Source organism: Camellia sinensis, chromosome 8 (assembly GCF_055761805.1).
Source record: "Camellia sinensis isolate YWXY chromosome 8, ASM5576180v1, whole genome shotgun sequence".
NCBI classification, from domain to species: Eukaryota; Viridiplantae; Streptophyta; class Magnoliopsida; order Ericales; family Theaceae; genus Camellia; species Camellia sinensis.
In genome coordinates, this window is record NC_138968.1 from 179,182,861 (window position 1) to 179,254,949 (window position 72,089).

General features: G+C 37.2%; 1 long non-coding RNA gene across 1 annotated transcript; it reads right to left on the reverse strand.

Annotated features, from left to right (window-relative positions):
- Positions 1-34,309: 34,309 nt before the first annotated feature.
- On the reverse strand, positions 34,310-39,369 carry LOC145796758 (uncharacterized). Its single transcript, XR_014337271.1, has 2 exons — positions 38,879-39,369; positions 34,310-34,621 (listed from the first exon to the last, which is right to left on the reverse strand). It is a non-coding gene; the product is annotated as an uncharacterized LOC145796758 (long non-coding RNA).
- Between the last annotated feature and the right edge of the window lie 32,720 nt (positions 39,370-72,089).

The window sequence follows — 72,089 nt, forward strand, 5'->3', positions numbered from 1 at the left end:
TTTCGGGTTGTTACAGAAGGGAGAGTTCAAAATTTCATTTCTCTCTAAAATTAAATCTAGCATTCAATCAATTTGTTTGGACGAAATGTTAAAATTTTTAATTTCTTTAAAATTAGTGACTTTTTATTTTTATTTTTATATATCAATTATTACTTTATTAAATATTATTAGTAAATATTATGAAATACTTTTTTTTTAATTTCAGTAATTATATATATATATATATTTATTTATAATATTTAATTATATAATATTAATTATGACGTCACGGTTTGACTCGACGATTAAACCAGTAACCCGTCCATCCGATCTCTTTTTCGGTTTGCTCACCGGTCTAATTTTCAAAATATTGATTCAGATAACTATTATTCTAAGAGCTTATTATTGTTAATAGTTTTTATTTTAAATGGAAGTGATGGGAGGAGAGTGAGTTTGAAACTTAACTGCCACGTAATTTTTTTTATGAAATTTTAGATTTCATAAGAAATTAAGAATAGAGATTTGGAGGCTTAAGAACACACCCACTACATTTGCTTATATATATAATAACTAGCATATCACCCGTGCTATGTACGGATTGTGTTTACAATTATCTATATATGTGAATTGTGATTTTTAAATATTTTTTTATTTTTATTTTAAATGTCTTCTTTTTTTCCTTTTTTATATTATATTAAAGTTTAATATTTTGATAATAATCATATTTGTTAGACTTTTCAAGGAATTAAATGTCTTATTTTTTATTATATTATATTAAAGTTTAATATTTTGATAATAATCATATGTGTTGGACTTTTCAAGAATTTTTTTTTAGGTTTGTTCTTAATGCATTAAAATGTTATGATGAGGGATAATAATCATATGTGTTGGGACTTTTCAAGAAATTTATATGTGTTGGATTTCAAAGATTTTTTTTTATGCTTGTTCTTAATGCATTAAAGTGTTATTATGATGGTAAAACTTGAGAGTTGGGAGAAGTTAATAAATGTTAAGATTTTTTTTTTTAAATAAAAAAATCAGAAAATTTAGATTGGCAGATTGAAGCTCCCACAAGACTTGGGGTTAAAAATCCCCTTTTGCTTGATATATAGTATAGAAGTATAGATATAGACTAGTAGTAAACTCGTGCTACGCACTGGATGTGAAAAAATTAATAACATATTTTCATATAAAATAATATAAATAGTTAGATTTTTGTATGCAAATTATGAACATTAAAAATATTGAAACATACAATTTAAGTTTCACAATTTATGTATCAATTTTTTATTTGTTAGACTTGCAAACTTAGGCGAGTTCAACTCAAACAACTCAAGTTAAACCTGAAATTTTATAAAGATTAGATAACATAGTTTTTAATTCGATGAGAACTTAGGTAGAAATTCAAAAATTCGAATTAAATTTGAGTGGACCAACTGAAACAAAACTGAATGTATAAATATATAAAATTATTGCCACTTTATTTTTTTAAATAATAAATAAAATTAATTACAATTTTAATATTAATGAACAAAAGCAAAAGCAATATGCTTAAATTTTTTAGCAGAACTTTTTTTTTTTTTTTGTTAATGAAAATGTTTAAAAATACACCTTTTAGAAATCATTGAATAAGTTGATATTAAAAAAAATTCCAATTTATAATGACAAAAACTAATTTAAATATGATTTTTTTAGAAATTATTTTTAATTTAAAAATTACAATAAAATATTTAAATAGAATAAAAATAAATTTCTTACAAAATAAAAGTATTTGAATAAAAAAATGGTAAATTATAATTTAACCCCTTGTGGTTTGCCTCAAAAACACGGAGCCGCCCCTATAGTTTCATTTGTAACACTTAAACCCCTATACTTCATACCAGGGTGCAAAATCCAACGGACGTAACAGAAGTTGTAAAAAGTCAGGAATGCCCCTAGATATGTTACATCTCTCAATTGTTTCGTTTCATTTGACTAACACCAGTATTCGCATCTCTATTTGCTCTCTCTCTCTCGCCGTGGTTGATTGGATTGAACTAGGGTTTCATCATCAATTTCACCATCATATCGCGAACGCCATTACTAGATTAGGTATGTGTTGTTTACCCTAATTTATTTTGATCCTTGGATGTTGATTTCCCCTAATTTTGATCCGTAGATGTTGTTTACCCTAATTTACTAGATTAGGTATGTGTTGACTTCGATTCACAAAACTTGTAATATTTTACGCATGGTATGCTTGTATTATTTTAATTTTTGGCAATTGTGGTTAAAGTGGAGCGGGGTGGGGTATAGAGCTTCATAAGTAAGTAATGGGGAATATTTTTCATGATGTTAACTTTGAGTATTTTTTATTCACAGATTTGTTTTGTTATACTTTAGTATTCATGCCTTTAATTACTTTATTTTTTTGGGATGTTGGTTTAAAGTGGGATGGGGTATAGAGGTTCATAAAAAACAGGTATTTTTTTATGATGCTAACTTTGAATTTTTTTATGATTGTTGTTATGTGGTTCCAATGAGTTTGAGCTGTCTAATGTAATATTGTGAAGTTTTGTTGTTTTCTGCAGTGAGGTAAATAAAAATGATTTTTGAGATCAACTATAATGGGTACTTCAGTAAGCCTCCTAATATTGCTTATAAACAAGGGAAAGTGGAATATATATATGATGTTGATCCTGACAGACTATCTTTAATTGAGATTCATACAATCTTGAGGGAGATGAAAATAGATGTGTATAGTACTTCTGTTTTGTGGTATAGAAAATCTAGAAAAAGTTTGGATGATGGGTTGACAATAATTGAAGAAGATGTTGATGTATATACCATGATATGTGAGTATGAAGGTTTAGATGTGATTCAATTATATGTGGAGAAGGGTCAGGACCCCTTACAAGTGGTAAGTCCAAAAGGGAAACATTTGATACCCCCAAGAGTACCAGTTAGTGCTAAGCAGGCACTGACTTGGAATGACATGAAAAATATAAGTGAAGAAGAGATGGACTGTAGAGATGGAATGCAAGATGTAGGTGATGAGGAAATGCATAATGGAGATGGGGATGAAGGAGTAGCAGATGAAGATGCCAGAGACGAGGAAATGGATAATAGAGCTTGGGATGAAGAAGATAGTGATGATCCTGATTACATGGATGATGGGAATGTTGATAGTGCTTCAGAAGATGAAGACTATGAAAGTGATGAACCTAGCTGGTTGAATGAGGGTTTAGAGGGACTAGAAGATGATGATATTTTCTCACCAAGGGAGACTGTAAAGAAAAGAAAAAGGCAACCTCCTTCATGTGATCAAGAGGCAGATGGAGGGTGGTATTCTGATCCTGAGGATGAAGATTTACATAGTGAACATAACTCATTAGATGAGGAATGTGAAGATAAATATCCCGAGTTCATTGAAGAAGTAGACATGAAGAAGCCACAACTGAAACTTGGAATGAAGTTTGCCACCCTTCAAATTTCAAGGCAGCATAGGTTCATTGTTTGTGCTAGATGTCTTCAGAAAGGTCACAACCAGAGGTCTTGTAAGGGTCCTGTCCATCCCAAGTCCAAGCTTTTTAAGCCAACAAGAAGTAACCAGCAACAACCATCTTCAGCAGCAACAACAACAGTAATTGCAACAGCAACAACAACAGCTACAGCAACAGCAACAGCAACAGCAACAGCATATCAGGTAACCTGAACCTCCAATTTAATTTCATTTTGCAATACATTCCACAACAATGACTTAATACAGATATAAATCATTGTAGCCCAGAAGGAAGCTCCCTAATAGAAGGGCCAACACATCCTCATCTCAAGTAAGATCTGTCCACTTTACATACTTGTTACATCATTGCAGCCTAGTTCTATTTTTAATTTGCATACTTGTTACATCATCTCAGCCCACTAGAATTGGCCACACATTTGAAGAATTTCCAAGTATGACAGGCAAGACATCAGCATCTCAGGTAAGCTCTCTCTCTGGATGGGTGTCATTTGGTTTTTGACATAGTTGACAACATATAATTGCTTACTTTGACCATTATCATTGCTGCCCAATAGAGTTCAATACAGTTCTCCAGAATTTGATTACTCCTCATCTCAGGTATAGTCAAATTACATTTTCAAGTTCATTTGCTTTTATAGTATTTGACAAAATGTAATTGGATACTCGTGTGTGTTATTTTGCAGCCCACTAGTTATGGCAGAGGAAGGGGTGAACTAGTTGGAGGTGGCAGGGTTATGTCCAGATCTGCATTGGGAGATAGCTTCATTAGAAGAGGTAGAGGAGGAGGTGGGTCTGTAAAAGATACAAGTCAGAGGTAAACTGACAAAGGCAAAGGGAAAGCATGATGGTAGAGAAAGCTATAACTCAGCTTTTGTTGTGTTTTGAGTAGTTTTCAACTTGTTAAACCAATAAGTGGCTTGTATTAAATTGTTTTGAATTTGAAACTGGCTTGTATTAAATTGTTATGATGGCAGAGAAACTGATATGGATTTCATTATGAAGCTGGCTTGTATTAAATTGTTATGATGGCAGAGAAACCCTTTTAACAGCTGGTTACTCTAAAAGCTCCCATTAATGTGATTTTATATTTTTGTACCTAAGATGCATGTTTATGTATAAACGATATGGATTGCCTATAGGTTCATATCTTGATTGTTGGCTTTAGATATAGATTCACTTTCTGGATTGCATGCATCTATTTGTTCAGTTGCTTGTTGTAACGCCTTCAAAATAATACATATAAACCCACATTCTTGACATGCATAGACATAAGAGAATAAAACATATTTCTATTTATCAGAGCATTCATTACAAAGTATTACATGTTGACAACAAAAGTAAATTCCCTATGGGCTTATAACTTTCCAAGCCAACACTTGGTTATAAAAATGAGAGTATTAACTCATACACATTAAGCCCTCGGCTTGAATTTACATGTAATACACAAGAAGTAAACAACAAAAGAGTCTTCAACTCCTAGAACCTCCCAAGCTATGTCCTTGGAGGTGACATATCACCTGAACCTGAAAACGATGTTCCATATAGGGTAATCCACAGCCCAGTAGAGATATACTAAACCGAATATGAACAATGACTAAAACAATAGCATTTGATAGATGGTTAACACTTATAAACCAATTTAAATCACTATACAGTTCCATGGTGTAGACGTCCCCCGAACGCCCCGGGAGGAACGAATCCCCCGTTCCGTTCGATATTGGGCTCACTACAGTTCAGGACTCTCAGATTGTCACGGTTCTAAGTCTGAACCAAAGAGTCCAAATTCGGCAAATCGTTCTTGAGAAAACAGATTTTTTTTAGAAAAGAAGTGCCAAACATAGATTGCTTTGCCAGATATAGAGTTGCCACCTAAATGTTTTATTTTGGGGAAATTTAGGAAACCCTGACTCGTTTGCCTAAGGCCACATGTCCGTCATCACCAAAGTTGCCTCGGCTCGGGAACTTGGGTACGATTGGGGAACGTCACCTCGTGAGCACCCCCGCTCGCCCGATCAAAGATCGGCCTCTACTAACCATGATATCTATTTTTGAAAACATTATGCGTTCTTATTCCGGTTATTAGCTTATATTTACTATGTGATGCGCACAGCATATAAGTATAGACTGTATCGCCTGAATTGAAACAAAACATTTCATGTTTGTTTGTTTGAAAATGGTTTGATGGTGCTACTCGCAAGTAGGCTAAGACGTGGATTTGCCACCCTCGGGTGGGCTTAGAAAACATGATTTTCCCACTATCTAGTGGGCTTAAAACACACATTTGATGAATTGTTCCAATTCAAATAACCCAACATTCACCCACAGGCATTCAGGTAGTTATATCACATAAGCATATAGCTTCATGATAAGCATGCTATTCATGGCAGTCACTCACACGCATGCAAGGATGCTAAAGCATAAAACTTACCGAGTACTCCAAGCCAAAACAGAAGCTAATTAGAAATCCATGCATGATCCTAATTATACGGAAATGCCTAATGCAACACATGCAAAAATGCAACTATAGCAGGCTCGGCTATTCTAAACATGGCATATGAAATGCTACAGCTAACATGTATTCAACTTGGAATTGAAAATACAATGCAGTTAGTATGATGCGCCGAGCCCAGTGCATGCAAAATAGATGAATGAATGCAAACATGCTATCATACTGTATGCTAATTGAAATATACCCTAATCTAACCATCATAAGCGGGTAAATAAAAGGGAGAAAGACGTGGGGTTGGAAGACATACATCACACACACGCACACTTATTACAGTTGTGTCTTCGCTCGGAGGGTCCGAATAAATAATATACAGTCCCGAATAAATATTACAGTCCAAATAAATAATACAGTTCAAATATGTACAAAAATCCTAATTAATTACCAAATTAACTAAGAAAATAATAAACTGGCATGCAAGCCAGTGACTGCCTTGACTCTTCTTCAGATGATGAATAATGCATATCCGGGTTGCCTTTGCACGAAAATCCACTGTGATGCCCCAATTAGCCTCTGTTTTACAATAATTTTTTGAAAAGCGCGCCAAGCCCCGGAAGATTGCTGATTCTTGATTTGCTGCAACAGAGAGCAGGAAAGGGGCATGGCAATGTATTTTCACAAATGTATGCATGCTTCGATCCTCGTGCCACCAATCACGCATCTCGATGCATGATGGCCGAGGAGTCAAATTGCATAACTCAATATGAAATGAATGCACATATAAACACAACAAAACCTAAACTCCATCATGGATAATCCGGAGTGTCGGTGACTGGGAATTGAGACACGTTCCGTCACTCGAAGTACGAAACGTCCCTCGTTTCCCGTGCTCGGGCTAACTCCTATCCCAAGCACAATGTAATATGCATGACATGCATGAATGCAACTAATATACAACCTAGCATGCACAATGCTATGAGATGGCATACACAATGCACGATGTAACATGGCATACGCAATGCTCTAACATACAACCTAGCATACGCAATGCTATAAAATGAAATGGCATGCTCAATGCACAATGGACTTACACCAACATGAGTGGACCTCAGCCACAATCACATTAGTAGCCATGAGATGAAAATGAGACACTCGAAATGCGTTCACACGTGCACGCAAACCGATGACCGAACCTAAGGCACAAATGCCACTCTAGCAAGGCATGAAACATGGTATGCAAACATGCAAATTTCAGTAGCAAAATATGATGCAAAACAGCCCCGAAACATGGCAACGTGGTACCCGATGCATGGAATGAGACCCGAAACATGAAGTTAGGTACATGGAATGACCTATGGCTATGCAAAGCATGCATTATTTGAACATGAAGTGTGAATACAGAATCAAGACAGTCTCAAAACAAGCATGTTTACAGTTTTAAGAAAGGCCAAACAATGGACACAAATAGGACTAAGCTAGCATGCAAAAAATGGCCCCGTAAGAGAGGTAATGAAGCAAGTAGCAGCTTCTGGCCCCAAATGGCCAAGATCCCTTCAAAAACGTTGAAGAGGGGCTCAAAATGAAGCTCTTTACAGTTTATAACAAGCCACGGATCTAAACACAAACAGGCCTAAAACAATGTGCAAGAAATGGGCCAAAAGGGAGACAAAGAAGCAAGTGATGGTTGCTGGCCTCAAACAGAGGAGGGACCTTCAACAAAGTTGAATAGGGGCCCAAAACATGGTATTTTACAGTTTATGATCAAACCCAAAACAGTGCACATGCAAGCCTAAAATACTATGCAAAATAAGGCCTAAAAAGAGGTTTAAACACAAAGTGCAAAAAGGGAGCCCCAAACAGCAAATGACCCTTGATAAAACATGAATAGGGGGTCAAAATAAGGCTATTTACAGCTCGGACCAGAGCTCAAAAATATAAGCACAAGGGGCTAACAAAGCATGCAAAAATGAGGCCAAAAGAGGGATAAAGAGGCCTTCAACAATGTTGAAGAAGGGCCCTTCAACAATGAAGAGTCCTTCAACAATGTTGAAGAAGGGCTCAAAATAAGCCACTTCACAGTTTATAACCAAGCTCAAAACAGTTTATAAATAGGCCAAAAATACTATGCAAGAAAGAGGCATACAAGAGAGGTAAAGAAGAAAGTGTAAGAAGGAAGCCTCAAATAGGGAGAGGTCCTTAAACAAACATGAAAAGGACTTCAAAATAATTCTATTTTAAGTTAGGGTCGGAGCCCAAATATGCAAGCAAGTATGGCTAATATTTTGAGCAAAATAAAGCACAAAAGAGGGAGAATAGGGACTCACCCTTGTAGACTATGTCTTCAACAATTCTTGGACCAAGTTTGGTGGCTCTCAACCTCTGGAAGTGGCCTTGAAGCTACTGGAATGGATGATGGTGGTGTGGTGCTATGTGGTGGTATGGAAATGGTGTAAAGGGGCTTAGGGTTTGAGGGTTTTTGGAAGAGAAGAAGAGAGATACAATATGGGAGCCTCTAAGCAATTTTTGTAACCCTCAAAACAGAGCTGGAGCTGCTGTTATATAGGCAAAAGAAGGGGAGAAAAGGGGGGAAAAATGGAGGGGAAAGAATTCAAGTTTCCCTCCAAAAGTGCAGCCCCCCAGATACAAATTCTTGGGGGAAACAGAATACACTTCTGTAATGTACCTAGAGAGAGGATCATGGTGGCTGGTTATTGAGGTTGCAGGTGGCCGGCCGGCTCTGCCCATGGCCGGCCGGCCAAGGGTCAAAAGGTTCAATCAAGATTAGTGGCCGGCCACCCCATATTGGTGGCCTCCCAGGTGTGCACAACACAACCATGTGGTCAAAAACTGGAGAAAGTGAACCAGGAGAGAGAAAATGCCACTTTTATGAGGGGTTCAAAAGGGTCACACAAAATTACTGGCCGGCCATGTGATATTGGTGGCCTCCCAGGTGTGTACAACACGAATATGTGGTTTGGGGCAAGAAAAAGTGGCCTTAGGGTGGTCAACATTGGCTTTCTAGTGAGAAAAAACGGGCGACAGAGGGTGACAGAGGAATAAAACTGGTTGTCAGAACAATTGCTGGCCTCCCACCCTTCTACGACCTTCCTAACAATGAAACAGAGGTCCCTGCCAAAAATGAACCCAAACCGATGCAAAATGAAGATTCGGAGGCCGAAACGCGCAGCCCGAGGCCCCGAAAACTGACTCTTAGGCACCGAAAGTGGTGTTCGACCACGAAGTTAGTTTCTCAGACCCCAGTGTCCCTCAAAAGGGAGAAAATAAGATGTATGCCAAAAACCGGAGCAAACGGAGGTGGTTAAGCAGTCCCGAACCGAGGCACACGGCCAACGGCTTTGAAAAACCGGAAACCGGACACCAAACGGGCAAAATGGCCTACGACCATGAAACGTAGCCTACGGCCACTGAGAGATGATCTACGAGACCTCTCCCTCCCTTCGGGAAGAGAAAACAGAGAAAATAGAGCCTGGTTCGCAAACCGAGGCAAAGCATGAAAGAGTCCAGAAGTCCGGAGGCAAGGCTCGTAGCTGAGATTCTAAAACCTCTGAACGGGCACAATATGCAACATCACCAAGCGCTCAATCGGTGACGTCCGAGTCTTAAGGTCGGTCAAAAATGGGGTGTCTACAGTTGCCCCTCTTTGACAGAACTCGAAAGTCATAAGTGACGGGAGTGAATGTCAAAGCCCAGAGATGACCCATTTTTGACAAGGCCGAAGACTTAGACAAACAGGTGAGATAAACAGAGATGCGCCTGCAGGCATGCCCGCAGGCAGGGGCAAAATGCAACCGACAAAAGCAAGAAACCGAAGGTATCTCAATGATCATGCAAATGCAACAAGCTGTAATGAGGCAAGTATTCGCAAATAGATGCAACAGTTTTAAGCAAGAATACAAAGCAACAACTACATTTCATGCAGTTAGGAATGCAGAGAATTATTCAATTCTCGCCGCGTCTCACACGGAGAAGATACGATACCTGCGATTCGTCTGGTCGCACCAGCTTTAAATGAACCGTATATACAATATCGTGCCTGCAAAATAAAGAAACTCAACAAGCACAACATATCTAACAACATATATTCAATGTGATATCGAATGCAGACAATCGCGGTGTTGGTGGAAAAGTGCATTGCAATGCGGGAAGGAACGCGCGTGACAATGCGAGTTTAAGCACGGAGGCTTGGTGATATCAAAGAGACGTGCATAATAATGCAAGTATGTGCATGAGAATCCAAGTTATGTGTATGATAATGCAGAACAAGCGTAAACCAGGATGTATGTTTGTCACAAAACAACGAGCAAGGAAATGCGCGTTTCGGCGAGGGCGACTCAATCGTGGCCTTCGGTTCACCTCCCGGAGAGGTTACAACATGTTCAAAATGATGTATCTCACTTTCGATGAGTAATGATGAGACACGCATCGGAAGTTGAAGCTGAGGTTCCGGCGAAGCGATTTCGCGACAGGAAGTGCACTTCTCTTGTATTTTTTCAGGTCCCGGGGACTCCAATCCTCTCCAAAATTTTCAAGGACCTTGGGGGGCATGTGGGGAACACCACCGGCCAGTTTTATTGGGAGAGGAAGGCCACCGGCTAGTTATTGAAAAGAGAATGGCCGGCCTGCCAGAAAAAGTTGCCGGCCGGCCACTTAGCCCAGATTCGGGGCAATTTTGTCTTTTCAGCCCCTTTTCTTCAAATACACTCATCCAAACACTTCGTGCTCACAAGTGCAGCTCCGAAAACATCTCTTTTTCCTTCCCAAACCATTTTCTCCCTCAGATCTGGGCTCTATACGCGTTTTCCAACGTCCCATGCAAGTTGTTTTCGCGAAATCTTTCAGTTTCAAGCACTTTGAACCGATTAAATTTTGATTTCGGGGCTTCTTTTCTCATTTTCGCCACTTGAGGTGAGTTTGTCTCAATATTTGGAAGATTTTCTCGGGAGTTGACTTTTGTTGACTTTTTCCAATTTTGGCTCATTTTTGCTCATTTTTGCCCCTTTTGCAGATTTCTTGAAATGGCGGGTCAATTTCCCCACGGCGGAGGTTCTCCAGGCACCGGAGGCAAGCTTGATATCATGTCTTTGCATCCGAGGGTTCGCCCCTTTATCCCCGAGAGGTATGCCCCTCAGGCTCATATCCTCCCACGGGCTGTTTTCTATCACTTTACTGATTTCGACGAGCGAGCACCCGGGGATCTCCTTCTGCGGGAGCCAGAGTATCATCTCTCCCATGAGGCATGAGAGGTATTTACTTCGTTTTTACCTTTTTTGTAACATATTATGAATTTTTCATGCACTCTGTTTGCACTCTGAACACACGGTTCAATCGCTTGAATTCCCGAACACTCAGCCCATAAATTGATTGTGAACACACGGCACACACTGATTGAGAGTTGAACACGCAGCCCAAAACACTGATTTTCTGAACACACAGCCCAAATTGAATGTGAACACGCAGCCCACACTGATTGAGAGTTGAACACGCAGCCCAAAACACTGATTTTCTGAACACACAGCCCAAATTGAAGGTGAACACGCAGCACACACTGATTGAGAGTTGAACACGCAGTCCAAAACACTGATTTTCTGAACACACAGCCCAAATTAATTGTGAACACGCAGCGCACACTGATTGAGAACTCGCGGCTCACTTACTTTACTTTGTACGCAGCCTATTCATTTTATTTGCACGCAGCTTATTCATTTTATGCTAAAACATGTATTCATTCTGAATGCAGGTGACTTCTCGCACTGTGCGGGGATATGGCTCTACCGCGGCGAGAGACTGGTACGCCGAGCTCCCGGAGGCTGTTCGGGATTTAGTTGACTTGGCGGGGTTTGGGCCCTTTTGCATTGGGCTATCTCGTTGTCCTGCCAGGAGGACGTTGATGGCCGCCTTGGTGGAGAGATGGTGGGACACCACCAACTCCTTCTATATTTTTCTGCCACGGGGGACTTGACTATGACCCCGTTTGACTTCGCCGTACTGACTGGCCTGGACGTGGGAGGTTGGCCTATCCTTTACGACGAGGACATGGGCCAGTGAGAGGCTGCTTGGGTATATTTGCTGGGGGTTCGCTCGCTCGTTGATAGAGCTTTGGGGAGAGTCCAATACACCTGGTTCTCTTCCCATTTCTGGCGGGTGGAGATGGAGCCCGGGACTCCTGATGAGGCAGCACAGTATGCCTGTGGTTTTCTGATGTTCCTCTTCGGGACCACTTTGTTTGTCGACAGAGGGAACACTGTTGGGCTTTATCTGTTGAGTGCCTTGGTGGACCTGTCACAGGTCAGGCGGTATGACTGGGGTGGCGCTGGCTTGGCTACCCTTTACTGCTACATGAGCGCGACCTCCCGCGGACGGGGGGATTCACTTGGCGGCTATTGGAGAGCCTGGGAGGTACTTTCTGTCCTCTTGATTTACATTTCTGCTCCTCATTACTTGCACATTGCACACACGGCGCACTTTATACTCTGTATCGTGCATTTTGCCCTCAGCACTTCGTATTCTACTTTGTTTTCCACAGTTGTGGGTCTATGTGTATTTCCGGACATTGGCCCTGCAGATGGTGGTAGAGGGACCCCTCATGACCCCGTACTCACTTGTGTTTGAAGGCCAGCACCGGTCAAGACCTCGGGAGTCTCTCCTTTATCTGCGGTAGCACTTCGACACTGTGCGGTCGACGGAGGTATTTCAGAACTCTCAGTTCTTTCTGTTTTCATCTTTGATTTGCCCTGTACATCTTCGATTTCTGCTTGGTTTATGCGTCTATTATCCGCAGATTGCATGGCAGCCCTGGGTGCCTTTAGGTGAAGGTCTCCGATTCCAGTTTGCCGGAGGGTGGGGTGCCTCCCGGTACAGGCTCCTGTTCGAAGGGTCGGTTGGTAGGGCCTGGTTTTTTGGGGGACCGCTTCTTGCGTCAGGTCTGAGGGTACACTTCTCAGGACCCTCCCTCAGCACCCCCAGTCGATATGCGGATTGCTGATATGCTCTTGTCCCGGGATGTTGTTAATGCTATGCTGGGTACTGATGCTTTGCTACATCTTGAGGAGGGGGATTACGCTACTTACCGTCACATATACCTGATGCCTCCATTGACGGGAGTTCGCACTCCGATGATGAGGCCTGCTGGTATGCCATCTTCGAGCCAGGCCCGGGCTCGGGCTGCAGACGCCCCTTCCATCAGCAGGGCTGGTACATCTAGAGGTGGGGGTGGATTGGTTCCCCCGATTCCTCCTACTTATCCTCATCCTGGATGGCCGGACATGCCAACCAAGTTGATGGGGTGGCAGTATGGGACTACCTCTCCGATTCCGATCCCGATAGAGCCTTCGATGCCCGGCCATCGATATGTCAGAGACCCTGACTCACCACCGGTATGTTTTACAGCTTTGATTCATTACTCAGATACTTGGACGTTCATTCCTTTACTGATACCCTTGCCTTTGCATCTGCAGCCCCCCGTTGAGTACATGGATCAGGTGCTCGAGATGGTAGCTTCACTTGAGGGGATGGTCCTGCGGAGGGAGGCGCAGTTGTCCATCATGGGCTTCCAGGTACCCTTTAGTCCTCTGGCATTTATCATACTTCTGATGATATGCTGATTTCCACTGCATTGATAGGCTACTTGTGTAGAGCACATCTGACACACACCTCACTTATACACTGTGCTTACATGTACCCACTTCATGTAGTTTTCTTGTATCTGCACCTGATGTACATATTTGGACTGATGTATTTAAATTGAACTCTTTATTCTCAGATGCCCCCGGTATATGCTCAGCCGTAGGCCAGGCCACCTGGGCCTTCTTAGGGAGGTGGACTATCCGGGCCTTTTCGAGGAGCTGGGCCATCCGGGCCTTTTTGAGGAGCTGGGCCATCCGGGCCTTTTCGAGGAGCTGGGCCATCCAGGCCTTTTCGAGGAGCTGGGCCATCCAGGCCTTTTCGAGAAGCTGGAGGGGGGTCGTCTCGTAGACGCAGAGCACACATTATAGAGGAGGAGCCTGGTGAGGATGAGGAGGAGGAGGCTGCAGACCGTCAGTCGGAGATATTTGCTGACAGAGAGGACGGCTTCGGTCTTGGTTCTAGGAGCGGAGGCGAGGCTGAGGGGGATCCCGACGATGACGACTCCGATTCAGATGATGGCGATGGCGATGGCGATGGTGGCGGAGAGTCTATTCCGCAGAAGAGGACGAAGAGGGCCTCTTATTACTGCTCTTGAGAGCACAGATGCGGCTGTTTCCTGTTTTATTTATCTTTTTGCTAGTAGTTGTAGCACATTGTACATTATCGGACAGTTGTATTCTTTGAAAAACTTGTGCCTTAGTCTGTAAAATGTTGTAACAAGCGAGGCATGATGGAATGAAATAGCTTTTGAAAAAAGTGTTGTAGTTTAAGCTCTTAGCATCATATCGCATCATTTTGCATCATAATGAGTTTGAATGGAAATGTGCATTTGTGCATTTTGCCCAGTCAGGTAGTGAACCGACGCAACAACTTAACTTTCTAAGATATAACAAAACCTTAGTAAGTTTACAACTCGATAAACAAAACACAATAGTGTTGACAACTCAATAAACAAGACTCAAACAAAAAAAGCTTAAACAAAGAGTAACAACTCAAAAACACGAAACACGACAGCTCGACAAACAACTCGATAAGCAAGACGACAACTCAATAAACAAAACAACAACTCAATAAACAAAACTTAACAAAACAAAGTGTACTTCGGACGATCTGGGCAACGGAACGCATCCGAAACAGAGGGAAATAGAGGCCTTCGACACACCCGTTGCATGGAAATGCTTGAAACTTCTTCTTGGAGGGCAAAACAGGGCTAAAGACACCCATTGGAGCATGACCGACTACTTTTGGGGGCCGGCCGGCCAGATTTATTGCAAAGGGGAGGCCACTGGCTAGTTTTGAAAAAAGAAATGGCCGGCCTACCAGAAAAGGTGGCCGGCTGGCCACTTAGCTCAGCAACTGTCAAATTTTTGACACTTGTCCCCCGAATAGTGTCTTTTCCTCTTTAAAAGCCTTAGCTCCGTGTTTTGATTCAATTCATCTTAGTTTTGCACAAAAAATGGAGGCATTTCTTGTTGAAAATCTCACAGCTTGGATCGCTTCTCTAGATGGTTCGAAAAAGTTGAACTTCCGGGGTTTCGGCTTGAATGCGCTGTTCACGCTGAGTCGCACTCCGCTGCACCTTCCTTTCCTCCATGCCGCGGCGAGGTTTTGGAACCCGGTGACGCATGTCTTTAGCTTTGGCGGGCAAGAGGTATGTCCAACTTTTGAAGATTTTCAAGTTTTGATGGAATCTGAATGTCACGAAGAGATCTTGCCCCAGTTCCGCTTTGGCCACGCCCAAGCTTTAGGACGGATGTGTGGACTCACCGCGCATGACGCTCGGTCTCTGATCTGTAATGGGGAACTGGAAATCCTCGGTTTGGTTCATCGCTTTTCTGATGCTGGTGATCACAGCAACCATTATTGGCAAAGTTTCCGGCAACACGCCCTTTGCTTGTGCCTGCTGTCTCACTTTCTGCTTTCCCCGGGCTTTGGCGGATTTAGCATTCGTCTGATTGAAGTTGCTCAAGGCTTGAAAGAAGGGAAGAGCTGCATCGCCATGACCTTGGCCGAGACGCTGATGGGCTTGGATGCTATCTATCGCCGGGAGACGACTAGATTTGCTGGGAGTTCACTGCTGCTGCAGGTAATGTTTCCCACCCATTCTTACATATGTATTTGCTCACATCACTCGGCCCTCAGGCTCGATTTTTTCTCACAGAAACCCTTTTCTCACTTTTCTCTCACCGTATATCTCTCTATTCTTTATTCTCTCATTTTTCATCCCTCTCCAGGTATGGTTGATGGACAAATTGCAGGTTGTGGACTCTTGCCCAGCCTACTCAGCCCGAGGCTATTTCTTTCGACAGCGCCTAGTCGATGCCCCTGATGAAAGGTGGTGGTTTGACTGGATGTGCAATTTGTCTGCAGGTCGCATTGCTTGGTGTTGTCCTTGGCTCAATCTCTCGGCAATGAGCTATAGCATGTCCCGACTGATCGGGATCCAGTTGATTGGTCTGACCCACTGTGTGTTCTACTTTCCGTTCCGGTTCCTACGCCAGTTCGGTCATGATCAGATTTGCCAGCCAGAGGGGATTGAGTACCCGGTTGCTTTCTCGGTCCGAGGTGCACAGCTTGCCCGATATGCCACAACATGGAGGACTAGAGAGCTCCTGGCCCCTGCTCCCACTTTCAGTTACACTTTGTCTAATGAGTGCTTGGATTGGCTCAATGAGGAGGCACAGATTGGGCCTAGCTTGGCATCAGAGGCTTCGACCAGCTCTGGGAGGGGGCGCAGGGATTCTTGACTTAACTATGCCCCGGATTTATTGCTTTACTAGTACTTTCAAGTTTTCTTTATGAATGTAATAAAAAGCAACTTCGATTGTATGCAAGAGCAGGAGAACTCTATTTTGAAATCAATGAATTTGAAGGTTGTGGTACTGAAAATTTTTCGCTTTGGTTCAAAAATGGTCTTAGTTGTAAAGAGATTAATTTGAACAAAGTCAACTTTTATTAAAACTTTTCAAAACCATTTTCGATATGGATCAGAACTGGACACACCTAAGATCTGTCACTGAGATGCACAACCCCGGATCCTAGCAACTGGAAAGTTGCCCCTAGTCTGAATAGTACCGCGACACCTTGTGGCAACGGAAAGTTGCCCCTAGTCTGAATAGCACTGCACCGGAGATTGCGATAAATGCTGATGGATAAAGATGACTGAGATGGTCAAAATAGACAAAGTTGATCGGGGAAAAGTTTATGGCTGAACTTCAGGATGAAGTTGCCTACGTATCCCAAAGATGGGAATCAAGCCTTACGTAGTTCAGGCTTAGGTTCACTCGAGTATTTTCCCTCTCCTTTTACGCTCTAACTTTTGCCAAGGTCACCCTTTGCGGGTTTTCAACCTTGCGAGCTCAGTTTTTACATTTTCCAATTTTTTGTGCTCTAACTTTTGCCTAGGTCACCCTTTCGGGTTTTCGGCCTAGCGAGTCTCTCAGGGGTAATATTTCTTCAACTTGTCCATGTTGATCGGTTGGGAAAATTCCAGGCCATCTAGGTCTATCAGAACCACAGCTCTACCTGACCAGATAGCTTTAATGATGTAGGGACCAGTCCAACTGGGTCTGAACTTGCCCCTTGGGTCGTGGATGGGAGCTCGGTTGTCCTTGAGCACCAAATCTCCTTCCTTTAGATTCCTGGACTTAACTTTCTTGTTGAAAGCCCGGGCAATTCTGCGCTGATAACCTTGAACATGGTATAGTGCTTTCAGTCTCCTCTCATCAAAAAGCATGAGTTCCTCAAACCTGCTCTGCTGCCAATCTGCCTCGGCTATTTGACACTCAGCCAATACTCGTAATGACAGAACTTCAATCTCGATAGGTAGAACGACCTCCATCCCATAAACCAATGAATACGGAGTTGCTCCGGTAGAAGTTCTAATTGAAGTCCTGTAGCCCCACAGAGCAAATGGTAGCTTATCTGGCCAATCCCTGTAGGTTTCCACCATCTTCTGCAATATGTGTTTGATATTCTTGTTGGCGGCCTCAACCGCTCCGTTGGTTTGCGGCCGGTATGTGGATGACTTATGGAAAGCCACGTTGTATTTCTCCAACAAGTCAATCACTTCCTTCTTAAAGTGGGAACCATTATCTGAAATGATCTCGTTTGGGACCCCATAGCGACAGATGATGTTGTTTCTGATAAACTTTGCAACGTGCGACGCCTTCAACACCACATACGATTGGGCCTCGACCCACTTTGTGAAATAATCTATCGCAACCAGGATGAACTCATGTCCATTCGACCCCTTTGGAGTGACAGCCCCGATCACATCGATTCCCCATACTGAAAATGGCCATGGCGAAGTCATGTTGTATAGCTTTGACGGCGGGATATTCATGCGGTTTGCATGAATCTGACACTTGTGGCATCGTCGGACAAAACTGATACAATCCTCCTCTATGGTGGACCAGTAGTAACCCTGTCTGAGGATCTTCCGTGCTAGCATTACTCCGTTCATATGCGCACCGCATTCTTCTCCATGGATGGCCTCCATCAAGCGCTTCGATTCTTCGGCTTCAACACACAGCTTATGCATTCCCAGGTGACCTCTTTTATACAGCTTACCCCCACAGATGATGAACTGAACGGCCATTCTTCTGATTGCCCTTTTATCCTTGGCATTTACCCCTGGCGGATATGCTTCCTTTTCCAAGAAATTCCAAATGTCATAATACTAGGGGTTTTCGTCCTGAATCTCATCTATAGCAGTGATCGACTCATAAGCTGGCGCAAATTTCTGGTCAATGACGACTGGACGCATCCGGATTCCAAACGGGATGTCTATCATGGAAGATAGAGTTGCTAAAGAATCTGCGAACCTGTTGTTCTCTCTTGGAAGATGAGCAAAGTTTAGCTTTTCAAACCGAGGAATTAACAAGTCCAAGGTCTGGTGGTACATCATCATCTTTTCCTCTTTGACTTTCCAGTCTCCTTTTGCTTGAGACACAACAAGGTTTGAATCCCTGATGACGTCCAACCGTCTTGCTCCTAGTTCCAAGGCCGCTTCTAGATCGGCAATGCATGCCTCATATTCTGCTTCATAGTTCGAGACTTTGAACCGGAGTTTGAAGGCTAGGGGGATACGGGAATTGTCGGGTGCTATCAGCAACACTCCTATCCCATACTCGTACTGATTTGGCGCTCCGTCAAAGTACATCATCCAATACTCGTCGTCGATGTGCAAAATGGCTTCATCTGGGAATAAGTACTCGACCGCTTCACCTCCTTCGACTGGATGATCGGCTAAGAACTCTGCCACCGCTCTTCCCTTGACTGACTTGCGTGTCACATATTTCAGATCGAATTCGGAGAGCAACAGCAGCCAACGAGCTAGCCTACCCGTAAGTGTCGGTTTCTCGAAAAGATATTTGACGGGATCCAGTCGTGAAACCAACATTACGGAGTGAGCTAACAAGTAGTGCCGCAGCTTCCTGGTAGCCCATACCAAAGCTAAGCAAGCCTTTTCCAGCGGAGTGTAGCGGGTCTCGTAATCCAACATCTTCTTGCTCAAATAGTAGATGGCCCTCTCTACCTTATCCTCTAATTCTTGTGCGAGCATGCAGCCCATTGTAGTCTCAGTCACCGAAAGGTACAATATCAACGATTTCCCCGGCTCTGGTGGCGACAACACGGGCGGGTTCTGTAAATATTTCTTTATCTGTTCAAAAGCAGCTTGGCATCGGCCGTCCCATTGGAATTTCTTGCCTTTCTTCAGGAGACCAAAAAGTGGTTCACAAGTCAAGGTTAATTTTGAGATAAACTGTCTTATGAATTGCATTTTACCCAGAAAGCCTCGCACCTCCTTTTCAGTCCTTGGTGGTGGCATTTCTAAGATGGCCTTGATCTTTAAAGGGTCGACCTCGATGTCCCTTTGTGTAATCAAAAATCCCAGCATTTTTCCCGCTATAACACCGAATGTACACTTCTGAGAATTTAGCCGCAATCGGAATTCCCTGATCCTTTGAAAGAACTTTTGCAAGGCGGTGTAGTGACCCTCTCTTTCTTTGGACTTGATAATCATGTTGTCCACGTACACCTCAACCTCTTTGTGGATCATGTCGTGCAATATTGTGGTCGCGGCCCGTTGATAAGTAGCTCCAGCATTCTTCAACCCAAACGGCATTACTCTGTAGCAGTATGTCCCCCACGGGGTGGTGAATGCAGTCTTTTCCCGATCTTCAGGTGCCATTACTATCTGATTGTACCCTGAGAAGCCATCCATGAATGAGAGCAAAGCATGCCCTGCTGTGAAGTCCACTAACTCATCAATATGCGGCAAGGGAAAGTCGTCCTTCGGACTAGCTCTATTCAAATCCCTGAAATCCACGCATACCTGGATCCTGCCATCCTTCTTCGGCACTGGAACGATGTTGGCCAACCAAGTCGGGTATTCGGACACCAGCAGGAAGCCTGCATCGATTTGCTTGGTGACCTCTTCTTTAATCTTGAGAGCCCAGTCCGGGCGGATCCTTCTGAGTTTCTGTTTGACAGGTCGGGCCTCAGGGTCAAGGGGGATCCGGTGCTGTACAATCTCAGGATCGATCCCAGGCATGTCTTCATAGGACCACGCGAAAACATCTTTGAAATCTTTTAATAAGGCGACTAAGCGCTCGCGTTCCTCCGAAGACAACGTGGACCCGATCTGGACCAGCCGCGGGTCCTCCTCAGTACTAATATTCACGGTAATGATTTCATCCGTTAAGGGTTTGACAAATCTCTCCTGCTCCTGCTCAATTAAACGTTGCAAAACCGGAGGAATTTCTTCCTCGTCGTTTTTATCAAAATTTTGAAAGTCTGAGTTTATGCAATAAATTAAGGGCACAGAAAAGTACTCAGAAACCACAGTTACTTGATTCTCATTAAGCACATCCAAATCGTCCAAATTCTCGGTTACAACAGACTCAAACGAGAAAGAAAAAGACGACCTGGACATAACTGTGGCATCCAGGTTATCATCCCCAGGATTACCAGACTCAGACTCAGTCGAGCTGGAACCTGATTCCGACTCACAAGACTCGGTGGAATCAGATTCCGGCTCACTACCTGACTCGGTGCTGCTGGACAAAAATCCCTCCTCGTACTGCCAAGTGAGAGAGGGTGCGATAGATGCATTCAAAATAGTTACTGGCGGGCTCGCAGCCGTTCCATCCCCGATCACGCATACCGAGAAGTTATCCCCCAAGCACTCATGGTCGATCGGAGGATCTGAGAGTAGACACGCCAGCGCTACCCCCATTTCAAATTCGGTGCCCTCAGACTGCACTTTCTTACTCTGTTCAACCTCAGTTGAAGGGTCTGTCTGCTCCTCGGCAACGTCATCCCCGGATAGTTGCAGGTCGAAGAAGATCTCGAAACCAGGCACGCGCTTCCTCTCCGCGTTCAGCCATAGCTCTGGGAAGCCACAAAATGGGAAGTCCTCCCCCTCCCGGACGAAGCGTCCGTTTAGGGTACCCTGAATGGGCCTATGCATTAATTCGAAAGGCTTCCCAGCCTTCTTTGCTCTGGCTTTCCCAGCCATCTCTTTACCCTTCCTCACCCAGTCCTCTTTGGTGGGCAGATAACCCAAGCCAAAGGTATGAGGGTTGTGTGGCACTTCGGCCAATGCTGCGACGCCCTTCCGGCCGCTCCTTTCTAATCCCATCCCGGGGATGTGTTGTAACTTGTTCATGAGGTAGACGAATTGAGCACTGACGTATACTCCCTCATTAACAGCCATGATATTTTGCACAACCCGAGCCTCAGCCAAAGTAAATCCTGATAAAAACACATCCTCCATGCCGTGCTTGATTTCCAAGACTGGTGTAGACACTTCTGGCGGTGGATGGATTGATGAATTCCCCAAAACAATAGCTACCCCTTTCCCGTGAGGGTACTTTAGCATCTGATGTAAAGTGGAAGAGACTGCCTTGACCTGGTGCAACCACGGTCGCCCCAAAAGTAGGTTAAAAGTTGCGGGAACGTCCAAGACATGGAATTCAATGTCGTGTTGTCCTAGACCAGCCTGAGTCTGAATTTTGACAGTCCCCATCACCTCCCTGCTAGTGTTATCATAGGCTTTGATCACTTGAGTAGTCGGCATGAAGTCCGCGGGCTTCAACCCGATCGCATATGCCGTCCTTGACGGGCATACATTAATGGCGGATCCCGTGTCGATAAGAACCACTGGCACCCACTTGTCTCTACATTCCACGGAAACGTAGAGGGGTTTGTTGTGATTTGTGCCCTCAGGTGGTAGTTCTTTGTCTGAAAAACCAGCCCAACCAACTGTTCTGGTGTAGTATCTATAGAGAGTTTGGCCTTGTCCATGGCAGATAAGACAGCCTGTCTGTGTACTCGCGACGCCATAAGTAGTCTCCAGATAGAGATGTCTGCTTGTATTTTCTTTAACTGCTTCAATACAGCCTCCTCTTCAAACTGCTTCTCCTTCCGTTTCTCAGCTTCTTTATCCTTCCCAGATGCCTCGGGTTGGTCTAGGTGCGGGGGCTTGAAGTATTGCCCGTTTCTTGTCATGTGATCAACCTCATCGAGGTACCAGGTGTCGTCTGGCTGATTGCTTCCCCAATCTTCATCTGTGTGGGCAAGACATAAGTCATCGTCTTCCCACCACATTCCGTTGGCATTCAAAAGACACTTGTCTGGCTCGGGCATGTCTGTTCTCACAGCACTTTCAGCCTGCATGCTCACAGCATCCTCTGTTCTTGCGCCCTCAGCACTTCCGATCCCCTCATGGATTTTGGCTTTCTCGATTCTCTCAGATCCCTGTTGTTCTATCTGCGTCAGTGCAGTTTGTTGTTCAACTTTCCCTGTATTCACAATGCTTCTGTCCTGAGCGAAATTCTTTGTACCGGCGCTTTCTGGCAATGTAACCTGACTTCCGGCCCTTCCGGCCACAGTTGATACTCTCGCCCCTGCCGGGCCCTGTTCTGGTTGGGATTCTTCCACCACATCTGGTTGATCATCCAGCCATCCAGTGGCCTCTGCCGATTCCTCATAATCGAACCAGTTGATTGCTGCGCCCCCTGATTCTTGGTCATCGAAAAACTGTAGGTTGGCAAAGTCCTCCTCCACAGCTGTCAGATCATTTGCCCCTTGCTCAAATCCATCCCTCTGGATCATACACAGCTCTTCCTTCTCTGGCAATTCTACACCCAGCTCAATCTGGCCTGTTGACAAGATGTACTCACTTGGATCGTAGGCTTCCCCAGCAAAACACTCAGACTGTTCAATCCCAGACTCAACAATCCCATTCTTTCCTGAAGTCTGCCCTGCCCCATCTTCGATGGTCACCACCGTTGGCTCGGGTTGGGTTGTGGAGATGTCCATCATGCACAAGAAGTCAGTGCAGTCGGGAAGGAGCACCTCCGGCTTAGGTAGATGGCTAGGAGTAATATAGATGCTAGGATTGTAAGACACGACCCCAGTCTGGATAAGATTGACTCTTTTGGGAGGTGGAGCTTGGTTGTGTGTAGGGAGTGGATTGGTCGTGACGTTAGGTTTCTCTGGGGGTAGAATCACATTTTTGTCAACGAGGTCTTGAATCTCGTGACGCAGCCTGAAACATTGGTCAGTATCATGACCATGCTGCTGGTGATATGCACAGTACTTGGCTGGGTTGTGAGAGGGTAGAAGTGGATTTGGTAATGGCCTCGGCTCCAAGGGTTTTAGATGCCCCTTTCTGATTAAGACCCCCAGAGCCTTAGACAAAGGCATGTATAGTGGGGTGAAGGTTCTTTGGCCTCTGGGCTGGTATTTAGTGGTTTGGGTATTACTTCCGGATGTACCGGAGAAGGGTGTGGCTGCCATGGGTCTTGGAAGGGGAGGGGGAATGGTGGTGACCATGCTCACCTCTGAAGCTCTTGCAGTTGCAGCGCCACTCGGGCCTGCATTATTGTTACGATTGAAAGTCCTCCTTGGTTGCTTCCTATCTTGGTCGATCAGACCCTGTTTCATTGCATCTTCAATCTGTACCCCCATCTCGTGCAGATCTGAAAAAGTGGGGAAAGGGAGTACAATCATCTTTTGCATTAATTTTGGCTGGAGATTGCGCACAATCATCCTGATCTGGTCTTTATCAGTGGGCCTCAAAGTCATCATTGATGCCTTCGCCCTCCACTGAGTTACGAAGTCTGAGAAAGTCTCTTTGGGCTTTTGCCTCGTTGTTTCGAGATCACGAGTTGTAATCTCGATCTGGGTATTGTACGAGTACTGTGCGACAAAGGCCTCGGCCATTTCATCCCAACTTCTTTTCACCTCATCTTCCAACTTCGCGTACCAGATAGCGGCCACACCCGACAGGGTTCGGCTGAACAGCGAAAGCTTTTGTGGTCAGGTTAGGCCCATTGGCCGCAGTATATTTGAGAATAACCGGAGGTGGACCATGGGATCCCCGGATCCGTCGAAACGATCAATCTACGGCATCTTGAATCTATCTGGCAACGTTACGGCCACATCGGTATATCCGTCCTCGATATCCGGAATAGCCTTTACTCCTTGTGATTCTTGAAAAGCTTCTCGAGCTTGCTCAGTTTCAGAGCTGTATGGTCTATTTCGAACTCGAAGGGAGAGTCTGGGTGGTTGGGTGTATAGGTCTTGGACAGTTGAGGCGGAAGCGGGGGCAGAGCTGGCCCCGTTGGAAGGTCCGTGTCCTCTTGGATGTTTTGGACATTGGGTAAGGTGTTCTGGGTGTTTGGTAGGGCGTTCTGGACAGTAGGTGCCTGCTCGGGTAACGGGATCCCTGGTGGGGGAGGAACTTGATGTGAGGCAGATGCTGCGTTTTGCTGTTGCAGTCTAGTGATTAGTTCGGCCTGCTGAGCCATGACTGTGGCCTGCTGTCTAGAGAACTCTGCTTGGCGGGCAGCGCCCTCCTGCATTTGTCTCATGCTCTCTTGGAGCTGGCGCATCATTTCTTCCATCCTGGCAGTATTCTGCTGATCTTGCTGACTGACTGGTATGTGTATCTCTATGGCAGAAACTAAAACCTCAGCCCGACTGTTCACTGCTAGGGCAGACCACTGTTCTGGTAACCCCTGCTCAGACACACTGCGTCTTCTCGGCCTTCTTCTGACAATTGGGGGTAGAGAATGAAACACTGGATGTCCGTCAACCAGATCCTCAGATCGATTGAGCTGGCGACCTCTTGTCCAAAGTGCTTGGGGAATATCTACTGGGTCGGAAGCAATTGTGCTAAAACTGCCCTAGTAAAAAGATAAATAAAGCAATAAGGAAATAAATAAACAGATAAATGGACAGCATAACAGCTTAAAGTAAATGCATGACACACAGTCGGACATAACAACACACAGTCGATAAGCTGGATACACACTGTCCTTAATCACTGATCATTATCCCTGAATCACTGTCCCCAAAACTGAATCTCTGATACCCGTAGATAACTGATTCTCAAACACTGACTGATGCCCGCAGGCCTGATGCCCAAACTCATAAACTGATACATGCAATCCCTGTAGAGACACACTCTGACAGCACATAACAGATAATTGAGAGCCAAAACACCCCTATGTTGGGGTAGGGTTTCCCTGTCCTATTTTGTCAGGAGCTAGGGTTTCACTATGCACGCAGCGGTTTCAAGCAACCTATAAACGGGTAAGCAACCTGTCCTAGTTTGGAATGGTCACTATGGATCCGAATATGCACTAGGTCGAATGGTCAAAAAAGGGTGCCCTGGTAAAACCGGGGTTTGTGTTCCCATACTGGCAGAGCCCACAACCGGTCAGTCTTATGGTCATGCCTTGACAAGACAAGCCTCCGGCAAACCGTTCAGGAATAGCAGATGGCAAACACGGTGTCCTAGGCGCACCAATGCAAATGCAATGCAAAGAAACACACAAGTGTAGTCAAAAACAGATATCATGAGTTCGAGTCAAGTTCTCTAACTCCCCAGCAGAGTCGCCAGAAACTGTAGACATCCCCCGAACGCCCCGGCAGGAACGAGTCCCCCGTTCCGTTCGATATTGGGCTCACTACAGTTCAGGACTCTCAGATTATCACGGTTCTAAGTCTGAACCAAAGAGTCCAAATTCGGCAAATCGTTCTTGAGAAAACAGATTTTTTTTAGAAAAGAAGTGCCAAACATGGACTGCTTTGCCAGATACAAAGTCGCCACCTAAATGTTTTATTTTGGGGAAATTTAGGAAACCCTGACTCGTTTGCCTAAGGCCACGTGTCCGTCATCACCAAAGTTGCCTCAGCTCGGGAACTTGGGTACGATTGGGGAAGGTCACTTCGTGAGCACCCCCGCTCGCCCAATCAAAGATTGGCCTTTACTAACCATGATATCTATTTTTGAAAACATTATGCGTTCTTATTCCGGTTATTAGCCTAGATTTACTATGTGATGCGCACAGCATACAAGTATAGACTGGATCGCCTGAATTGGAACAAAACATTTCATGTTTGTTTGTTTGAAAATGGTTTGATGGTGCTACTCGTAAGTAGGCTAAAACGTGGATTTGCCACCCTCGGGTGGGCTTAGAAAACATGATTTTGCCACTATCTAGTGGGCTTAAAACACACATTTGATGAATTGTTCCAATTCAAATAACCCAACCTTCACCCACAGGCATTCAGGCAGTTATATCACATAAGCATATAGCCTCATGGTAAGCATGCTATTCATGGCAGTCACTCACACGCATGCAAGGATGCTAAAACATAAAACTTACCGAGTACTCCAAGCCAAAACAGAAGCTAATTAGAAATCCATGCATGATCCTAATTATACGGAAATGCCTAATGCAACACATGCAAAAATGCAACTATAGCAGGCTCGGCTATTCTAAACATGGCATATGAAATGCTACAGCTAACATGTATTCAACTTGGAATTGAAAATACAATGCAGTTAGTATGATGCGCCGAGCCCGGTGCATGCAAAACAGATGAATGAATACAAACATGCTATCATACTGTATGCTAATTGAAATATGCCCTAATCTAACCATCATAAGCGGGTAAATAAAGGGAGAAAGACGTGGGGTTGGAAGACATATATCACACACACGCACACTTATTACAGTTGTGCCCTCGTTCGGAGGGTCTGAATAAATAATATACAGTCCCGAATAAATATTACAGTCCAAATAAATAATACAGTCCAAATATGTACAAAAATCCTAATTAATTACCAAATTAACTAAGAAAACAATAAACTGGCATGCAAGCCAGGGACTGCCTTGACTCTTCTTCAAATGATGAATAATGCATATCCGGGTTGCCTTTGCACGGAAATCCACTGATGCCCCAATTAGCCTCTGTTTTGCAATAATTTTTTAGAAAGCGCGCCAAGCCCCGGAAGACTGCTGATTCTTGATTTGCTGCAACAGAGAGCAGGAAAGGGGCATGGCAATGTATTTTCACAAATGTATGCATGCTTCGATCCTCGTGCCACCAATCACGCATCTCGATGCATGATAGCCGAGGAGTCGAATTGCACAACTCAATATGAAATGAATGCACATATAAACACAACAAAACCTAAACTCCATCATGGATAATCCGGAGTGTCGGTGACTGGGAATTGAGACATGTTCCGTCACTCGAAGTACGAAACGTCCCTCGTTTCCCGTGCTTGGGCTAACTCCTATCCCAAGCACAATGTAATATGCATGACATGCATGAATGCAACTAATATACAACCTAGCATGCACAATGCTATGAGATGGCATACACAATGCACGATGTAACATGGCATACGCAATGCTCTAACATACAACCTAGCATACGCAATGCTATAAAATGAAATGGCATGCTCAATGCACAATGGACTTACACCAACATGAGTGGACCTCAGCCACACACATTAGTAGCCATGAGATGAAAATGAGACACTCGAAATGCGTGCACACGTGCACGCAAACTGAGGACCGAACCTAAGGCACAAATGCCACTCTAGCAAGGCATGAAACATGGTATGCAAACATGCAAATTTCAGTAGCAAAATATGATGCAAAACAGCCCCGAAACATGGCAACATGGTACCCGATGCATGGAATGAGACCCGAAACATGAAGTTTGGTACATGGAATGACCTATGGCTATGCAAAGCATGCATTATTTGAACATGAAGTGTGAAGACAGAATCAATACAGTCCCAAAACAAGCATGTTTACAGTTTTAAGCAAGGCCAAACAATGGACACAAATAGGACTAAGCTAGCATGCAAAAAATGGCCCTGTAAGAGAGGTAATGAAGCAAGTTGCAGCTTCTGGCCCCAAATGGCCAAGAGCCCTTCAACAAAGTTTAAGAGGGGCTCAAAATGAAGCTCTTTACAGTTTATAACAAGCCACAGATCTAAACACAAACAGGCCTAAAACAATGTGCAAGAAATGGGCCAAAAGGGAGACAAAGAAGCAAGTGATGGTTTCTGGCCTCAAACAGAGGAGGGCCCTTCAACAAAGTTGAAGAGGGGCCCAAAATATGGTATTTTTCAGTTTATGATCAAACCCAAAACAGTGCACAAGCCTAAAATACTATGCAAAATAAGGCCTAAAAAGAGGTTTAAACACAAAGTGCAAAAAGGGAGACCCAAACAGAAAATGACCCTTGATCAAACATGAATAGGGGGTCAAAATAAGGCTATTTACAGCTCGGACCAGAGCCCAAAAATATAAGCACAAGGGGCTAACAAAGCATGCAAAAATGAGGCCAAAAGAGGGATAAAGAGGCAAGTTCCAAAAGGAAGCCTCAAACAATGAAGATCCCTTCAACAATGTTGAAGAAGGGCTCAAAATAATCCACTTCATAGTTTATAACCAAGCTCAAAACAGTTTAGAAATAGGCCAAAAATACTATGCAAGAAAGAGGCATACAAGAGAGGTAAAGAAGAAAGTGCAAGAAGGAAGCCTCAAATAGGGAGAGGCCCTTAAACAAACATGAAAAATACTTCAAAATAATGCTATTTTCAATTAGGGTCGGAGCCCAAATATGTAAGCAAGTATGGATAATATTTTGAGCAAAATAAAGCACAAAAGAGGGAGAATAGGGACTCACCCTTGTAGACTATGTCTTCAACAATTCTTGGACCAAGTTTGGTGGCTCTCAACCTCTGGAAGTGGCCTTGAAGCTGCTGGAATGGATGATGGTGGTGTGGTGCTATGTGGTGGTATGGAAATGGTGTAAAGGGGCTTAGGGTTTGAAGGTTTTTGGAAGAGAAGAAGAGAGATACAATATGGGAGCCTCTAAGCAATTTTTGTAACCCTCAAAACAGAGCTGGAGCTACTGTTATATAGGAAAAAGAAGGGGAAAAAGGGGGGAAAATGGGGGGGAAAGAATTCAAGTTTCCCTCCAAAAGTGCAGCCCCCCGGATACAAATTCTGGGGGGAAACAGAATACACTTCTGTAATGTACCTAAAGAGAGGATCATGGCCAGCTGGTTATTGAGGTTGCAGGTGGCCGGCCGGCTCTGCCCATGGCCGGCCGGCCAAGGGTCAAAAGGTTCAATCAAGATTAGTGGCCGGCCACCCCATATTGGTGGCCTCCTAGGTGTGCACAACACAACCATGTGGTCAAAAACTGGAGAAAGCGAACCAGGAGAGAGAAAAGGCCACTTTTAGGAGGGGTTCAAAAGGGTCACACAGAATTACTGGCCGGCCATGTGATATTGGTGGCCTTCCAGGTGTGTACAACACGAATATGTGGTTTGGGGCAAGAAAAAGTGGCCTTAGGGTGGTCAACATTGGCTTTCTAGTGAGAAAAAATGGGCGACAGAGGGTGACGGAGGAATAAAACTGGTTGTCAGAACAATTGCTGGCCTCCCATCCTTCTATGACCTTCCTAACAATGAAACAGAGGTCCCTGCCAAAAATGAACCCAAACCGATGCAAAATGAAGATTCGGGGGCCGAAACGCATAGCCCGAGGCCTCGAAAACTGACTCTTAGGCACCGGAAGTGGTGTTCGACCACGAAGTTGGTTTCTCAGACCCCAGTGTCCCTCAAAAGGGAGCAAATAAGATGTATGCCAAAAATCGGAGCAAACGGAGGTGGTTAAGCGGTCCCGAACCGAGGCACACGGCCAACGGCTCCGAAAAATCGGAAACCGGACTCCAAACAGGCAAAATGGCCTACGACCATGAAATGTAGCCTACGGCCACTGAGAGATGATCTACGAGACCTCTCCCTCCCTTCGGGAAGAGAAAACAGAGAAAACAGAGCCTGGTTCGCAAATCGAGGCAAAGCATGAAAGAGTCCGGAAGTCCGGAGGCAAGGCTCGCAGCCGAGATTCTGAAACCTCTGAACGAGCACAATATGCAACATCACCAAGCGCTCAATCGGTGACGTCCGAGTCTTAAGGTCGGTCAAAAATGGGGTGTCTACACATGGCAATCATGTCCATGTTACGTTTCCCTTTCCTTTACTTATCAAGTCTTCAATTTATAACATGGCTCATAACCTGGCCAACAATTTAATGAGACTACGACTCATATTAAAGCACTTCTTTTTTAAATGAGATAACAACTCACATCAAAACACTTCCATATTCTACAATCGATACACATATTTGATGTATCAATATCATATTAAAACACTTCCATACTTCACAATAGATACACATATTTGCTGTATCAATGGAGTCCATCATCTATCTCCTCCTAAATAATATCTGGTTTAGGAGTCCATCCCCTATCTCCTCCCACACAATACAATGTATATAAACACTTATCATATACAATAATCAATCAATCCACATATTTGATGTATTATTCCAACCATTATATTCAATGATATAACACGTTCGATTAGTTTCAATTTTCCCTAATCAACATACGGTGTCTACAACAATCAAGACTATCCTCCACCGCTAGCCCAAAGCAGTTATTTCTATATAGATAATAAATACATCAAACAGATATAATCTCAACATTTTCATAGGTGAGTGATAAATTAATCCAATTACCCCATTTATTCTCATAACATCTTAATTTCATTATTTCGCAATGAATGTCATTAATTACACTAATGACCCAATAAAACCCACATATGGCATTTTTCCCATTTTTCTCAACATTAGCCCAAAGGCTCATTTTTCACCCATAATTATAAACAACCTCCATTTCAAGTCTATGACACCAATTTGACTCAAACATGGAAAACCCCTCTTTTATAAATTACAAATCAACTCGAACTTTCCCAAAATTTACAAGCCACACCAACTAATCAAAATGACCAAAGCTTAAGTCAAAACTCATAAGATGGAGTAGGGTTTCCCTACCTCGAAATGAAGAGACCAAATGGAGAAGATGGTGAAAACCCAAAGTGCTCCAAATCCACTATTTTTCAGATTAAAATGTAACCCACACCACCCTCTATCTTTTTTACAAAGGGATTAAGATGGAAACACTCAAGAACTAGATCAAACCTTAGAGAGAAGGTGTATGTAGAGAGAGAGGCTGCCGAAATTAGGGTTTGAAATGAAAAGTGTATTAAAAAAGTGAAGAAGAAGCTGCTGTTGTGTGTTGAAATAATAGAGGCTCGCTTGAGTGAAGAAGTGGTTGCTCGAGTGACCAGATACAAAGGACCCTCGCTTGAGCCAACAATACGAAGCTTCAGGTCTGCAACCCAGAAGCACGCTCGAGCGAAGAAAGCTCACTCGAGCGAAGAAAGCTCGTTCGAGCGAAGAAATCCAAAACATACAGTTCGCTTGCTCGAGCGAAGGAAAGCTCGCTCGAGCCAAGAATTACAACTTTCAGGTCCAAACCCAGACGCAGACACATGCTCGAGCGAAGAAACCCTGGCTCGAGCGAAGGAGCTAAAACACAGAGCTCGCTCGAGCGACAGCAAAGAACCAAAATTCTGGGCAGCAACCATTTGCTCCAAATCACCTCCAACCTGTAACAATCCTGGCCAAAACATCCTATAACTCAAATACAAAGTATTGAAGGATGGAAACAAGATATAATAACAACCAACACCACGAAACCCAAGTCCGGAATACTATAGTCAATGGAGGAAAAATCGAGATCGCTATACTTGTCAATAGTACAGCTACTGGATGTGAAAATACCAATTAAACATAGCAGCCAGGTGCTAATCACAGATGTAGTCTCATGTGGTACTCAAGTTATTCTGGATATGAGAAATAAATTGATGTACTTGAGCACATTATTTTGGATATGATAAATCACATTAGTGTTATTCTGGATATGAGAAATGGCAAAGTTTTTTTCAAAGCAGGGTTATTTTTTGTTTGAAATGGGGTGAAACAGTGACAATATTGTTTGATTAGAGACTTGTGTATGTAATTTTTCGAATGAGAAACTCTTTTGGACTTGGAACACAACGGCCAATAGTTATGGTTAATTAATGTCTGGCATATCACAAGGTGGCAATTCGAAGAATGGATGTATTTGTCGACAACTTCATACCAAAGCAAGAATTAAAATTCCATACTTCTTTTTCTTCCCTCAATTTTTAATTATTTTTGGTTTCTGAACTATTGGTCTGCCTCTACTATGTTCTATAACATAATTGTTTTGTACTTCATATAGAGATCCATTGAAGGCACCAAGGCACCAAATGTTTTACATGAGAAGAATGAGAACCAATATGTTTCTATTCTTTAATGTTCTTGGAAGATGTAATGAACAAAACATTATTTCATTACAATTTCTTTGGTTCCTCAGGAGAATGGGAACCAGATGCATACATAGTGTATGACCAAAACATTCTTTCATTTTACACCTTCATTTTTCATTACAATTGCTTCACAGACCATTGTACACCTTCATTTTCTACCTTGACTATATTTTTCATCTCTCAAACTCTATGGCCCAATAACAACCCATTTTTCTTTACTCCAGTAAACTTCACCCAGAACATTGTCATGATAAAGAAAAAAACCCATGTCCCAAATAGAGCTTTGCAAAACATTTTCTCCCTTCTACGACTTCTTGCTAGTTCCTTCTCCAATCTGTTCATCTTTGCAGCCATCCTTGGCAACACCTCCTTCCCACGTTGGCACATGGGTGGATCAACCCATTCAAAGTAGCCACAAGTTACATCAACCTATAATAAAAAAATATGAGTACACAAATTCCTTTTCAAAAAAAATTCAATATTTTTTTCCAAAAAAAAAAAAAGAAAAATTAAGTTTTGCTTACCCCATATCTTGCACAACTATAAAACCTTCTACTCATATTTCTAGATGTCATTGAAGTCTTCATAGAAGATCTCTCTCCACAATAACATAGTCTTGGAGCATTTGTCCTTGACTGTCCACTTTCGGAAGCAAATGAAGAAGCCATCCAACAATAATCTTTAACTTTCGAAAAATCTGGGCAATTTTCGGACAATCTGGGAACATTTCAATTTAGGGTTCTATCTTATTTGGGTCTTGATTTGTGTATATATATTGCAATAAGGGTTTTTTCATCATTTGCCATATATATTCAGGCAGGAAAACGTGCTCCACTCATCAGTTCTGGCCGTGCAACACACGCACTGTTTAAACAAACAGTTCCGTTGGATTTTTCACTTTGGTATGAAGTATAGGGGGTTTAAGTGTTACAAATGAAACTGTAGGGGGGCTCCGTGTTTTTGAGGCAAACCACAGGGGGTTAAATTATAATTTACCCATTAAAAAAAGATAAGAAGAAAATTTAGAATGATATTTTCATTTGATCTGAAAATTCTAAGTGAATAATACATTATCACCTATAACCCTCATTTTTTTAATAAAAAAAGAAGTTTCACAAATCATCATTTTGAATATAAAAATAATGCTTCTTTCTGTTTTGTTTTAGTAAAAATCACTTTTTAGCAATTTGAGCCAAAAATATTTTTATCTTTATTTTAATTTGTTTAATTGACAATTGAGATTGAAAACAACATTAATAGGATCCATCACGTCTAGCAAGAGATAAAAAGTCTAGATGAACAATAAATTATCACTTATAACCTTCATTTTGTTTAATAGACAATTGACATAAAAAAAAAAAAAGAAGAAGAAGAAGAAGAAGAAGAAGAAGAAGAAGAAGAGAGAATCCACCATCTTTGGCAAGTGTTAAAAAAGTCATTCATTTTCTTAATATTTTTGTCTTTTGTTAAAAAATGTATGTATTTGTACTAAAAAATTTATTATTCAAGTCCTTGTAGTTTAGAAGGATAATTTTTTTTTTATTTTATATTTTATATAAAATTCAAAACCAAAAAAGACAAAAATAAAAATATAAACTTTTAATAGCGAATAATAATTTGAACACTTGTAGTTAATAATATATTATATTTAGACCAATAACATTATGATACATCTGTATGAGACATATGAATATTGTTCATTCTAATTATAATAACATAATTTAAAGAAGAATTTAAATTTAAAATTTTATTTTGTAATTCAATAAATGATTCAGAATTTAAGGAATGAATATTGATCTCATTCCAATTATAGTAAAATAATTTAAGGAAGAATTCAAATTTAAAATTTTATTTTAAGAATATAAAATTAATTTATAGACCAATTATATTGTAACACATATTAATAAAAATTAAACAAATTAAAAAATGATAAAAAAGAATTACAATTACAACTTTCAGCCTTATAAATATGACAATATTTTATAATTATAATAGTATATAGATATAGATAAATCATGAGATATATCATTATTTAAAACTTATAAATTATTAGATTGATTGTTGTAACTCCTCGAAAATTGGGCATGATATATCTATTTATGCAACAAAACCCACCTGATAAACAAACACACATATATATAGCTAACTAATCCATACGCCCATTTCTATTAAATCCCAAATGCCAAATACATATTGTTCACATCTCAATGTCCAAGTTCTAATCCCAAACATGCATTTTATAACAAGTATGAAATGGAAGACAAACAAATAATAAGTGCCTTACAGGCTTACAAATTTATCAAATAACATTATTAGTTACACAAAATGGAGTTTCAACTCAACACAAATACATCCCTGGGCTTACAAAACAGAGTCACGCAAAATGAGAGTATTGTACTCCCAACACACATACTTCCACGACCCTAGTTGGGTGGAATCACCACATCTTTTCCTGCACAAAAATCCCGTAGGGTAAGCATAAAGCCCAGTAGAAAATTATTAACAAAGTATATACATTTTATACAAGTCTCAAGAGATGAAATGCACATGCCATGCTATGCCTTTTTTGAAGATAAATTACATTTTCATCTTTTGAAAACCATAATGCTCAATGATGTCATGCAATTTCAATTGTTCAAAACTTAACAATTTATTTTAAGGGCGGGAAATACGTCTCTGGTAATCCCTAGGCTGGTATTTGCAAGTAGATTATATGAGTACTACCAAATTATCTTTTTTACCGGTATTAACCAGAAGGCTCAACACCTATCTGCGTGGATTTTTCGGTCTTTCATCCTAGACCCGTAGACCAACTTATTCAATATCTGCACCACCTATCAAGACTTACCAATATATTTACCCCAAAACCATTTCATGAAAACTTATTTCTCAACATTCTTTTCTCAATACAAGTTTTTAAATCAAATTTCAAAACTCTTCATTATCAAATGAATTGATATGCCAATGCAATAATTAATAATGCAATGCAATATTTCTTCCACTTTTAATACTTCCACACAATATTCCCATTGTGATCAAAATTATCATTTCTCACTTCAATGCAATTTCACAAGATGAATAAATATTTGTATTTCAATTCATCCAAGGGATAACACAATTTCCTCTTCTCAAGTATTCTCAACAATTTAGTCATTTCAAGACTATATCAACATTCTAAATAAACATTTCTAAAATGAACTACAATTCTCATAATCCACAAAATTAATCATTTATACAAATATAAATAAGAAATTTTCTAAACATCATTTATTTTGGCACACAAAAATAAATATAACAATATTACCCATGAATTTTCAATCTCTTTTTAAAATCCCCAATTTCTAGGTTTTCTCACCAAACTATGCAGCTCAAATCTTTTGAAAGAAAACTCTCGAAATCATATTTTCTTCAATCAACAAAGATCAAAACTCATAAGATTATTTTAAAAGAACAGGAGACAAATCCACTTTTAAAATTACTCAACTTCTTAAATCAAAATAAATTTTCAGAAGCTATCAAATGATGATTTCAAAAACTATTTAGATCTTGCAAAAATATATATATAACTCAAAGAAAATCCCTACCTCAAGTTTTGAAGAAGAAATGAGATGAAACCCCAAAATTAACGGTGTCGAAACTCGATCTTCACCGCACAAAATGAAGCCCTCGAGGTGATGACCAACTTTGGTAAAGAACTTAGGTTTAAGTCCCAATGGATTTGGAGAAATCAAAGAGAGAATGTGACTTCTACAGAGAGAAGCTCTAGATCAAGATTTTGGAGAGTTTTAGAGAGGGGGGGCTGCAAGAAGTGATATGAAACCCTAATTTTACGGACTGATATAACAAGGTCTGCTAGCGCGTGGATAGCCTCGGTCGAGCGTCAAATACACTTTTTTGAAAGCAATTTCGAATGCATTTTGCATTTTTACTTTCGGCGAGCTGACCGGGCAGCCTGACCCCCGTAAGTTGACCGGGTCAAAATCAATCCCCGACCTGCCCAGTCAAAGTGGCAAAACATGAAAGAAGAGTCGAAACCGGGATCACTACAATTATTATAATTTTAAATTTAAATTAATAGATTATTTTCCATATTTAGTGTCTCTCAAATTTAAATTTTAAAATAGATTATTATACTTTCTATTTTTTTATTTAGTACATTTGATATACTTTCTATTTGAAAGTCATAAATCAAGGATATTAATTAATTAATTAATTAATTAATTTTGCTTAAATGAGAGCTAGGCAATAGAATTTTTTTTTAATTATTTAAAATCAAAAAATTAGAAATTTTAGTTTGACATAGTGGAACTCTCACAAGACTTGTGGTTAGAAATCTCTTTTTACTTATATAATATATAAATAGATAGATATAAATATAAATATTAGGGCTGGGTATAGGGTTATCCGACTCGCGAAAGTCGCTTAACCAGAATCGCCTGCACCTATTTGGGCGGTTTCACATAATCGTGGTCAGATGCGTGTTAAGATTTTCCTATTTTACAAGTTGCGGGTGAGTTACAGTTTTTACCTGCATCCGCACTCATTCGCCCGCCCGTATCTATATACTTTTTTTTAAAAAAATCTAGATCGTTAGATTTTTTTGTAAGTTTTGTAAGTGTGTAATCCTAATCTTCTCTCCTCTTACTCACTTGCAAGTAAATAAATGTTTTGCAACTTGTTTTGCATTGCAAGTGTGGAAACCCAACAAATACTGGTAACTTGTAATAAAATGAATAAAAAGCCTTATTCATGGTTATATTTCTTATTTTTTACTAGTTAGTGAGTTCAGCAAATCTTAAAATCAATTTTTCAAAAGAGATGTTTGTTCCATTTTTATTAAAACAATTATAGGTTTTGTTTAGTTTATACGTTTTCTACAACGTGAATGTGAGTTAATTAACTGATCTTGACATATGGTTATGGTTTATTTCTTTTTGAAATTAAATTGGATAGATAGACGGTATTTTATTTCGAATAAATCATTTGAAAATAAGGATTTCATGATAAAAAAAATGTGATTTTATAACCTAAAATAATATTTAAAAATTGAGAGAAAAAAATCCAAAAATAATATTTAAAAAATGAGAAAAAATCAGCCCAAATATAAATGTTTAAATGAAAAGTCTAATTTCCAAGTCTCCGTTTGGGAAGTGGGTTGACTTTTTAATTTTTTGACTTTTTTGGTTATTTTAGTCTGTGTTAAAAAACTTGGTTTGGAAAGGACTTTTTGGCATTTTGACTTTTTTGACTTTTTTTGTGAAAGAAGAGTGTAATGATTATGGATTTGATGTGATGTTTTGTTTTATTTTTTATGGCTAAAATAGCTTATTTTATCTTTTGTGACTAAAATAGTCATTTCAACCCTTTACAACTGCTTGCACATTTACAAATCATATCTGTACAAATTACAATTTGAACGAAGAATGATTACAGATTCAATTTTTCTTAAATTACAGATATACGAGTGGGTCAAAATTACAAATTAAATCGTCGAAAATCACACAGACACCCTAATAAATATAGATATGTGTTATTTATTAATAATTGGGCCGGGGCAGACTATTACCGAGCTTGTTTAATAAAATTGATCTAAGAATTTATTTCGAAAAATAGTTGGGAGTACTAAAATAGAAGTATTAGAGGGACACTAATGATGTGGTAGTGGGTCTCATTCACTGTCTAAGCCTTTTTTTTTAAAAATTTTTTTTGGTTATTTCTAATACATTAATGCTATTAATATTGTTTTTTTAGTGGTATGGATCATTGTTGATTTATTTCAATTGATAAACAACACGTGTTCTACGATGAATCTCTCTGGAACTCCGCACCTCAATTCCCAAACCCTCCAAACCCCCCCCTTATAAGCGGAAAATTGGAGACTATTTTTGAAATATTACGTGTCTATATTTTTAATTAATTATAATTTATTTGGTTTTGTTTGAGAAGAAGGGTTGGGTTGAGCTTGAAATTATTTTAGTCATAAAAGATAAAATAAATTTTTTAATTTAATAAGACAAAATATTACATTCAATCCATAATCATTATATTATTTCTCTCATAAAAAGTCAAAAAGTCATTATCAAACGAGGCTTAAAATAGCTAAAAAATCAAAAAATCAACACACTTTCCAAACGAACCCTTATCTTTTTATATTTCTCAATCTTTCAGTATAATATCTCAAGGGTTCGTTTGGAAAGTAGATTGACTTTTTGGTTTTTTAACTATTTTAACCTGGGGCTAAAAAGCCTCGTTTGGAAAGGTTTTTTTAATTTTTTGTGAGAGAAAAAATATAATGATTATGAGTTAGATGTGATGTTTTGCCTTATTGGGCTAAAAAATCTATTTTTTTGTGTGTGACTATTTTAGCCAAAAAAAATCCCAAACCTCTACTTTTCAAATGAACTCTAAATGGGTTATGCTAAAGACCCCAAATAATTTATCAAATTTTTCCTAAATCTCGCACATGAGTATGAGACCCACATATATGTAAATTTGTGTAGATTTGAGGTTTTGGCATGTAGCACGTTATCTTATTTAGGTTACAATTATCTTATTTAAATTACATTACTCCTCCACCACATCATTTCAAACTCAATCAATATTTAACATTTTTTTATAAAAAATAAAAAAAAAACTCCTCAAATAACCTCTTAATAGAAAATTTGATAAATCATTTGTACTCATGACATTTTTCTTACTAAATAATTACCTTCTTTAAACTTCTCGCCGAAAAGTCTTCATTCCCCAATTCCGAAACCTCGCAGCAAAGAGACGCATAGAGAGGAGAGTGTGTGAAAATGTCAAGCTCACCTGCAACAATGGCGACGTCGAGGATGATGATGATGAGCTATAGCAAAGCTTCGCTTCATCACCTAATTCGCCACCACCTCTGCCTCCGTCGCCAATGCCTCTGGATCTCTCCGCTCCCTCTCCGAATTCATGAGGTTCTGCATTTTGCAAGATTTTTCTGCGTCTGAAGTTCGATTAGGCTGTGGAGTTGCGCCGATTCGATTTGGATTTCGATTTGGTTTGGAAGCAGAGAGATTGAGAGACGAGTCTCGAATTGAGGTCCGTGAGGTCCGATTAAAACCGACGATGAGGTGAACAACTCTGATGCTGATGCTGATGCTGATGCTGATGATGGAGGTTTCGATGCAGAGGATTACTCGAGTTATGAATTGGAATTCTAATGCTGATTTTTATAAGCACATCATGCTAACGGCTCGTTTGACAAATAGCTGTTTTAGTTTAGAAGTTAAAAAATTATTAAAAAAATTAAAAAAATTTAATTTATATTAAAAAGTTAAAAATTTTATTTTTTCTTTATATTTTACACATTTTTTTAAAAGAAGATTAAAAAATTATTTTAAATATATTAATTTTTTTATCTCATATTTTAATTAAAAAATTAAAAAATAATTAAAATAATCTGTTCCAAACGGAATCTAACGCAGAATATTATGGTGGCCACAGAACGAGGAAGTGACTGCGATTTTCTCACCATCATCATCATTATCTTCTTCATCTGATTTGACTATTTTATTTTTATAATAAATTCATCGTTAGTTTATTTGGATATCTGATGAATTCTACTGGAGAATTTTATTATTGACATTATTTTTAATATTTTAGTTATGATTTTTTGTATTTGATTATGATTTTTTTAATTTTTTTAATTATAACTTAAAAAATATAAAATTATGTCATTTTTTTAGTTATAATTCAAAAAATATAAAATTATGTAATTTTCTTTTATAATTATAAGATATATATGTTACATACTAATCTTTCACCTTCTTTTTACTCAGCTGTCTCTAAAAAATGTAATTTTTCCAAAATCAAAGAAAAATTAAATTTAAAATGTAGGGATTTTTGTCTCCTAATAAGGTGTCACGTGGTCACAAATGTATATATCTTTTATTTTTTTCTCAAACATTCAATATAAAAATAATGTACTCTATTGTCAAATCTATTTATAATAGTAGAAAACACTTGTTAATTTTCTATGATTTCAATTTGGTTATTCTGTTTAAATTGAAAGTTAAAATTAACAATTTTAATACAATTATCGAGATTAAACATAGACAATTTAACAAAAATTTAAACATAATGATAAAATTAGACAAAATGACTAAATTGAAACTATCGAGATTAAAATAAAATTTAAATCAAATTATATTTTTGAAAAGTATAATTAACCCAAAATAATATTAATTCAAAAAACAATGAATGGAATGATCGATCCAGGGGAGAAACACTCTCCTAAAACATACTTCAAGCACAAGAAATTTAAAAATACTTACGTCATCATTATCTTCCTCATCTGATTTGATTATTTTATTTTTATAATAAATTCATCGTTACTTTATTTGGATATCTGATGAAATCTACTGGAGAATTTTATTATTGACATTATTTTTAATATTTTAGTTATGATTTTTTATATTTGATTATGATTTTTTTAATTTTTTTAATTATAACTTAAAAAATATATAATTATGTCATTTTTTTTTATAATTTTTTTTAGTTATGATCTAAAAAATATAAAATTATGTGATTTTCTTTTATAGTTATAAGATATATATGTTACATACCAATCTTTCACCTTCTTTTTACTTAGCTGCCTCTAAAAAATGTAATTTTTCCAAAATCAATGAGAAATTAAATTTACAATGTAGGGATTTTTGCCACCTAATAAGGTGTCACGTGGTCACAAATGTATATATATCTTCTTTTTTCTCAAACATTCAATATAAAAATAATGTACTCTATTGTCAAATCTAATTATAATAGTAGAAGACACTTGTTAATTTTCTATGGTTTCAATTTGGTTATTCTGTCTAAATTGAAAGTTCAAATTAACAATTTTAATACAATTATCAATCTTTTAAAGTGTATATACATAGACAATTTAACAAAAATTTAAACATAATGATAAAATTAGACAAAATGACTAAATTGAAACTATCGAGATTAAAATAAAATTTGAATCAAATTATATTTTTGAAAAGTATAATTAACCCAAAATAATATTAATTCAAAAAACAATGAATGGAATGATCGATCCAGGGGAGAAACACTCTCCTAAAACATACTTCAAGCACAAGAAATTTAAACATACTTACGTCATCATTATCTTCCTCATCTGATTTGATTATTTTATTTTTATGATAAATTCATCGTTACTTTATTTGGATATCTGATGAATTCTATTAGAGAATTTTATTATTCACATTATTATTTTGATATTTTAGTTCTGATTTTTTTTGTGTTTGATTAAGATTTTTTTAAAATTTTTATTTTTAGTTATAACTTAAAAAATATGAAATTATGTCAATTTTTTTATATATTTTTTTCTTATGATTCAAAAAGTACAAAATTATGCTATTTTATTTTATAATTATAAAGTATATATAGTACATACTACACTTTCCCGTTCTTTTTACTAGCTGCCTCCAAAAATATAGTTGATCCAAAATTGAAGTGAAATCAAATTTAAAATGTAGAGATTTTTGTATTCTAATAAGGTGTCACGGTGTCACTAATATATATATCTCTTCTTTTTCTCAAACACTCAACATAAAAATAATAAATTCTATTATCAAATCCAATTATAATAGTAGAAGACACTTGTTAATTTTTCTATTCTGTCTAAATTAAAAGTTAAAATTGACAATTTTAACACAATTATCAATTTTTAAAAATTGTATATATATCGACAATTTAACAAAAATTTAGATGTAATGATAAATTTTAGACAAAATAACTAAATTGAAGCCATTGACATTAAAATAAAATTTGAGTCAAATTATAACATTTTTGAAAAATATAATTACCCCAAAATAATATTAATTCAAAAAATAATGAATGGAATGATCGATCCTAAAACATCCTTCAAGCACAAGAAATTTAAAGGAATATAGTTATATATATATAGTGAGTTTGAAAACCAGTCCAAGACAAGCGTGTGAGACTGAGAAGTCCAAATGTTGATCTACATTAATGTCCTAAAGATAGAGTAAAATAAAAACCATTCACAATTAGCCAAAAAGAAGTTTCTAATCTTTTTGAACAACATAAACAACGCTTAGAGCTAGAACAAACTAATTCTTAATTTTTACTTCAAGAACAAGTAACCGGGCAACGACAAAGCGGGCAAGTTTGTTTTTGGTTCTTAACCAACCACCGGTGAATGCATTTTGGATGGAACGAGTGATCACACAAGTGAAGGACTCCGCAAGTTTCGCCTTCTTTAAAATCTTCTAAGCATATAGCGCAGTCATTAAATTTGTGTGTAGTTTCATATTTTTTGAAAATAACCGGCGGCAATTGTTGTTGGTTACTTTGTTCTGTTCCGTATACAAGCCAAGAAGCGGGAGATGCAAAGAAATAAGCCAATAAACAGAAGAAAGTCGGAAGGATGAAAAACACTTCAAAGCTCTGCGCGGCGGTGAGAGTATGTGGTTGTGGCTGTGGAAAATCCATTTGTTGTGTTCTGTCAAAGTATTGATCATAGGCTATAGTTGTGTAAGAGTGAAGCATATATAGGAGAGAGAGGTTCTTGTTGGATTGATTGTTGGAGAAGTTAAGGAATGGAAAGCCAATTGGGATTAGGATTAGTGAATGTTTTTCCTAATATGAGTCTTCAAGAGGAGTAACGAGTTTGACTTTTTAGTTAGGGAGAAGATTCTCTCTTAGTGGTATTTTTTACTTTGGAAAATGACTCGTAATTTAAATTTTGTGGCTCAAAAGTGGCTCAAATGGTCAAAATATGTTGTTCTGTACTCAAAACGATGTCGTTTTGGCCATTTGAACTACTTTTGAGCCACAAAATTTGAGTTACGTAACATTGTCGTTTTTACTTTGATAATCTTAATCCTTTTATTAAAAATTAAAAATAAAAATAAAAAATTTATTCGATAATTGTAAACAAATAATTTTATTATAACTGTTTTAAAATAAACGGTTTTATAAATTTAGATTTGTTATTTATTTTTTAAGTACAAATATAACAAATAAAAGACTAATGATAATATATGTATATACATTAATTTTATAAATAATATACACTTAAATAACTATAAGATAAAACTGTGGATCCACAGGTACAGTCCTGTCATTCTTCTTCACTAAAAATTTGTACCAAATTAGGTGTTTGTGAACGCCTAAAAAAGTCACATATTTTTATTTTAGTATTTTTTTAAAAAAATTATGTGAATTTTTTTTTACTTTTTTGGTCCTTATTGTGTAGACGAATTTAAAAAATATTTTTTAATTTTTTTTTTAAAAAAAGTTGGAAAAAGTCCAAAAAAAAAAATCACTATTTTTTACTTATTTTTATTTTTTCTGAACTTTTTATAGATATTAATTTTTTTTAAAAAAAAATTCAGTTTGTCTCAACAAACTAAATCTAGAAATCTAAAGTTTGAAAAAAAAAAAAAAAAAAAATCACAAACAAAGTCCAAACACCCACATAGTATCACAAAAACCAGATTAGACAGGCAATAGGGTGGGCAATTAAAGAGATTTTTAATAAAATTTCAAGAAGACCAATATAATTATTATTTTTCAAGTGAATTGTATTTGATAAATGAGAAAAGCTGAAAAAGCACACATAACAAGCAAAAGATTGGCCTAATTAAACCATATATAAAATTTGGAAAGCATAGATATTCCTTTTGAAACTAAAGATAATTGTTTATTGGGGAATAGTCTGAACCCAAAATAATAATAAGGCCTCGTTTGGGAATATGCTTTTTTAGTAATTTTTTGGCTTTTTAGTTAAAATGTGATGTAAAAAAAATTAGTATGTTTGGGATGACTTTTTGACTTTTTACGAAAAGATATGCAAAAAGCAGAGAGAAAAGGGAATCTTTGACTTTTTGATATGAATTGTTGGCTTTTTGATTTTTGTAGTAACTTTTTAACTAAAATTGTCACTTACTAAACGAGACTTAAGTCAAGGATACTTAAAGAAACTACAAGCAGATTTCCACAACAACCCACTTCTGGATGGCTTAATATAGATGAACAAGATAGAGCTGATAAGATTAATCTATAGAAGACAACATACCAAAAAGAAGACAATCCTTCCAGAAAGATAGCCACGGATATTGTTTACCTAGAAAAGAAAACTTTTTGAAAGATCAGACCTTTATCTATAAACTTGTGGATGGTAATGATGTCTAAATTAGGAGTATAAAAAGATGCAGAAACATGTAGAGAAAAAAAAATTCTAGTTAAAACAAAAATACAATAGCTTGAAGTATTTCATAGAATTTAAAGAAAAATCAAGAAGCTCTGGTTGTGTCAATTCAGAAAGAATAATTAAATAATTGTTTGAAATATTCTAAATAAGTGTATTTTTTGACTTTTTCTGAAATATGCGTTGAGTTTGAAGTGATGTGGTAGAGAGATTATGTGAATTAAATAAGATGACGTGACTTAAATATGATAGTGACTTTTTGACTTTTTTAAGGAATGCCAAACAAGGCCTAAGTAATATGCAATGGTAACAAAGTTAAGTCACAGACAACAAAATTTAACACAAAGCATGGGATAACAAAAACAATTATAACACTAATAACATCATTTTGTGGTAGTAATCAACCCAATTTGACAAAACAAAACTACTAATTATGAACATTTTGCACATTCCCAGACTCTATTCCACTACTAGAACAACAATACAACCGATAACCTATCCAACAGACGGAAAAACAAAATATGTTTTTTCTTTTTTTTTTTTCTACCTCCCAAACACTAATAATGAAACCCTCCAAATGGATCATGTACTTTCTAACCCCTACTTCCTCACCACTACTGTTGAATTCCACAACAGAGCAATTAAAACAAGCTCAAAGGATAAGAAGAAATAGGCATCACAATATATAGAATACTTTCAAAATTTCCCAAAGCAAAAAGCATGACCATAACACCAACTTTACGCATAAATGTAAAAAACAAAACCCCGATAAATTATATGGCCCTTTCAAATTTGTTAGTAAACTTTCATATTGCCTTTTCAATCTTCCTGATACAAACTAACTATTTCGTACAAGAATTTTCTTTTTTGGTAATAAAGATGCATCACATTCAAATAGGTTTTTCAATACAATAGATTAGGGTTATGAGTACATACACAATCAAGGACCAAATATACATGCAAATACATACGCAATTAATAGATTACGGCTTTGAAACTAATGAGAGAGAAATGAAAAAAAGGGGAAAATGTGTCAAACCACTAAAATCAAACCCATTTAGGATATCAAACCTATAAAACTTTAGAAATCAAACCACCTTAACCAAACCCGTTTTTCGAAATCAATACAAAATTAAACTAAAGAAATCATAAAAACCCTAGAGCAAGATTTAGAAATGGGGAAAATAGAGAAAGAGAGGAGAGGGAGAGGGAGAGAGAGAGAGAGAGAGATACCGATAGTGAGAGAGAGAACCTATGAGGATGCGGCAGTGGTGATTTGTAGCGGTGGCAGTGGCGGTGGTAGTGGCGTGTGACGGTGGTCTGGGCTGAGGTGAGATGGGGTGAGGTTTGATGCTGACAGAATCTGTGCGTGAGAGAGATAACAAATAGATGTGTAAACATAAATAGGGCGCTAATATTAATGCATTTCCCTCTAAAAGAATTATACCTTAGCAACTAAACCAGTAATTTGTCGACAAATAGTAATATATAATGGCTAAAAATTTTGTAGACAAATATTAATAACGGTGACCAATGTATTAGTCGCCAAAAGTGCATATTTGCTGACTAATTTTCTAGTAGCCAAAGAGTAACAGTAAAAATATGTCTGTTAATTGGCAACTAAACTTTCTTTTGTCGGCAATAATATGTATACAACGACTAAAACAGAATTCAGTAGCCTATTTTCTAGACTTACGCCAACTAAAAAATTTTTAGTCACCAAAACGTGGCATCTTCAACTACTAAAAAATGTATTAGTCGCCAATAAGTAATATATCTCGACTAAAACAATTTAGTAGCTGCAGCTTGAACAAACACCGACTAATACATTTTTTAGTTGCCAAAAAGTTAACTTTTGGCGTCTAAATTCCTTTTAGTCGTCAAATTTGATCACCGAAAGTGTAAATTGCTGTAGTGCCAAGTTATTAATAAGGTTTTTCTTAAGGAGATAATAAGATTGGTGCTCAAGGAAAACCTATAGTGATTAATTATTTTTATTTTATAATCATTTAGGTATGGATCATTTTAAAATAGACAATTGATTTTCAAGTCAGAACTTAATGTTTATTTTTTTAATAATGTTGTGAAGTAATCTTGCTTCACCTATAATAAAAAAACTTTTTTTCCATCGGCCCAAGAGTAAAAGTATGGAGGCTGAAATCAAGATTTTCAACAATGGCTGGCTGCAACCGTTTGAAATTTATAGCCTCAACTGCATTTGCATTTAATGTTTTTACATTGTCTAATTTATCTATAAATAGCCTATGTATCGTAGAGATCAGTGTGTGGTAGAAAGAAAATAAAAAAGAGAGAAGATTGTAGTTCATACTCTGTTTGTTTTTGAGTGAATTTAAATTGAGTTTGGTTTAGTGTTAATTCTCTCATTGTGAATCACCATAAGTGGTTTGCACCCCACTCCCACCAACAGTGGTATCAGAGCCAAATGTAGTTTGAATTTGCAGACATTCTGTAAAATTTTCAAGAACAGAGCATCGTTTCAAAACTTGCCCAGAAATCAAAGTTGTTGAAATTCACTTTTGATCACACCAATGTGTAGGTCTCATCAAGATGATCACACTGCAAAAACTCGCGTCGGAAACCGTGTCTGGAGGACGTAGCACGCTCCACACGCCATTTGATGCCGTTTTCACGTGTCAAGACGCTCACTACGCGCCGCACGTACGATCTAGAAGAAGAAGACGACGGAGATAGAGTGAAGAATAGTCAAGTTAAATAATATAACTTGAGACTTAAGACCAAACGAAATTGTTTGGCAAAGTGGTTAACTCTCACTTCTAAATTACATGGGTGAAGGTTCAAAACTCGGTAGCAGCAATTCAAATTAATTTTTTTTTTACAAGCAATTAGAGCCGAGCTGAGCCGCGTCTCCAAGCCGTAGACTGAGCCGAGATGCCAAGCCACAGACGTCACGCTAATGTCATCTGATCTGGGAGAAATTATCCGGTGTTTCTCAGAAGTTTCGGATTCCGCTAATCTAAACCGTCTAACTATTTTGACTCTATCTAAGCTGTTTAAAGTTTGTTTTTGGTGATCCAATAATTCTTTCCAACTATTTGAAACATTCTGAACACAATGGTACGGTTAGAATTTGCAAATTATATTCTGAAAATTTGCAGATTTCTTAAAGTCAATCCATGGCCAACAAAAACAATTTCTTTAAGCTCCAGTTTCTAAAACTCAGCAAGGAGAACTATGAAAATTGGAGTATTCAAATGCAAGTCCTACTAGCCTTACAAGATTTGTGGGAGTTAGTGGATCGAGGATATGACAAGCTAATTACTCTCGAAGATGAAGGAAATTTAAATGAAGCTCAGAAGACGGCGTTAAAAGATTCAAGAAAGAGAGATAAAAAGGTCTTGTATCTACTCTGTCAAGGCATTGATGAGTCAAGCTTTGAGAAGATTTCAGCAGCAGTAACCTCTAAAGAGGCATGGAGTATTCTTCGCAATTCACACCGTGGAATTGAAAAGACGATCAGAGTTCCGAGATACTGCACATGAATGAAAATAAGTCAATTTCTGAGTACTTCAACAGAACATTGACCATTGTTAATCAGATGAGAAGATGTGAAGAGAAGATGAAATCTCTTTAAGTGATAGAGAAGATTCTACGATCACTCAATCCCAAGTTCGAGCACGTGGTTGTAGCAATAGAAGAGTCTAAGGATCTCAGTGCAATCTCTTCAATCAAAGGATCAACAATAAGAGTCCCTCAAGTTCTCTAGAGCAATCTCTTCAATCAAAGCTGCCTTTTAAAGATGACAGAAACGAGCAAGGGTCATCACAAAGAAGACGAGGAAGAGGTCGTGGTTACAATAACCGAAGTTCTGGTTTTCGAGGAAGAAGTAGAAGAGGTCCAGCCGGAAGAGGAAGAAGTCAACCACACTTTGCTCCAAGATGAAGAGTAAGAGGAAGATGGGGTGGTTACAACAACCGACCAGGATTTGACAAAAGCAATGTTTAGTGCTACCATTGCCACAAGTTCAGGCATTACAGCAATGAATGCCAAAGTAGAGCAACAACAAAAGCCAGAGAGCAAGTAAATTTTGCCGAGCAGGAAACAAACAAAGTCAGACCTACAGTCCTGTTTGTCCACTATGGAGATACTGAAAACCAAAACAATGTTTGGTATCTAGATTCGGGAGCCAGTAATCACATGTGTGGTAAAATAGAGTTGTTCGTCGAGCTTGACGAGACTGTACAAGCACAAGTCTTATTTGGTGATTTTTTAAAGACTCCAGTGAAAGGAAGAGGCAATATTCTGATCAAACTCAAGAATGAAGACTATGATTACATCTCCAATGTTTATTATGTTCCTACCATGAAGAACAACATTTTGAGTATGGGATAACTCCTAGAGAAAGGATACGACATCAACATGAAAGATTGTCATCTTACCATCAAAGATAATCATGGTAATTTGATCGCTCGGGTAAGAATGTCCAAGAATCAGATATTTGCATTGAACATCCAATATGATGCTGCGAAGTGTTTAAGTGCCATCATCAAAGACAAAGACTGGCTATGGCATTTGAGGTTTGGACATCTCAACTTTGGAAGCTTGAAGCTGTTGTCAAGCAAGAATATGGTGAAAGGGCTCCCTCATATTGCTCATACTAATAAAATCTTGAAAGCTACATCCTTGGCAAGCATCACAGTACTAGCTTTGCCAAAGAAATGAAGTGGAGAACAACAAAGCCGCTAGAGCTAGTGCACACTGATGTCTGTGGTCCATTGAAGCCGATGTCAAATGGACAGAATAGATATTTTCACACCTTTATTGATGATTATAGTCGGAAGACATGGGTGTATTTTCTTAAAAGAAAGTCGTAGGTGTTCAGTATCTTCAAAGAATTCAAAGCTTTTGTAGAAAATCAAAGTGGCTACTGCATCAAGACATTGTGGTCAGATCAAGGTGGAGAATATACATATAATGTTTTTAAAAGATTTTGTAAAGAGCATGGAATCAAGCATCAAACAACACTATCCTATACGCCACAGCTGAATGGTGTTACTGAAAGGAAGAATCGCACAATCTTAGATATGCAAGGAGCATGTTGAAAGGAAAAGGATTGCCCAAACAATTTTAGACTGAAACCGTATCATGTGCTGTGTATATACTAAATAGATGCTCAACCAAGAGCCTCCACTCTATGACTCCAGAAGAGGCTTGGAGTTCACATAAGCCAAGTGTCAACCATCTCAGAAATATTTGGGTGTGTTGCGTACACCAAGATTCTAGAAGCAAGAAGAACCAAGCTTGATGATAAAAGAGAAAAATGTATCCTTGTCGGATATGGAGACAGAACAATGGGATACAAGTTGTATAATCCCATTACCGGAAAGGTGATCATGAGTAGAGATGTGATATTTGAAGAAGAAGAAACTTGGAACTAGAATAAAGATGAAGTTGTTAAAGATGCAGAACTCATTCTTGAAGATGAAACATCAAAAGCTCCGGTTGAAATCACAAGAGAAGTTTAAGATGAGCCACAAACTCCTCCACGTAGAATACCTGCACCTAGATCACTAGTTTCTCACAGAAGTGATGCATCATCATTATCATCATCATCATCATAAGATGATAGTTTTTTCAAACAACCAAGACTAATAAGAAATTTGCACGAGATATATGAAGCTACAAAAGAAGAAGATCTGAATTTGTTCTGCCCACTCGCAGATAGTGATCCACTTACTTTCTCAGAAGCCATCCAAGAAGATAAATGAAAGAAAGCAATAGATGAAGAAATTCATGCCATTGAGAAAAATGACACGTGGAAGCTTACCAATCTGCCGGAGTGGCACAAACCCATTGGAGTGAAATGGGTATATGTAGACCACCCGAACTCGCTCCGCGCGCCCCCCTTTCGGAGAGGGCGTGAATTGTATTCTAGCTACTACAGTTCGGACTCCTGTCACGGTTCTGAATCTAATCTCACAAAGTGTAATGTAAGACTGATAAATCACCAAAGAGTCCAAATCCGACAAATCATTTTGGAAAATTGATTTTAATCAAGAAGTGCCAAGCATAGACTGCTTTGCCAGATTTCAGAGTCCCCACATAAATATTTTGTTTTGAAAAATTTAGGAAACCCTGACTCATGCCTAAAGCCACGTGTCCATCATCACCAAAATTGCCTCGGCTCGGGAACTTGGGTACGAGAGGGGAAGGTCCTGAAATGAGCACCCCCCGCTCGCCCGATCAAAGATCGGACTCTACTAACATGATATGTTGTTTTTGAAAACACATGTGTTCTTATTCCGGTTATTAGCTAACATTACTATGTGATGCGCACAACACACAAGTATAGACTAAATCACTCAATTTGGAACAAAACATCTCATGTTTGTTTTTCGAAAATGGTTTAAAGTTGCTAACCTCAAGTAGGCTAAAGTACGGATTTGCCACCCTCAAGTGGGCTTAAAACAAGATGATTTGCCACAACCAAGTGGGCTTAAAACTCGCATTTGATGAATTGTTCCAATTCAAGTAATAAAGCCTTTATCCACAGGCATTCATGCAGTTAATCACTTAAACACATAGCCTCATGGCAAGCATGCTATCATGGTAGTCACTTACACACATGCAAGGATGCTAAAGCATAAACACTCACAGTGTACTCCGAGCTAAAACAGAAGCTATGTTAGAAATCAATGCATGATCCTAGCTATGTTTGAAATGCCTAATGTAACACATGCAAAATGCAACTAAGTAGGCTCGGCTATCTAAGATGGCATATGAATGCAACAATTGATACATGTATTCAAATAGGTATTGAAATACAATGCAGTTTGAATGATGCGCCGAGCCCGGTACATACAAGACAAAATAAATGATGCACGCATGCAAGCATAAGGTATGCTAATCAAAATATGCCATAATCTAACCACCGAAAACCGATAAGTAAAAGGGAGAAAGACGTAGGGTTGGAAGACATGCATTACACAACGCACACTTATTACAAAATTTGCCCTCTCGACGAAGGGTCCAAATGAAAGCTAAGCTATTCTAAGCTAAGCTACTTAACTAATCTAATAATCTAATTAGACTAATTATTACACAACCAAATCAAATAACTAGCAAACCAATTACTAATTATTACAATACTTAACTAATTAACAAATTAAATTACAAATCGATGCTAACTAACAAGTAAGCATTAAACTATGCTGCTCCAGCTCTGTTCGAAGAATAAGAGGATGCATGCTCGGTTGCCGCCCGAAAAGCTCTCCGATTGCTCTCTTGAGGCTCTGTTTGCAGGGTGTCTTCAAGAACTTGCTGCTGGATCTCACCAAAACAGTGCTGAGGAGTGCACCAGTGGCCTGCCGGCCATGAATGGTTGCTGCGGACCTTCCTGTCGGCCAAGAATGCACAATGCCGGCCACAGATGAAAGGGTGCCGGCCAACAATGAAGAACTGTCGGCCACTGGTGTGCTGTGACACCAAGCTGCAACAGAGCACAAAACAGAGGAAATTGAGGGTCTCCCAAGGGTATGTACGTACTATGCCCCTCCATATCACCTCAAAACATCAAGGGAGATACACCGTTGGATCCAAAACCATCAATCAAGCATCTCAATGCATGATGGTCAAAGATCCAACATGTACAAATTCAATAAATGCATGATAAACAAGACACTTAGACCAGCTCCTTATCATGAAAAATCAAAGGCAATGGAGACCAAGGGAGATTGGCTCACTTCATCACTTCAAGTATGAAATGAACTAATCCACCTTGTGTTCAACACAACATCTGATTGAACACAATGCAAAGCAAGCAACATGACATGCAAACAACATGCTAATCTTGGCATGAAATGCAAGACTCTAACATGCAAACACTCATGCACAACATGCTAGAATACTTAAGCATTAAAGCTAGTGAAAGACACAACACTAGAATCATGCAAAGCAATGCTCGATAGGCTAAACCAACACCAAACAGATCCCATGCATGCCAAAACAGTGGCAAAATCCTGCTGGAAATGAAGCACCAAAAGCTACAACAACATGCTCATGCATTGGCTCGCAAGCTAGGCATTAAACACAACTCTCAAACACAATCAAAGAGTGATATGCATGAGAATATGGCAATGCTATATGCTTTGAAATCAAGTGTTAAATGATGCCAAATCATCCAAATATCTCAAATAAGGCATGCTAGAGGGCTCAAAACTCAAGACTAGCTAAGGCACTTGCACCATAGCCATATCAAGCAAGCCTCAAAGGACCAAGATTACTTAAAACAGTCCTAAAACATGTCAAAACAAGGCCAAAAACTTGCTTGAACATAGCCAACATATGCTAGAATAAAAGGCCAAAACACCAAGTAAGCTAGGCTAATGAGCATGATTACACTACAAGTGTAAGAAGCAAATGAGGGATGCTCTAACCAACCAAAAACAGAGTTGTGTCATGGCAAAATAAGACCAAAAACACACTGAGATGGTAGCCCAAAAGCTTAGGCAAGCTTGCATACAAATTAGCCCATGATCAAGACATAAGGCACAACTCTCTAAAAGCATTGAAAGTGTGAAACACGTGAGAGTATGACTACACTACACACATTGAAATCATGTGAGAAATAGGTCAAAGCATGCACACAACTCAAGTAAAGCATGCTAGATACTTTGAAACTCAAAACTAGTGAGCAAGATTGCACTATGGCTATACAAAGCAAGTTTCAAATGATCAAGACCACCCAAAACAGAGCTAAGGCATGTCAAAATATTAGTAAATGCCTGCTAGAATGGAGCCAAAACATGCTAGGATGGTAGGCCAAAGTGGCAAGCATGTAAGGCCAAAAGGCAAGATTACACTACAAGTGTAAAAAGCATGCATGAGGTGACCCAACCAGGCCAAAACAGGGTTATGCCATGCTAAAATAAGGCCAAAAATAAGTTGAGAACAAGCCAACACATGCTAGAAAAACATGCTCAATCATTAGGCCAATAAGGCATGCAACCAAGAAGCAAGGAGGGAGGTCACCTCCTCCCCACTTTGGACCTCAAAATAACATTTCTACCACTGAAAATCCATTGGATTTCAGTGGTTAAAAGGCCAAACAAAAGTTGCCTCAAAGGCCTTAAAAGGTGGCACCTAGCTTAAGCAAATAAGGCACACAAGGAGGTGAAGCACCCCCAACACCAAAGAGACCTTAAACAACCATTTTAAACACTTGAAAATAAAGCTTTTTGTAGTTAACAACCAAGCCTAAAATAGCATGCAAGGAGGGCTAACATGGTATACAAAAATATGCCTAAAAAAGGAACATGCTCACCTTTGAAGTACAACAGCAAGACAGGTCTTTTTCTGAGCCAAAACCAGCCTTTTGAGTTCCAAAAAAACCTCCAAAAGTCTCAGCTCCAAGGTAGTCTCAGCTCCAAGGTAGTGGTGGTTGACTAGGTGTTCTTTTGCAAAAATGTGCAGAAAACACACTTTAAGGCACTATTAAGCACAATATAGAGAGAGATAGTGAGAATTCTAGAGAGAGGATGAGATTTTTGCTCTCAAAATTCAGAACCTCTGGAAAGGGAGAGGAGCCTCCCCTTATATAGAGTAATGCAATGCAAAGCTTGCTTGACTAGCTTGAAATGACCTCCATCCCTCTATACAAGAGGATGGCTCAATGAAAAACAGCTGGCTCAAAAGATCTTAAATAATATCTGCTGAAACAAGGTGTCCTGCCGGCCATCAATGGTGGCCGGCAGTGCCTCATTGATGGCCGGTAGGCCTTATCAATGGCCAGCAGGGCCAAATCCATGGTCGGCAGCCCCTTCCCCATAACCGGCAGGCCATCACAAACAACAATATGGAGGGACCAAGGCATGGTCCAAAAATGAGACAGAATGGAAATAGGGTTTGGAAAGAGCAAACCTGGCATTCCGTCGCAAAAGTTGAGCACTTAGCGAGCAATCAAACTTGTAATCGGATGTACCTGCAAGCACATCCAAGTCTTGAGGACGGTCAAAAATGGGGTGTCTACAGTATACAAGACAAAGAGAAATACACAAGGTGAAGTGCAACGCTACAAGGCAAGATTAGTGGTAAAAGGTTACAAGCAAAGAGCTGGAATTGATTATGGAGAAGTGTTTACTCCAGTTGCCCAGTTGGAGACTATCAGGCTAATGATTTCTTTGGCTGCCCAGTACAAGTGGCAGATTTATCAACTTAATGTGAAATCTGCATTTCTTAATGGTTTTCTTGAAGAAGAAATCTATATTGAACAACCTTCGGGGTATGTTCAGAATGGGCATGCAGACAAAGTGTACAAATTGAAGAAAGCACTTTTGGATTAAAACAAGTTCCGCGTGCAGGGAATACTAGAATTGATCAGTATTTTCATGACAATGGTTTTGAAAAATGCCCATATGAGCACGCACTATATTTGAAGAAGGAAGTTGGTTAAAGCATGTTGCTTGTTTGTCTTTATGTTGATGATCTAATTTTCACTGGCAACAATCCAGCTATGTTCAAAGAATTTAAAAGAAGCATGGTCCAAGAATTTGAAATGATAGATATTGGATTGATGGCTCATTTTCTCGGCATTGAAGTGGCACAAAGAAAAGATGGAATTTTCATTTCCCAAAGTGGCTATGCCAAGGAAATTCTCAAGAGATATGGAATGGAGAATTACAATCCAGTGAACATTCCTGTAGACAGTGGAGTGGAGCTGAAAAAAGGTACAAAGGCTGGTATGTGGATCCAACTTATTTCAAGAGCTTAGTTGGAAGTCTTCGCTATCTTACTTGCACCAGGCTAGACATACTCTATGGAGTAGGACTGATTAGCAGATATATGGAAACACCGAATCAGTCATACTTTTATGCAGCAAAGAGAATTCTTCACTACATCCAAGGTACAATCGATGATGGTTTATTCTATAAATCTACTGATAATTTCAGTCTTGTTGGCTATTTAGATAGTAGCTGGGGACATGACTTAGATGAACGAAAGAGTACTACTGGGTTTGCTTTCTTTATGGGAAATACAGTGTTCACTTGGTCGTCCAAAAAGCAAGCTATAGTGACACTATCAACTTGCGAAGCTGAGTATGTTGCAGCCAACTCAGCTGCGTGTCATGCAATTTGGTTAAGAAATGTGCTGAAGCATTTAGGATTTCCACAAGAAAATCCTACTGAGATCTATGTTGATAATCATTCAGCAATTGTATTAGCAAAGAACCCAGTTTATCATGAAAGAAGTAAGCATATTGACACCCGCTATCATTTCATCTGAGAGCGTGTGAAAAATAAAGAGGTGGAATTATTTCCTTGCAAATCTCAAGATCAGCTTGCAGATATTTTCACAAAGCCATTGAAAAATGATCTATTCAACAGAATGGAATTAATGCTCGGGATGAAGCAGCATGGAGAATCAAGATTAAAAGGGGATGCTGTGAAGTAATTTTGCTTCACCTATAATAAAAAAAACTTTTTTTTCCATCGGCCTAAGAGTAGAGTATGGAGGCTAAAATCCAGATTTTCAACAATGGCTGGCTGCAACCGTTTGAAATTTATAGCCTCAGCTGCATTTGTATTTAATGTTTTTACATTGTCTAATTTATCTATAAATAGCCTATGTATCGTAGAGATCAGTGTTTAGGAGAAAGAAAATAAAAAAGAGAGAAGATTGTAGTTCATGCTCTGTTTGTTTTTTCAAAATTATATGAGTGAATTTAAATTGAGTTTGGTTCAGTGTTAATCCTCTCACTGTGAATCACCATAAGTGGTTTGCGACTCCCACCAACAAATAAAAATAATAACATTTTTGGGATTATAATGATCAAATAATTTATTTTTTTCAAAAAGAGAGATCTATTTCAAAAATTAATTTAACATTTTTTAAATGAGTCAAGAAACACGTTACTAGTTTATAGAGTACCTCAAGTGGCAGAGTATAGTTTTGGGCAAATTTCATTTTTTTTCTTTGTGACTTGGCCTATGTGCATATACACTCTGTCATTTAAAAATAAGCACATAATTTCTTTGTGGTTTGTGGTCTAAAGTGTAGCATCAAACACTTTTAATGACAAATCACATACATTTTAATTATTTTTTGATAGATAAAATTCCCTTTAATCCTATGTGCTTCACTCAATATGTGGTTTTGAGATAAGAGTTTCATATTTTTTGTTAACTTGAACGAAATATCGAACATGTTACATATGTAAAAATTAAAATTTGGCAATGGATTACAAAAGGGCCACTTAAAAAAAATTAATACTCCTACTAAACTATATTTGGTGCTAAATAAAAGTATACCAAAATATGAAATTTTAGTGGATTTGACCAATTAGTTTTAAGGTAAATTACACAAAAATTCTTAAACTATTAGTGAGTATCACATTATTTTTTTTGACCCGTTAATCATAAAAATTGTACAAATACACATCTTTTGGATGTGATCTAGAGGGCTAAAATTAATACATTTTAAAAGTTGATGGGATTAAAATGTAAAAAATATAAATGAGATGATAAAATGATATTTATTAATAATTAAAAAAATTGGTGTAATAAATTATTTTTTAAATTTCAATTTAAGACGGGAACCTTGTTTTCGCTCTGTGAATACAATTTTGGCAATAACAGTTAGAGACGCTTGGGCAAATATTGCAAAATTGAAACCCTAGCACTGCCCCTGACCCAAACCGCCATAAAACTGAGATATGCTCTCACAAGCGGCTTGATTCTAATCACAAGCGGCTTGATTCTAATCAAAACCTGGCTTAGAGCAACTCTAACCACATTCTTTATTTTTTATTAACTAAAGTATAAAAAAAATATATTTTTTATTTTACATAATTACTTTAGTTATTGTATTCTCCCACCACTCTTTATTTTAGCTAATCATTCAAACTAACTTAACTAATTTTTAAAATAAAAAATACTAATTACTGATCTATACTATATATTAAGCAAAAGATGATTTTTAACTCACAGGCCTTGTGAGAGCTCTAATATCCTAATCCTAATTTTCTAATTTTTTGATTTAATAAAAAAAAAAACCTCAACATTTATTGTTTCTCCCAACCCAACCTCAACATTTATTAACTTCTCCCAACCCACCATCCCTTTTGACTTCTCTCATAATTACTGCAGTATCATTTTCAATTTCTCTCATACATTATGGTTACACACAAAAATAAAAAAAATAAGAATTTAGCTATAGATCTCAAAAAAATATAACATCTAAATTTGAATTATGATTTAGTAATATAATTATGTATTATATATATATATATCAAAATTTTAAATCACTTAAGGGACAAATTAATCAATTTTTTAAAATTATTAATTTTTTAATTTACAAAATAGATTAAAAAAATATTAACTGATTTATTTATTTAATAACAAAAATATTTCATAATCTCTCCTTCCTAATCTCTCTCACCAATTTCCAAAAAAAAAAAAAATTAAAACTTGCATTCATTTTCTCTTCCCCAAAAAATCAAATAATATTTTTTATTAAAGTTATAGATATCTATCTATATCTTATATATTATATTATAACATAAAAAATAAAAAAATAAATAAAAACTAAAAAAAAATCTTTAAATCTTATCTAATAATTATAATAATAGTAATTTTTTTTAATTTATAAAGTTTCATGCATAGCACAGGTTACCACTATCTGTATATCTATCTATATATAAAAGAAAAAGGGGTTTCTAACCCTTAAGCCTTGTGGGAGCTCCAATATCCCAATTTGAATTTTCTAATTTTTTTATTAAAAAAACCTTAGCATTTATTGATTTTGTCAAAATTCTCTGATCAGCATTTAAAATCCCCTTATACAAATAATTATAGATACAACCCTTGCATAGTTGTTGTAGTACCCTTTTCAACTTCTCCCATACACTATGGGTGTGTTTGTTTGGACGGACTGGATAAGGGGGGATTGTAATCCTTCGGACTGTTAGTCCCGGGACTATTTGGTTGGATTGGATTTGTATCCTATGTTGGTTTAGTCATGGGATTAAATGTCTGGATTGGACTATTTTTAGTAAATCCAATGTTTGGTTAGACGGACTGGATAAGGATAAATGTTCAAAAGACTATTTTACCCTTATAATCTATAATTTATAATTTAACAACACTAAAAAAATTTAATTTATATGGCCACAATTTTTAATTTATTATTTTCAATTAAATTAAATTTATATTTTATATTTTATATTTTTATTTAATATATAATTTTAAATAACGACAATAAAAAAAAATTATTTAATATATAAATTAAATTTTCAACAACACTAAAAAAATTTAATTTATAAGGCCATAATTTATAATTTATTATTTTTAATTAAATTTAATTTATAATTTATAATTTAAATTTTTTATTTAATATATAGTTTTAAATTAACAACACTAAAAAAATAATTTACAAATGTTCAAAAGACTATTTTACCATTTTCTAATTGTTCACTGAGTAATAGCATGGAGGGTAAAATTGACATTTCACAAAATAATCCCATGGGATACAAATCTCATGGTTTCTATCCCACACTCCCCATGTGATAGGATAGTCCCATGTTTGTGGGACTAATAGTCCGAGGGGACTATTAGTCCGGAACAAAATTTTTCAAACAAACAATGGACTATTAGTCCGGTGGGACTAATAGTCCAATCCCACCCTCTTATCCCTCAAAACAAACATAGTTTATGGTTAGTGATAAGATTATTAAATTATTTTTATAAAAAATCTTAAAAAACATAATTTATATATTAAGAAAATCTAAAATAAATATAAATATTTATAATTATCCCGTGCATAGCATGGGTGATAGGCTAGTATTTTATTAATATAAATTTGCAATAATAATAAATTTACGTATACAAACATACAAAACTTGTAGAATGATCTGGAGTAGAAAAAATAATTACCCAATTTGCAAATTAGCACATACCCATCACTTGAAGTGCTACTTCCACCAAACCCTGTTATCAAATCATCCAAATTCTGATCATTTCGCTCCATTTCTCCCAAATTCTCCCTTAGCCCATTAGATCCCAACTCCATTCCACCAAAATTTCCTACCAAATACGTCGTCAAAGGCATCAAAATCAGTTAAATTCATGACTTTCCGATTGTTATTGAATTGAAAATTTCCATCGAGATCACCATTGAAGGACCCAGTAGTTGAATTCCAAGTATATACCGATTTCGATTGATTTACTGATGTGGGTTTGAGGTCGAAACTGGAATTGAATCTTAAATTTCGAGAACCGCCATTGTTAGTGTTTGTTTTGGTTTTCAAATCGGCCATTGGGGTTGATTTTCCCTATGCCTTGAACCCAATACTTTCAACTAAAACACCAAACTCGTCCATTTGCAAAGTCTCCAAGTTCATATCGATACTATGTGTTGATTGAGCTGTGCAGAGAGAGAAATGAGAGTGAATCGAGTGATGAAGGAAAGCTAGAGGAAGAAGATGATTTGCCAAACAATACGAAATCAGTAGCTCCATGTTCTCCACCAGCATTGCTAGAGGCGAATCCTTGGAACCATACAACACGTTCGCAGGATCGCGCTCATCAAACGTGAACGACAACGATTTCATGGGAAAAAAGGTGTCGGTTGATTTGGAGAGTGATTCTTGCTCTTCAAACGTAGCCACCGGGGAAGATTGATGGTAAAGTAGCCAATGTTTTAGCTAATCCGTGGAAGGGCCGAACATGAGTTGTGGTTGGCTAAAATACCTAGCAGGCCTTTTTTAACCAGCCCTTTGGAGTTGATCACTAGAAAAAACAAATCTCTTTTTCCTAGATTCACAGGAAATATCACACACGTTATTGCACTCAATTTCCTAAGACTTGATTCATCGACTCTTTTGACTCATTTATCACTTAGGTCTCGTTTGCAAATACAGGGCAAATTACAAGCATTCTTTCGAGATTTGATGAAAATACAAATTTCTTTTTAAGGTTTGAGAAATTATAAATTATCTCCTGAAGGTCAAATTTGCATAACAAATTAGGGGAGAATCTGTATGAAAATAAAAATCTCAGGAGGCAATTTGTTATAGAAATATAAACTTCAGGGGGCAATTCGTAATTTCTCAAATCTCATGAGGGAATCTGTATTTTCACCAAATCTCGAGGGGGTGTTTGTAATTTGCCCGCAAATATAGTATTTTAGTAATTTTTTAGTTTTTTATTAAAATATATATAGAAAAATAGAGAGTGATGTGATAATTTATAGTAATTTTTTGACTAAAATGTATAGTTGGCAAACGAGTTCTTAGACAACTATTTTTCATTTTTATTTAATTATTTCATGACTTTTATATATTATATAAGGAAAATAGGATTTTTAACTTATAAGCCTTGTGAGAACTCCAATATCCCAATCTTAATTTTTTAATTTTTTGATATATATAAAAAAAAAACCCTCATCAATTATTAACGTATCCTAACCTACAATCTTTTTAGGAGATTTGGTCAAAACTCCCTCATAATAAAATTTTAATATATTAAGGACAAGCATAAAAAAAAAAATCTTGAAAAGTTTAATACATATGATTATTATCAAAATATTAAACTTTAATATAATATAACTTTTGATATAGATGTCAGTTTGTAATAAAATTGGTATTTTTAGAATTCTTTCATCAAAATTTGTCAAATAATATCCATATTGACTATAAAATTCTTAAAAATAAAAATAAAAATTATTGTTGTTGAAATTGATGTAAACAATAACAGTAACAGTAACATATTACTCTTTTTGACAGTAACATGTTATTCTGCCTGACAGTAACATGTTACTTTGCCTGACAGTAACATGTTACTCTGTCAATATTGTCTAAGAAAAAAAAAAGATATTTTACTTTGTCCTTACTCAATTATTGTGTTTTTCCCTTAGGGGGTTTATGAAACAAAATAATTGGGATGTCCTTTTCACTAAACAAGGATCCAATGGAAGGGTTTTGGCTAAATTTTTCAAGTCTTTTTGACTTCTCTCGTATCTACTGCCACATCTTTTTCAATTTTTCTCATACACTATGGTTAGTGATAAGATTGTTAAATTATTTTTGTAATTTTTTTTTTAAAAATCATTTGTATATTAAAAAATTATCTAAAACAAATATAAATTCTTTAAAAAAATATTAGGTTACAATTGCAAAAAAAAAAAAAAAAAAAAACCAAAAAAGTGAGGAAAAAAATTACACTTTGGATTTCATTAATGATGCTCAAAAAATGTGGCAAGTGTTTGTGTAAAGGCTTAACACGTATCCACTCTCAAATTATCAAGTGAATATAGATGAAATCAAAGAACTCAACTTTAATGGCTAACAAATATTAGAAGCCCGACCATTGAAACCTAATAACTATTAATTAATAGCATTTAACAATTGAAATGTCTCAAACCACATTTCTTCGTTTTTTCAAATGTTTCTTTTTTTTGGTTCATGGATTCATTTTAAAATTGATAGAGAATTGGAAGTGTTGAAGAGTGAAAGACATTAAAATTATATATTGAGTTATGTAATTGTTGTGATGAAAAATAAAGGTTCTCTTCCTTTTCTATGGTTATTTATCTGGTTATATCTCCAATTAAAATGTCATTTGTGCTTCTACATCATCATTGAACATTGCTTTTATTTTTTTTAGATATTTTGTCTCACAATTGTTTATGTTTTGTGTTATGAAATTTATTACATTTGTGTTTGCTAAAACTGTAAAATGAACCTAATGCAAGAAGTGTAGAATATTTCAATGTCATTCTCAGGATTAGAAGTACAAAAAACATTAACGAAAAGTATATGAATAGATAAGATTTTACAAAATTCATTTGTGAGTTTTACTTCTTGAAAATCCTATAATTCATTTAATTTTGTATTATATTTTATGTTTAGTTTTTGTACTTTCTTTTATATATAGTTTTCTTTGTTTTCTATAAAAGTTTATTTTTATAAAGTAATAAATAAATAGGTAAATCATTTTCTATTTCAAACAATTTCATTTTTGTTTTTATTTTTTTATTTTTTCTTAAAGTACTTTTAGTTTTTGGCAATTACTTACTTTTTTTTCTCTCTAAATATTGTAATTTAGTGCATTTTTAGTGTATGATATTTTTACTAATACATTCAGAGATGCACTATGAAAGAAGTATCATGCGAAAATCAAGTAAGAAGAAAAATAAAAAAACAAAACGATGAATATGGAACAAAGATCAAATATTAAAACTCCCAAATCAAGCAAGTAAACAAACAAGCAAGTAGTATAGAATGTTTAACAATAGACATTTGAAAATTTGCAATAAAATTTTATAACTTTCCTTTTTGTTAAAAAAATTCTATTTGGTACTAGCTAAATAAAATGCTTTTAAAATAGTGTTTTTTTTTTTTTTTTTTGAAATTAAAACTATAGTAAATTTATGTAAGCATAATTACTAATCACATTTTTTTCCTTAATGTATAATATTATATTGACTACTTTTTTTAGGTTAATTTTTTTAAGTATTTATATAGAAGTGAAAAAATATTGTTAGAAATAAATTTTTCCTTAATTTAGTTATAAATTTTGCCCATACATTATTTTTGAATTTTGAATAAAAGTAAACATAAAATAATTGATTGAAGATATACGGCATTTGTTATATATATATTTTTTCTGTGTACAAAAAAAAAGAAGAATAAGACATTTAAAAATCATAATTCACATACATACAAATAATGATAAATGCAACCTGTGCATAGCACGGGTGAAACACTAGTACTCTTTAATGCCAAGGGCTTGTTTCTTGGTCCAGCAACAATTGTTGTTGAATCAACTACAGTTGTTTAAGTATATTTGGGTTGAATGTTTTATGATTTTAAGCAACTGCAATGAATGTGAGGAGTTAGTGACCTCTTTAAATGTCTCTACCAATTTTAATAATACAACAGTGGAAATGTATCCTTATTGTTTGATTGTGGATGTTACAGAGATATTGGATTTTTGCGAATTTCTGTCACCGACTCCAGAAGAGCAAGCATCTCCACATGCTGCAGTAGAATGTGTCTTTGATGTTAAAGAGATACTGGATTCTTGCTTCAATTCCGGCTTCTCCAACTGGTGTGGACATTGCGTTTAGGAGATGAAAACCAGAAGAGCCTGTGGATTGCTGAAAAGAAGATTTTATTTGTCTCTACCATTATACATTGTTAGGTTACTGATTACTTGGCTCATGAATCTGAGGAAGAACAACCAAAGCACTGTAATAGGTTATTTTCTTCACCAACAACACTCACTTTGGGGGGGCTTTGAGGTCGTATGGTGGATTGATCCTTGATGGGTTTCTTTTTCCTCAAGTTCTCCTCAACGCATTTAGATTTTCAAAGGAAAGTGCCCTGTCTCATTCGTTCTACATCGGAACCACCTTTGTTCACTTGTTGCCACATGCATACGATCTTTACAGGGCTCAAAACTATGCTTGTTGCCATCTTCATGGTTTATACTTCTATGTGAATCCTAGCGCTGATTTCTATTCCACTTCTGGGATTTCATAATTCCTTGTGGGGGAGTGTTGTCCGCAGCCATCATTTTCTTCCAGCAGCAATTTGGAGGCCGATGTATCCTTCCCAGGAGATTTAGGGAGGCAGAGGGATATGAAAAGGTGCCTTTAGTGAGCAGTGAGCAGCAGTTAGTGAAGGTTAAAGTGGAAATAAGTTTTTTAGATTTTCAGTTGCTTTGTGTATGTTTCCTTTTTTTTTTCCAGCAATGCTAGGTATCATGAAAAATCTTTTACGAAAATAATCATGAAAGCTTTGTGACCCTTGGATTATACTTAGAATAAAACACCACACACTAATCAAGGTAATCCAAGGATCATAACTCTTTCATGATCATTTTCATGAAAGAATTTTCATGATCCCTAACTTTTCTCCTTTTTTTTTTTTTTTTTTGGGAACTAAGTTGTGTATGTATCTTGAACAAGAAAAACTGCATAGTTGCATTAAGGTTTAGGTTCTCTCTCTTTGGTGTATGCACTATTTAATTACCTATTTTGGTGTCATCAGTTCAATATCTTTGGATAGATGATCTGCTTCAAAGAATATGGACTTTGTTTTCAAGGCTCCAGCAGTAACAACGGGGAATGATTACTTCCCAGCAATTAGGATGGTACCATGTAAATAATAATAATGCTACACTTATCACCTTTACATCTACAACAATGATAGAGAGATTTAATTTTGAAACTCTAAAAAAAGCTCTAATGATGTGGCAAGAGAAAAAAACAAAAATATAGGCACACACATCATATCACACCGCATGTAGACTCCACTCCTTATCACATCTCTAGAGCTCGCTTTAAAGTTCCAAAATTAGAACTTTCAATCTTTATTCTTATATTAGGCTCCGTTTGCCAAGGAGGTTTGGGGCTAATTTAGTCACAAAAGACAAAACAGGCTATTTTAGCCACAACAAACAAAACATCACATCCAACCCATAATCATTACACTGTTCTCTCACAAAAAAAGCCAAAAAGTCAAAAAGTCCGTCCCAAACCAAGTTTTTTAGCCCAAGCTAAAATAGTCAAAAAAGCCAAAAAGCCAACCCACTTCCCAAACGGAGGCTAAGTATCATCTAGAGTATTGAGTCACATCACTTATGTTTATCTGTAATAATGTATTAACACATACGATGATACATTAAAAATTATATGAAAGGGTGATAAGCATAGCATTACTATGTAAACAACCAAGTTATGGTACTAGTTATAATTTTTTAAGTTGAATTTAAATTTGGCTTAATAAATTTATATATATTATAAAAAATCAAAATATTTGATATTCAAAATTTATAACTACATTACAAGAAAATACACATTTGCAAACCATTTTTGCCTACTAAAAATATTTTGGTCGTAAAAAATTGACATTTGCCAACCAAAAAAAAAAAAATCGTAGCTAAAACTTGATACTATTACCGACTAAAAATATTTTGTCGCCAAAAAGTGATTTTTAGCGACCAATTTACTATTTTAGTGGCAAAAAATTTTCATTTTGCGACTAAATAAAAATTTGGTCGGCAAAGGTTTGGAGTTTTGCCAACTAATATTTTTTAGTTGCCAAAATATAATTTTCTACGAGCAAAATTGAAATTTGGTCGGCAAAAGTCGAAGAGGGAAGACAAAAAAAAAAAAAAAGTGGGAATGAAAAAACTTTTAGCGACTAAAATATTTTGGTCACATATAATAAAACTACGACGTTTTGGTGGTATTGAACAAAATTTTGGCAAATACCAACTAAAGTTTGGTCGGCGTTAATTTAGTGACTAAAAGGAATTTACACTTCACACCTTTGGCGACCAAATTTAGTGACTAAAAGGAATTTAGTGGCTAAAAATGTCACTTTTGGCAACTAAAAAATATATTAGTCGGTGTTGGTTTAGGGAATAACTACTAAAATTTTAGTCAGGAGATATTACTTATTGGCGACTAAATTTATTTTTGGTCGGCAAAAGTGTCATTTTTCACGAAAAAAAAAAGTATATTACTTGCCGTTAGTCTAAATTTTATTTCTATACTCTTTGGCGACCAAAAATTTTTTGTCTCAAATATTAAGTTTTGGTGACTAAAAAAAAATTCTTTTAGTAAATTCATTTTTTCCAACCCAAAAAAGTTAGTCACCAAGTTAATACTTTTGGCGACTAATATTTCAGTCACCGTTGATTAAGCTTTAGCTACAAAAAAAAAATTTAGTCACAAATTATTAACATTTACCGACCAAAAATCAATTTTGTCGCCAAATGTGTGAAAATTTTAGAGGGAAACCATTTAATTGCCCCCGCATGTTCTCTGTTTAAACCAATCAAATTGTTCTCTCTCTCATACAGATTCTTTTTCACCACCAAACCTCACTTCACCTCACCTCACCGCACTGTCGCTCACTGCCGCCATAGATGACAAGTGCTCTGTGTGTGTGTGTCGCTTGCTTGCTTGCTTGCTCTCTCGTTCTCTAGGGCTGAGCAAGGAATCCGTGAAACCCGTAATCCGATCCAGTCCAGTCCAATCCAGTAGGTTTGGATTGGTTTTTTGAATCCATGGTTTGGTTCTTAATTGAAGAATTAAAAATTTGTAGTCCATGGATTGGTTCCGGATTGAACCCCACGGTTTCGGATTGGAACCAATTCGGACTATATACAAATAGTCTATATTTTTGGTATATATCTTCCTCCATAGTATCTTCTCTTTTTTCATATAAAACCTAAACTCAAATCTAAACCCGCATAATATCTTCTTTTATTATTTTTGTTTGTTAGTTTTTAGTTTTAATTTGTAATAGTCTAAATACTTATGGTGAAATCATTTTCTTATGGTTGTTTAAATTCTAGAATAGTATGTCGCTATTATAGAAAGACATGTTATTATGGAACTAATATAGCGCTATGTTTATATTTTTATGAAATTAAAGTGTTATAGATATAGTTTTTTGTTATTTAATTATGTGAATTCATGATCTTAAACCAATCCAGTTCGTGTTTAAATGGATTGGTTCAGATTGGTTCCATGATTTAAACGGATTGGATTGGTTCCAATTTTTCAGGAACCATAGATAACGGATTGGTCCTGGTTTTAACCCAATCCAGTCCAATCTGGGCTATGCTCACCCTTATCGCTCTTGATCTGTCTGTCAGTTTCTCTCTCTCTCTCTCTCTCGCTAGCTTAAGCTCTCTCGCTTTCTCTCTCTCTCTCTCTCCCTCTCTTTCTCTATTTCCCCATTTCTAACTGTTGCTCTAGGGTTTCATATGTTTGATTCAGTTTAATTTCGTGTTGATTTGTGAAATGGGTTTGGTTGTTGTGGTTTGATTTCTAAAGTTTTATGGGTTTGATGTCCTAAATATGGGTTTGATCTTAGTCGTTTGATACATTTCCCCCTCTTTGCCCTTCTCTTCCGTTAGTTTCAAAGCCCTAATCCATTGATTGTGTATGTACGGGTGCTTTGGTCTCCATCTGCTCTTTTATTCGGATTCCAATTTCACATTTCTTCTCTCTCTCTCTCTCTCTCTCTCTCTCTCTCTCATTTTCTTTGTAATCTCTCTCATGAATTTGTTTTCAAGCACTGAAAGCTTCACCTGAACTCTAAACGATTTACCAATTCGTCGAAATTTCAGTTCCTTCACTGACCTCGTTCTCTCTTTCTACCGCTAAGTTTTGTCTGGGTATGTATATTTATTTATTTTTTGTTCACTTTCTTTTTTACTCCCTTGAATATCCATGGATTTCTCACTTAAATCTGTTTGACTGCTCAGAAAATTGAGTTAAAGAAGAAGAAAATTGAAAAGAATAAATAAGTTTTTGTTACTTTTTGTGCTTTTGCAGACACTTGTTCGAACTGATATGGAATTATGAATTTTTATTTTTATTTTTTTGTAATTGAGGTTTTATTTGTGAATATTGTTTTCCATTTGATTGCTAAATTAGTGTTCCAATATTTTATGTACCGAAGTCTAATTATTGGCATAGTGGAAGAAAGAAAGGAAAGAGGAAATTTTTATAATGGTGCCCCATTATTTTCAGGGTTCTACCTATTTTTAGTCTAAAGTGCCAAAAAAATAAACAGACAAAGGCAGTATAAGTATGGCTGTTTCAATGAGAGATTTAGATCCAACTTTTCAGGGTGCTTGACAAAAGGCGTATGCTTTTATCTTGGAAAACATATTCTTTATTAATAATCTATGTAAATAATCAAAATGAATGTGATGTTGCATATTTTAGAACTATCTATATGTGGTTTTTGTACATCAAATTGTTACCTCCTTCACAAGACATTATTTAGAGTGGGTGTCAGACATGGGCACACCATCTTCTTAAAAGTGTTTGTGCTTCTTACGGCTTTGATGGACCTTGGGCAGAGGAGGGGCGTGGCTCCAACTAGGACCCCTTACTCTCCACACCTAACGACTTCTATACTTGGTGACTTCAAGAGGTCGTGACCTAGAGCGAAGGCAAATGCTATCCACTCCCAGTGCTTTGGTGTGAGATTCGAGTCATGGGAATCAACCTCTTCACATCAAGAAAAGTTGAGGGAAGATTGCACATGGCTGCTGCATAGGTTTAGGCCAGGTTATGTTTCTTGTTTTTGTTTTTGTCTGTAATAATTCTCCTAAGGTTGAGCTTTAACAATATAAGTGCCAAAAGGTTCAGTTGTCCCAAACCAGGATATCCTCTCAGTTCTCTTTTCTAAGGCATGCTGTTATGATGATATAATTTTCTTCTACTATTTTTAATGAGAGATTTATAGTTTTTGAACAATAATTCTGCCAGCCCTCTGTAACCAAAAGGGTTACATGAGTTGAGTTGAATGGAAAGAATAGATGTAAGGAACAACAAAGAGCAAAAGCAGAAGCGAAGAAAATAGTGAAACTCTCCAAAGAAATTGACTCGTAGGCCAACTTGTTTGTTTCTACAAATATTGTTGCACTTGAGTAGTTTTCTACTGATAATTTATTCTCTACACTATAGTCTATAATTCAAGAAATAGCCAAAGAGGATGAAGAGAAGCAAAAAATACATCTCTGCCGTGTAGTTGCTAAACAAGAAAGATTGAAATCCCACCCACCACACTTGGGAAAGCACGAGTATGGTAGTTTTGTTGATAAAGATTAACATATTTAACCTATTGTTTTTTTTTTTTTCTTTCATGATCTATTACAAATTGGTTATTGGTTCAAGGGAAAATTCATGTGATATAATTAGGCAACTACTTAATGGTTAGCTTTCCAAAACTTAGGATTTTACATGTTGATCATCAATAAGTCCAAGCCTTTTTCTTGTAGAGAATTTCTCTTTTGGAAAAAAAAAAATCCTATCAAATTGTTATTGTGGAAAACAACTTTAATTACTCATTGGATAGCAATTCTTTTTAAGCAAGGATTAAGTATTCCTTGTTTAGAAGTTTCCATTTTACTATGCGTTTGTGGTGTCATGAGTTTTAATTTATTTAATGATCTTTTGTTTCACCTTATTTGATTAATGATTTATCTTCTTTATCATCCTATCTAATGTGTTTTTTTTTTCTTCTAACGGTTCATTATTTTGTGGTGTTGTGAGCTTCATTTCACTATATTATTGTCTTTTCTAGTTGTAATTTCATTACATTGGTTGTTTTTATCTATTTCAATTAGGTGATTGGTTGGGTGGTTGAATACCAAGATAATCTGGTAAGCCTTGGTGTTGATGAGTCCTTAGCTCAAGTTTGTTCCGAAAGTGGTGCAATAGATCCCCTTATGAATGCATATGTTGAAAGAATGAGAGCTACAACAAGGGTAATCATAATTTTTCTGATAGCTTTATTCGTTTGCTACTTGGTTTATAACATTGCTCAGATCATATGTCTTTCCTTTGCCATTTGCTGTCACTATTTTCCAGAAATGGTACTTGAATATCCTTGATACTGATAGGGTACAACCACCAAAGAAAACAGAAGATAGGAAGCTATATACACCTGCTGCTGTTGATTTGTTTAGGATCCTTGGCTAGCAAGTGCAAATTGCTCATGAAAATAGCACCATTGTCATGCCGTATAGAATTGTTTTGTCCATTATTCCGGTAAGTTCAGCTTTACAAGTTTTACTTAAATTATATACCTTATTCAATGGGAGCCTATGTTCTATTTTTAATTGTGGGCAGTTATTTCATTAGTCTTCTTTTTGCATAATGTATAGAGCAATAGTATCTTTTATAGTAATCTCATCACAAAAAATTAGAACGCTGATAGGGAACTTTCTTTATATAGAGTCGTCACCCTATTTGAATGTCAACTTAGTGTTAGTATTTATAAAGCCAACATCTGTTATAGATCTTGGTGATATATATATATATATATATATATTTAACAGATGTTGGCTTTATAGATAGAATGATTGGAATGGCTAAAAATGTTGAGTTTAATAATCTGGGAAGATTACTTGAGATTGAGAAATATGAAGAAATAAAAGGCTACATGTTCTTAGGGAAAAAGGGCTACTCTTTATCTTAGTAGTTTTGGAACTAGTATTAAAATGTTGAAACTTCCTTTTGCTTGCCTAATCAGACAACTTACTCAACTTCTTTTAGTGACTAAAAGAAGGTTGAGTAGCACAAATTAATACATAAGAGTTTGAGCGACTGCGTAGTATAGGAACTGTAAAACTGATATATTGCTTGCCTGGATTTAAATGCTTTGCCATTATATTTTCTAAGAAGATGGATTTGAACAGCCAATCTTACGGTTTAATGCCGAGCATTGGTTGACACTAGTTGAACTTTTATCTTGCTTCAGGTATTGAGAGGGAAATCACCACCTTGCAATTGGAAATATGTTAAAGAGTTTATAGGTAATGTATCTGTTGTAAGTTTTTGGTGTTTGATCTAATTATAAATTATTTGTTGAAACATAACAAACAATAGATCAAACATAGCATCAATATGCAATATATCTTCTGAAGTTAAATTTCAAGAGTAGATATAAGGATACACACAAATAGAAGTAATCAGCCTTAAGTTTTCACTGTCCAAACAAAAGAGGCTTTGCTCTATTACTACTGCTGTGATGGTCTAATAGTTTGGGGCTGGTGATCATTTGCTCTGCTGTTGCTGAGGGTTGTTCTCTATTAGTGGCCCTTTCCTTGTAAGTGTTACTGACTGGTTAATGTCAACATCCATGCTTTTGTCAGAAATAAAAGAAGTTTAAGCTTATTTAAATGGTGGGTCAAACTATCATATGTCTAGTTAATGTGACGCGTATGGTGTAACAGAAAGATTTATGGCCTTAGTAGTGGTGGGTTGACTTCTCGAGAAGTTAGAGGTCTCATTCTAAGATGTTTGTTTTCTTTATCACAAAATTAACTTGCATGAAATGGCAGGGGAATGTCTTTTTTTTATTCAGTAACGATAGAATTTTCTTTTTGCAAAAATAGTTGCATCAGATGTTTTTGAGATTCTTACACAATGTAAACATGATGGTCAATTTGATGTCAAGTAATAGTGTGGTATGGCAGGGAACATGTTTGCATGTTCTGAATAATCATGTACAGTATTGGGCAATCCACTAGAAGCATCCTAACAAAGATTTAATTTTGTAGTGACTAATTCTTAAATCTCATCTATGTGGTCTTTTGGGGAGGAGCACCATCCCTCCAGTTAGAAGTAAAATTTTAAGTGTTTTACCATATTTTAGACAAACAAGGTTTAATGATTGCTCAATTCTTGACATTATTTTTCTTTTTCTTTGGTACAGATGGATGAACTCATGCACAAAGCTAAATTGTATAGGACTAATTGGCGCTATAAGCATTTTTGGAAGTATTATATATTTTTGGATAGATGTGTATGGAAAATATTTTGATAGACTAGTAGTTATATTTTTGGATGAGTGTACATGGAAAATATTTGGGTAGACTAGTTTTATTTTTTGATAGATGTACATGGATAAAAATTTAAATTGGAGGAATATGTACTTTGGAATTACTTGTGGATGGAAACTTATAATAGTTGCTGACTTTTATTAAACAAGTTCAGGATTGGATGATTTATGTATTTCGTTGAATGTTCATGATTTAGATACTTTGTTGGTATGAATGATTCTTTTTAATTACAGATTATATTGAATGGATTGGATGGAATATTTGTCTTCAATTACAGGTTTATTTTATTGGATGTTGGCGACCAAATTTTGGTTTTGCCGACCAAAATGTTGGTAGGCAAAATGGTACATTTGGCGACA